Raw genomic sequence first — 63,095 nt, forward strand, 5'->3', positions numbered from 1 at the left:
CATTTCAATTGCCCGTTTTATAAAAAATTAGGTAATTTTTATAAGTGAGGTAAAAATTTATTACCTTTCTACCGTCTACAGGGCTCTTTGATCTGACCAATCATGATTTCTACCTATTAACGGCATCCATTAGGTTTGTAATATATGTATACATATAAAAACATAAGCTCTTATTTAATGTAATGAGTATGTAATCGAGGTCCAGATTTTTTTCCTTTTTTTTGTTGTTGCTTTTTTTGAAAAAGTTTTCCTTATCTGTGCGTTATTTATAAAACGATTGTTTAAAAAATGGCCAACTTTAATTTCTCTTGATTGTTCGTAATAAAACAAAGCGATAAATAGATCTATGCTACTCGAATCTATCCACTAATCGTGGATTAATGTTTTGTATTGTACATAACATAACAAAATAGAATAAAAATAATTTATGTTTTGATTGGTAAATGCCACTATCAGTGGAATTTTTTTTATTATTTGGGCTAACAACAGCAACATATGTAAAACAAAACAACTAAAAGAAATACATTAAACAAGCCAATTGTAGTTAACCACAGAAACATATTAAGAAACGTATAAACCAAGTAAAACTTAATTTAAAAATGGAAATATATTACCTCAAAGTTACTGCTGAATCAATAAATGAAAAAATAAAACAAAATAATCTATGAATTTTTACCAAACTATAATAGTAAAATTATTTTGAGATGGGTTTATCCGCATCCCCGATGACTGGATTGTCGTGAATTATGTAAATTATATAATTAAGTGTAATGTAAATTTAATTTGAATCAATGTATGAATAAATAACATGAATGTAACACACATTTTGAATTAGCTTATGATTTATTCAACTCACTGTTAAATGCGTTGAATAAATCATATAAATATATTCGATCATAATAAATGAACCAGGAATTATGCCATTCATTTGAAACGATCAGATTTGAACCAGTTTTCATCTGATGCACTTCAATCTATTAAATAATAAAGTCAGAAAGTCGGATCTTCTTGGTCTATGGAGCAGTTTTATTTAAACCGTATTCGGAATGTGCTTAGGACGGTTATTTGCAAGCCCCATGAGCTATCTGCCGATAACAAAGAAACGCGCCTGAATATATGCAGTTTTTAATTATGTTTTAAGATAAAGCACGATTTTTGTCACGATTTGTGATTTTTTGGGACAATAGGGGACGAAAAATGGATATTTTGTGATAATATAAGGCGAAAAAACAATGGCATTTCGACAGCAAAGCAAAATTAATACCAAAAAAGGTTATTCCGTGTTAATGGTGGGATATGCGAGGTATCATTCACTTTGTTATTAAAACCAGGTAAAACTCCACCTGAAACCGAAAGAAAAACGCCTAAAGTTAGACAACCATAGTAAATTATATCTTTCTTCTCTATCATGTAACAAAATGTGCCTTATGAACGTGACATGTTCATGTATTTTCACTCTCAATTATTGTCCAATTATTGATCATCGAATCGCCACCCTTAGTTGGCGATAAAACTTCTTTTGAGAAGTTTCGAAGGAAAACTTTACTTTTACTTTGAAAATGTATTTGATGAATGATGACGTATTAAGAATCAAACACTGCTTTTTGGTAAAGAGTTGCGTTTTATAAACTAACAATCAAAATGTAACTAAAATTAACGTGCGTTTAATCAACGTGCTGTGCAGCTCCCCATTCGACTTTATGTATCTCAAAAAGCAATTGATTTGATTACACGGTGATTAAACACACGTGTGCAGGTACAGTAATCCATCAAAAGAAGCAACATATAAAAACTTGGCCCGGTCACTTACTAAAAAGGAATGAGAATATACACAATTATATATTATTATGAAGATAATCTTTCTTTCCTTATAACTAAGTGCCTCAGCGTCTGCCCCAGGTAAATCTATGAAGCTCCGGTATGGTGTCCGATATATGCAAATTCAAATAATAATTAATAAAAATAATAATGAAATAAACGAAACCAGTTTTTCTATTTTCGGGATGCTAAACAACAAAGCCATCAACGCCTTTTAGAATTTAAATCGCATTGTGGTATTTTTTATGGAAGCCATGTTTAGTGATTTTCATATGTCGACTGTTGATGAAATACGTGGGTATTTAGATTTCAAACAGTTGTTTAGTAGGTACTCGTATGTCCCATCACACAAGTTTAAAAAAAACGAAGTTAAAGCTATAATTTATTTTATCTGCCTAAATAAGTATCTCATTACTCATAAAGGAAAAATACTTATTTTATTAATGTTATATTTCATAATATTTTGAGTGTGTCAATAAAGATGAATAAGAATAAATACCCAGACTTCTCTATTCTTCTTCAGCTATGTGAAGATGTTTAAATGTAAAAATAACTCCTTAGTTGAAAAAACCCAGATTTGTGAATAAGTATTTAGACACACTCAAATGTTGTGATTAAAAATAACCGGTCAATTTAAAAGCTACATAAAAAATGTTTTTAAGCGTTTCCTAATATGTAAAAATAATTCTGGGCTCGGATCTTGCATACCAATGAAAGGGCTTCTGCTAAATAAAAGCTTTTCTCAACCCAACATAGATGGCGGTATTAAACTCATATACTCTGTGTCATGATATTGTATATTTAATATTATTTTAGAGGATGAACAGTTTTATAGCGAAATACTAAATTTGTACTCAACAAAATTTAACTTAATTTATCTACATACACTACCTATGTGGAGCATATGATATCCACAAACTGCCTGTAATTTTTTCCATTGGCTCCTTAGCAATGATTTTTAACACGAATTCATAAAAAATACACGTGAAATATTTGTAATTTAAAAGAAAACTGAATTAATTGCAGTGTGATTTTTTCTAAACTATTTTGTTTATATCGCTCACTCCTTTCAAGAACGTCTTAAATCAAAAAACTTGATTTTTCTGGAGGACGTTTTTAAAGTTTGAAAATATAATACAATGCATTGAAAATAAATATCAAGCCACTTACTGAACTTTTTACTGTGCAACAGATCTTTTTAGGTAAAACCTGAAGGTTTTTTATGCTTTTGAAAAATATTTAGTAAATTTTAAAAAATAATTAAACAATACCTTTTCTTCAAAATGCAAAAACAACACTTTCTGCCCTGTAGCGGGTTTACCCGCTAATATTAAGTTAAAAATATGCCTCTTTTGCTGGAATATAGTATATTTTCTGGGCATTCTGAAAACATGCAAAACTGAAAATTGACGATTTTTGATTTATGACGTTCTTGAAAGGAGTGAGCGAAATATGCAAATACTAAATAAAAACAATAGTTTATAGCTCTAGCGCGAACAATTAATTAAAATATGGACAGTGCACGGTATATAATGTATGAACAGAGACTAACGCTGTTCATAATGTCATTAGCTACGATTTTCATCCATTGTATTGGGTTTTCATATATTTTTTATTGTACCATTATTCTTTTTTAGGTCAGAGAGCGTCAATGTTCGGTTGAATTGTTTCACTGGATACGGTTCCTCATGGTTTAATTTGGTACAAATGAATGTTTTTCAGCTAGTTTTTGTAGACAATAAAGTTAAAAATGAACTGATTAATTTTTATTAGGCTTTCAATAAATCCTTACTCTTATGCAATTATTAATTATTCTTCTTCTTTCCATGTTCGCTCCCTAGGTGGAGTATATGGCCAACTCGAGACGTCTCCAAGTCACTCTGTCACGCGCCATCTTCTTGGCTTCCTCCCAGGTCAGTCCGGCGTCTCGAAGTTCCGCTGAGTATAGTCGGTGAATGGTTTCTCATGTTAGTAATAATATTGATCAAATATTTTATAAAGAATAAACGCGAAATGGCGGGCTTTTTGCTAAGAAACAATGTCTAACCTAACCTAACCCATCCAACTAAAAACAGTAGTTTTTTGACACGTAGCTCGTAACACGTAGGATCACTGCTGACATTATTTTCCTTTATAAATTTTTTAATTATTATGTAGATTACCCAGAGCTTTTATCACTCATTAATTTTAGAGTCCCGGGAGCACAGACCAGAAAGAAAACTTTATTCAAAATCCCTAAAATGCATACCAAGGCCTACCAAAATTCATGTTTCTTTTCAAAAGTTTAAGGGAAATATTATTGATGTCTATTTGACAATTTGATTATTTGATAAATAAATGTAAGTTATTATATTTTATAGCCATACTTATGTACATTACTGTCATTTTTAGATTATTTTTAAATGAATACCTGTAATTGGATTTTTTACATTTTATTTTGTTATGTTACGTTATTAAAAAAAAATCTGTTGGTTTTCCAAAAAATAAACATCTCCACATCCACATAGATGAAGAAGAATATAGAAGTCTGGGCATTTACGGGGCTTACGACCGTCATAGTGACCGTCGTAGTCACACACGTGCAACATTCGCCAATTCTACCCATGATTGACAACCACGCTACTCAAATTCTTGGAACTTCTAATTATGTTGTTTAAATTCGATACAAACTGTTTGAATAAACTACAATTTCACTGGAGACATCTATGATGAGATGAGAGAATCTTTTTTTACTAAGCAGAAACTCTTTCATTTGTATGTGAGGTCCAAATCCTGGATTATATTCACAAACAACTATATTAAGAGCGTCCAAATACTTGTTCACAAATCTAGATAAACCAGATTTGTGAAAAAGCATTTAGTCGCATTCAAAATGTTGTACATAAAAAAACAATAGTGATTCGAAATAGCAATACAATGTTCTTAAATCAAATATATGAGAAAATTGTGCTTGTGTATTTCTCTTCTCTTTCTGTTCCATTTAACTAGATTGAGTCACAGACCCCCGTGGTCATGTACAGCTATTAAAATATCAATATAACATCAAAAGAAAAAACAAAATGTTTCCACATATAATTTTTACTCGGAATTATTTATTAACAAAACAAACGAAAAAACCTTTCAGTCTTTGAACAACGTTTTTGGGTAGAAATTTGTTTTTTTTTCAGTGTCGTATCTTTTGTGTGAAAACAATTCCTTATCAAAGGAATAATTTATTATTTTTAAACGAGTTACAAAGGACATTGTTTTAGTTTTTGAATCTTAATTAATTACAAGAAAAACGGGTAAATTTGAAATTGCGGGGAATCTTCTAGTATGGAAAAAGTGTATTCTGAATTATTTAAAATTAAATTATTTTCAAACTGAAATTTGAAAATACGTACACTTATCACAGCTACATAGAAAAGCGATATAATGTAATACATATTTACATACTTAGAGTATTATTAAAGTTTTATGATACAGCGCTGTATACAGGGTTAGTAAATTTTCTTATGATCATAGCTTACTGAAAAAAAAAAGTTTTTAACTTCACTTATCAAGGTGAGTGATTTATAGTTATTAAAATGTGAATTTTTGTAGTTTATTTCAAAATCTATGAAAAAAAACAATAAAAATAAAGCAGTAAAAATATTTTCATTAATTGATTCGGCAGTTACTTTGTGGTAACATAAAACATTTTTAATTTAAATTTTACTTGGTAAGTACCACTATCTCTAAAAATTTATTGCGACATGTGTTTCGATGCATTCTGCATCATTTTTCAACACCAAAACAAGTGTCACAATAAATTTTAAGAAAATGTGGTAGTTAGCAAGGAAAACTTATATTAAAAAACTTAATCTCTTTGTATGCAATTACATTGAGTAAAAATTCAATATAATTAAAGGTATAATGCAAATACTCACAAACCTTGAATTCTGAATTGTATGAAATATATAGTCACCATAGAAAATCTATTGGAAGGATGTTTTCATACTGCAGTATGCTTGATGTCGAACAAATTATAAAAAACAAACGTCAGTTATTTTTTGATAGTCATAACCTTGTTTTTGTAATCAATTTCATGGGTTATTATGCCGGTGATTGATTGTTTTTCAATTGTTGGAGCGCAATGCAACGTTTTGAAAGCTAGCTTAGCTGATTGATATGTTTATGCTTACAATCGGGTAGTGTTATAGATATTTCTGTATTGCATGACCATTGAAAGTAAGAGAAGATTTTCAAATTTCTTGTGAAATCAACAATTTTGTTAACTAAGAAATGCTTAGAAAATAACTTTAATTAAATTATGTAAATTTTCCGAAGGGTAAATGTAGAAATTAGGAAAATCAAATTATTTTCGCACTTTATCTTTGTTTTTGTTGTTTTAAAAATCATCAGTTGGACAAATAGCTACTGTCACATTACTATTTATTAATTTTGAGGATATTTTAAACATGTCCATATCTTTAAAATAATACAGACATTATATTTTTCCTCGGACGGATTGCTATCAGGATTTATTTTAGACGTCTCATATCTCAAAACTCCTTCGTCTCTGTTACATTTATAATATATCACAAAATGAAACTGTCAAAATGTAAAATATGTTAGTTCACCTATTTAGCAATGAATAATAATCGTTTTAATAACCTTTTTTATCTTTAAACTCGATAAAAAATTGTTTTACTGTCTAAAAATGTCCGAACACAGCGATGCCTTTACCGAAAAAAATCTTAAATTAACGGCCTAATAAACAAATAAAAAACCCGTAGCGTAACAGTCACATATATTTTTTAACGCTTTCCGTTATATTAAAAAGGTATGGTTTTGGCATTTGTAAGACAAACCCCTAAAAGAGTAAAAAATTCCGTAAATTTTTGGAATATACAACCAGTGAAAAGTAACAATATTATATGTTCAAACGGAGCAAACTGTATAAATATACTTTGATTTGATGGTCCCATACTTCTTTATCTATTGAAAATGCTACTTACATGTCAAAGGAATCCAATACCATTGCATTTACATATATATCTAAAAAAAGTTCTTAAAATTAATGCAATATATGGATATTCAATAACGGGCAGAAGTAATTGTAAACGAAGCAGATGTAAACGCTACACAAGTTTATGAAATGATCATTCAAGCCAGCCAAATGCCAACTTAAAGTTCTAGGATGCTCAGGCTTTCGTTTTCTTTCATATAAAAAAGGGATAGATGTTTCATTTCAAGTTAAGACACCTACAATACGAAAAAAATTCGAATAATAAATAAATGGACTTTATTTTAACCGATTTATTTTATAAATAATATTTTTTCGATTCATTTATTATATTTGGCTTGACCCTTTACATGCATGTGTGTATAAAGTGCACTTAATTTAACCGTTCATCCACTCAGATTGGTGTTGATTTGAACCTGCGATTATCCGGTCTGAAGCTCGGTGCAATAAATTTGAATTAACAGCACTGGAACTTTTGAACAATGTAAGAAGACGCAAAATGACACTGTCACGTTACAATTTATACCATAAGTGTAATATTATATTACAGTATAAGTGTTTGTGTATTTTATTACTACCAAGAAATATTTCTTGGACTGTACGTACAAGCATATGCTTGTACGTACAGTCGAGGTTGTAAAAATAGGAACAACAAAGTTTACTTCAATGATTTCAATTTTATTTGACTTCTCAACATAGATGAAAATGAGTTTGGAAGTCTGGGTATTCACAGGGTCTATGGACCTTAATGCTGGTTAAGCGATCACTTTACACAGGTGCAACATTCACCAATTCTACCCATGATTTACCACACTACTCAATTTTTTTTGGAACTCCAAGATATATTGATCAATTTTGTGACAAACATAAAAATTCACAACAGCCATCTATTAAAATCTTATTATTATATTTAAATGCTTATTCTTAATTTGTTTCTGCCATTACGCTTTTTTGTAGAAAGTACAAAAGTTTTCAATATTTTTATTATTATTTATATCTATACATAGATGAAAAAACCAATTGAATAATGGGAATATGGAGATTTAGGGAATTTGAATTTGCAACATGTCATGGACTGGTTAAGTGTGAATTTATACACTGTGAAACATTCACCATTTTATCCATGATTGAAAACCACGCTACTCAGATATCTGAAAATTGTATATTATTTATTTATGCTTTAACTGAAAGGATAAAAACCTTCATCAGGTACATCTATGTTTAAAATTAATAAGTTTTTTTTATAAGAACAAAATGTCAAGAAACGTATTCTTTCTCGAATTATTTTACACCCAAGATGGGTGAAAAGCCATCAAAAAGAAGAAGAAGAAGAATAATTATTTTACTTACTAGGAGAGCGAATCGTAAAAGAAAAATTTGGACACGCTCAAAATATTGATATATGCGTTTACCTTCGATCACTTGCAACATAAAAATCTTTCGATAATTCTTTGTGTTATTTCAAAAAGAATACCTTCATCTGTAACGTACTACCTATGTTAGGACATAGGTAGTACATTATAGATGAAGGTATTCTTAGTATAAGAATACTGTCATGAACTTTTCATAAAATATCGTATCCCATGTAAGTATTGTTATGTACCCATCTGTACGTAAAATAATACATACATTCTTCAATTCTTTTATCGCACGAAAATTCGGAGTACAAGTCGAAAAAGGTTATCTTTCATAATATGTAATATTATTATTTATTATTTTTTTTGAGGAAAGGCGGTTTTTGTGTTTTGTTGTTTAAATATTATGTGTTGAATACCCGACAAAAAATGAGTTGAAAATAAATATTATATTTTAATTGTATTCATTAATATTCCAGTTGTGAAGGATGAGACCCAATTTTTCATTACATTACATTGACAAAAAATAGTTACGTTAAAAAAAACAATTAAACAATTCAACAATTATGTTATAAAACTATTAAAAAACATTCAGAGATCAAACAAAAAACAAAAAACAAAAAAAAAAACAAAAAAGGGTATTATATAAAATAATAGATTTAGCATGACGGAGCATTTCAACTGCGTTCAGTCTACTTTCATCCTTCTTTTGCCAACTCCATGTTTCACTTCCATACATTCGAGTTGGAACCAGGACTCCGTTGTGTACTGCCTGTTTAGCTTCCGCTGATAGGTTTTTATTAGCTTTAACTGAATTCAGTGCACCATAATAAACAAGATTATGTTCTCAAAATCATCTTTAACAGCCATTTTAGTTTTTGAAAAAAAATCTGTGTAGCTAAAAAATTTAACACTGAATAAATTCAGGAAACGTTCTACCGAAAAATATCCGCATTGCGAATGACAATTTTTCACAGGAAAATTCTTCGTTTTATCGTTATAAATTTTGTAAAATGAAGGAAACTAATCGAGTGTAGATTCTGTGCCAAAATATTTTTCTCTTTTTTTTTCAGTTGAAAACTTGGAGCCAATTATTTCTGACAGTATTTTTGATGAAGGCAAATCAGTTTAAAAACTAGTGGATAAAAAACGTTAGTGTGTGGTTATGGTCTTGTTTTTTGGAAATATCATTAATTATTATTATGAGAAACGTAAAATCCTTTTTTTTTAATGTTTGCTTAACGAAAAGGATTCTATGTAATTATTAGATCACGATATAAAAAAAAAGGTAATTAATGAGATGCTTATTTCATTGGATAAAATTTAAAGAAGTATTTTCAATAAGGTAGTGCAACTTTATTTTCGTGAGAAATATCAATAAGGTAATACTTCCTTTAATATTTTGAGAGTGTCCAAATTTTTGTTCACAACTTCTGGGTTTTATCTCCAATGAGAAGTTATTTATATCAAGATTTTTATCAATATCTCAACAAAGATGTAGAAAAATATTCTTAAAGTCTGGGTATTTACAGAGCTTATAACATGTCATTGTCTAGTTAACTATTCTACTCATGATTGATAACCACATTTACCTTTTTTATATTTACTCAAATGTTGCGAATAAAGCCAACGGTCAAACTATAAGCTGCATAAACATCGTGTTTTCAGGTCGCCCAGTATGTAAAATAATCCGGTAAGGGTCATGAATACATCTAAACAAAAGGATCCCTGCTAAATAAAAGATTTCTAAAACCAACCATAGATGCTGCCGTGAACTCCAACATTAAGCGTTATGAAATTTATGGTAAATGTATGAGTTGACCAGTGTACTTCTCAATCATAGGAAGAATAGTGAATGTCACACGTGTGTAAAGTAATTACTTAATATGCCTTTGAGAAGTCATAAGCCCTGCAAATATCCAGACTTCCTTATTCTTCTTCATCTACTTTGTTAAGACTTTGAAATATATTAATATTTAGTTTTGAATAAAAAAAATTAATTTAAATTGAATTAATGCTTTTCCTATCGATGAATTTTGTGGCTTTTTAATTTGTTTTATTTTCCCTTGTTATTCGACATGCCTTTTTAAATTAGCATCTATGTATCGACCTGTGTCATTACACACATCAGGAAGTTCTCAGAAATATTCATCGATTGCATCAACTCATCATATATACCTAATGGTAATATGTGAGTATATATATGTAAAGAAAGGTAAGCTGGAAGTCCCTAATTCTATGACCTCGATCTCTTCCAATGACCTGTGGAATCCCTCAATCTTGGTTTGAGAAAGAAAACATGTGTACATGTCATTTAAAAAAAAAAATACAAAAAAGGCGCCGTGACGTAGTTGAGTTGTCGCGGGTTCGATTCCCTCTAAGTGCAAAATAAATTTAAGAATGATTTATTTGCAATTGGTCTGGGTGTTTGTGATATATTCTTTACATTTCCCGATCCTTACTATCCTATCTGCATACAAGCCTCTTAAAGTAGAGGCTTTACAGGTTATTTTTTTAAAGAAAGCACTAAACTCTGTCAAAATATTATCTAGAACAAATATTAATAAAATTCTAACAAAGCTTTTCCAAGAAAAATATATTTAACCAAATTTTAAGTAACCTATTTAGAAACCATTTTTAAAACATGCAATTTTTGGAGATATAAAAAACAATAAAAATGTATAATTATAAACAACTACATCTTTAAGATTTCAAAGTGATTTTAGAATACTTATGTGCAACACCAATCAAAGCCATTTTTTTTAGCAATTGTACGTGTTAATAGCTTCTCTACGGATACAAAAAAGAAAATATATGTTTAACTACTGAAAAACGTATATTTTACATGATAAATAAAAAAAACAAACCTTTATGTTTGTTTTATAAACTTATCTAATACAATAAATAAATATTCAGAGTAAGTCTTTCTTCAAGCAATTCATTATAAGTATGAAGAAATGTCTTCTTAAAAATTAAAATTTAATATGAAAATAAAATTAAAATATTAAAACAATATTTTTCAACGATAAATTCAGTATAAAAACGGAATCACAATACGCTGACAATTTACAATGTTTAAAGAAAACACTTGGTTTAAACCACTTGAGTTTTATTAAAGACTACGTGTTTCAGAAGTTAAATTTCCATTATTCAGGTCTGTATAATAACTATTATCAGTTATTATACAGACCTGAATGATGGAAGTTTAACTTCTGAAACACGTAGTCTTTAATAAAGCTCAAGTGGTATAAAACAAGTGTTTTCTTTAATCATTGTAACATGTCTTACCACAAAGTTAATGCCGAAACAATAAATAAAATATCGCTGATAATTTTGGTAACAATATAATACAATAAAACAATGTTTTTTTCTTTGACTTTGCTTGAAGGCGGCAGGATGATCAATGTTAATAGTAAATTTCAAACTTGTAATTTATTATTATAATTATTTTTTATACTAAAATCATGATACATAATATGTTTATATAGTCACTTACTTCAAATGTTCATATTATGATATCATTGTTATTATGCACAGGGTTATCCCATAAGTTTTTATTGAATAAATATAAATTAAATACAATTGAAATGACGCCAATTCACATTATCAGCCATTTGACCCACACCGTTATTTTCGTGGGTCTCAAATGAGATGATGACAAATTGAGTGACATATTTATATTCGAAATCATTCACAACATTTTGAGTGTATCCAAATCCTTGTTCACAAATCTGGGAGTTTTTATTTAGGCGCTATGGACAAAGAAGAATATAGAAATATGGGAATTTACAAGGCTTGCGACCTGGTTTTCAGCCTTAATCTCTCCGTACGTACAGCCCCAACCGCGGGACCATAAAAACTATTCAATGATATTTCCGTACTAAAATGTTCCTTGGTGCTTCTAAAATTATTAACATGAAAGCATTTATCGATCATTGTGCAAACATACATTATTATTTCTCTCTCTCTCTCTCTCTCTCTCTCTCTCTTTGCAAATGTGATTAAATCTCCAGCATCAATAAATTTATTTACTGATTCTGGAAATTTAATATTTAATTTAATATACATCTTAAGAATATCACATTGTTATTTTGATATTTTTTACCACTAACAAATAGAAAAAAATGACCTGAAACTACATATTTGAAATCAATGAAAGAAATACAGGAAAAATATATCACTTTTTATACTCGTGATACCATTTTTTCTGTTTTTATATATATAAGATAAAATAAATATATAAATCAGCCCCGTCGTTGATGTTTTACATAGATGTCAGATATTTTAACATGTATACCAGAATTTGAACAATGCCAACAATTAATTTGAATTGTCTGAATTCAGTAACTGTAAATAATACAAACATGCACTCCCATACTAACCACAAAAGGAGTAACTGACATATTCAATATTCACACAGGATCCGATTCAGCAACTCGTGTATGTAAATATTGAGATTTTTTACAGTTGGCTGTGAATGTAAAGCCGTATCTGGTGCTTTTAAAATGACTCGACTGCAATCAGTATTAAACGCTGGAGCGAGAATGATTTTTGTAATTTCGAAATTCAGTACCTACCTAACATAAATGTATGCACTAATTCACCAACTACACTGGTTACGCTTTTCAGAAAGGGTAGAGTATACACTGTGTTTGCCTTTGTTATACTATATATTAATCAATACACAATACACATAAGCTTCAGAGTATCTAAAAGAGCTTTGCATTCCATACAAACTGGTTGATAGACGTCTCATGCTTCGATCAGAAACAACAACTGCTATGGATAATGTGATCTTACTAGCTCGCAAATAGTGCATTAAATTTAACGAGCGTGCTTTTTCTGTTGTGAGACGATGGCATGGAATACTCTTCAACAAGCAGTTAACGCATTTGATCCCTAAAGCATTTCGTCTATTTTTTCCCCTAATTGAATCACCTTGAAGCGCCCTTGAGGCACTATTTTATGAAAATTGCGCTATGTAAACTAAAAATTAATAAATAAAAAACTCTTAGTATTATTCATGAAGAAATAATCCTTTGAATCATTTTTTGTTATGCGGATTTCATACTACTAAAAATGCAAAGAATGTCTTAATGCGATTGTAATAATAATTAATATTCAAGATAACTTATGGTGCGCCATTTTCGTAAAATATTGCATTAAGGGCGCTTAAATTAATCTATTATACGAAAATCAGAATAATTTAGGGGATATTTTACGGAAATGATTTTGAGAACAAAACCGTCTTAAATTTTCCCTCTTCAAATCATTCCACTCTCAGTTACTGAATGTTAGTTGAATAGGTTCGCCTTACAAAGGCACCCTTGCTAAATTTATTACACTGATTGCGAGATTTTTTTAAATGAAAATTTATAAAAGAAAACATCCTGAAAAGGAAATGATCATGCATAGAAAAATGTATGTAACACCAAAAAAAGTATATGGATTTGACATTAACTTTGTAGAATAACATGTTGATTTATTAAAAATTAAACACTTATTATTCCACATATTGATTTTGTAATCACCTGTTGATGAAAATATCTGTGGTTTTCGAAGTAACACCCGTGTAAAGTGACTAACCTATCACAGGTCATAAGCCCTGTAAAACCCAGACTTCCGTATTCTACTTCATGTGAGTTGAGTTGTCAAAAAATGTAAAAATGACTCATATTTTTTTTTGACATCTCATCAAAGATGAAGAAGAATATGGAAGTCTGGGCATTTACGGGGCTGACGACCGTCATCGGCTGGTTTAAGTGGCCACTTTACACACGTGTAAAATTCACCAATTCTACCCATTATTGACAACCACACTACTCAAATTCTTGGAAGTTCTATATATATGAACCAATTTAGAAACCTTGTTCTTGAATCACTAGAACTTCACTAGAGACATCTATTGGTGAGATGTCTCTCAGATGTCGTAAATGCCCAGACTTCCATATTCTTCTTCATCTTTGATGAGATTTCAAAAAATAATATGAAAATAACTCCTGTAATTGGAGGTAATCCAGATTTTGTGAACAAGTATTTGGACACACTCAAAATGTTGTAAAAATGACTCGTTAGTGGAAATATCCAAATTAGTGAACAAGGATTTGGAAGTAAAAATTATTGAATAAAAAAGTGTGGTATTTTTTTTATCCCACTATTACTTAAAATCATTTGTGACACGTGTTTGAAATATGTTTAGTATAACTAGAGATATTAACCAAAATTTCTATAAAAACATGTTTTGATTATCGCTGCCTTTTTTGACACGAAGTGCCTGGAAGATGTGAATATTTCAACCGATCACGGTAAAATATATAAAATGCTAGTAATATTAGTATATAACCACTCACCAAGATATTTATGTTTACCGGTTTCGAGATGTACCCGCCTCTTTGTCAGGACAATCACTACAACAGCATGTAAACAAAACTACCCGTCACCACCATGAAACTGTTACAATGATTGTTCTGACGAAGAGACGGGTACGTCTCGAAACCGGTAGACATAAAAATGTCGGTGAGTGGTTATATACTAATATTACAAACATTTTAGTAAAAAAAATATAAAGGTTAAAATGACTAACCGCAAAGTAAATGGTTTAAATATTAACAATATTGAGAATAAAACATAATAATATAAAATAACTTATTTCTCCGAATGCAGATACTCCATACGTGCTTAGCACGTCAGGGGCCTGTGGACTCAGTAGGTGTCGAACGGTAAATTAATTTGATGGTGTATCATTCTGGGACTAGTTGTGAAGAGCCTAATGGCGGAAGAGTGAAGCATATCCACAGTATATACTGTATACAAACAAAATGGCATGATTTTATCTCCATTGTCCGACGGTTCTCCGCGCTATTTGTCGTTAGTTTTAGCACAGTACGTGTCGGTCCAATACTCCTAGTGATGCTGTGATTGGCGCTTTGTATGCAGATTAACACAAACGGGTATATAAAGTGAGACTAACTGCGAGAGCGAGCAGTACTCGACCATCAGCAGCGCAATAATATCGCTACCGTATTGGGGAAGCCGTTTATCTAAGTGACAATTTGTTTCATTGCTCGGAAAGCTCGTTACGGAGACAAAAGGATCGCTCGCTTTCCGATTTCAGACATCTGTGAAGGACCAACTGTCGCAATGAAGTCGAGTTTCGTCGTTGTTTTAGGTTAGTTTTTTTTTACTATATTGCTTGCGTATCAAACTCAGTTTGGTTTGCAGGTTATGATTACGATTTCATAGGATTTAACCGGTTTAACCCTTTACAAACTGCATGTTTACTAAAAAAAACAGTAACTCATTTTTTTATTATTTATTATCTAGTACATGAATACGTTTAAATATGTAGTTTAATATTTATGTTACACTTATACTTACTATTTAAATGAATATATTATATAAAGACATACTTACAAATATTAAGAAAAAGTGGTTTTAGTGGCAATGTTACATATTTGAATAAAACTTTCATATGGCTCCAAAATACTCATTTTATACATATTCTATACATATAATAATATTTTAATACATATTTTTTTAATTACCTGACTTCCACGTCACAATGAAATCTAGATATGGCTTATGCAACACTGCTTATCGTGTCCAAACTTAAACTTCAACATAAGTTTTATATCATATACCTAAATGTGAGTGGATTAACTCGTTATGTTTAAAGTCATTATAATGTAGTTCAAAAGTAAAAACTCTAGACTTTTGTCTAGAGTTTTTTTAATTACTTATATTTTTTACACTCTATTTTAATTACTTATATTTTTTCCATATCTTAACTTAAGATGAAACGTCTATGGAAGTCTGAACATCACGATCTGGCATTTAGTTATCTTAAGCGATCACTTTATATACGAGTATAACGTTCAAAATTTTGTCCATTTGAACTCCCATATTAAATTAATTTTTAAAGATATTTATATGTACTGTAGTTAGATTTCTTTTGAATGTGGATTGTAATTTGATAGATTTTAAAACTTGGCAGACGGTAGTATCCTTGGTTGAGTATTTGAGCAGTAAAATATAAAGTGTTCTCCAAAATGTAAAATGACTAAATTAAAGTCTATTGTTAATTCTAATAACAAAAACTATTCAATATGCCTGTATAAAATACCGTATTCAATAAAAATATGGATGTCTCTGAAATTGATAAACAATATGACATTTACCGGTAAACAAAATTATGCGTAGGGCTGGCTTTTTATACCTTTCAGGATGTTTTCAGGCGCTCCATTTGATTTGGCTAATTCGTTTATTGAACGACTTCAACCCTTCCAAAAGGTCGGATCTGATTTTATTATGTATTTGTATCTATGTTAGAGATCAAATGAATTTATTATGGTACTCTTTTGAAATTCATTTGATTAAATTGAGCAATATAAATCAATAAATTTATATTGAAAAACGATTTTCGAAAAAACCGTGAATTCTCTTTGATGTTTTCAGTCAAAGAAAAAACTGTGAATTTATCTGATTATACAGATGCAATACATATGCTTGATTTAATTTATTAGTTGATGAGTGAAATTCGAAAAAAAAACAAAATTTGTAAATATTTTTGCCAAATTGTGCAAGTTTTTATTTTGAGTGAATAATTGCTTATTTACATTAAGTTGTCATTTTGAGCATATTGGGAGTCAAACCTGGGACCTCCACAAGATGCGCTTACTGCCTCACTACACAAGTGGACATTAATAAGATATACCATGAATATTGTATCCATAAATTGAACCTTTATTTTTTTCCAGAAATACTAAATTTCCCGAGAGACTTTGGATCAAATGTATAAGTGAAGAATATAACTTTATATAATAAAAAAGATTTGCATGTAATTTGTAAAAAAATATTCTGAACATGATATTTAAAAACTTAATAACGCAAATACTACGTATGCGTACGTTCAACATTATTATAAACATTTAAAACACACATGGAAAGGATTAACTAAAACATGTTTATGGGCATTTTAATTGTGCAAGCAAGGTTTGCATTCAAGCGATTAAAAGCGATTAAAAGCGATTTAAACAATTTAGTTTAGAAAAACTTGTGTTATGTTCAATAGTAGATTTTCTACGTAATAGCACAATTACCCCATTAACGTCAAACAAAAAGATATTTGGTATTTGTTGGTTATAATTCCAAAAACAAGTGTTAAATTTACTTACAACATTTTGAGTGTGCCCAAATACTTGTTCACAAAATGATTATCTCCAATTACAGGAGTTATTTTCATATTATTTTTTAACATCTCATCAAAGATGAAGAAGAATACTATTATAAGAGTTTCTGCTTAGTAAAAACTTCTTTACATCTCACCAATAGACGTCTCTAGTGAAGTTCTAGTGATTCAAGAACAAGGTTTCTAAATTGGTTCAAATATATAGAACTTCCAAGAATTTGAGTAGTGTGGTTGTCAATAATGGGTAGAATTGGTGAATGTTACACGTGTGTAAAGTGATTACTTAAACCAGCCTATGAGGGTCGTCAGCCCCGTAAATGTTCAAACTTCCATATTCTTCTTCATCTTTGATGAGATTTCAAAAAATAAAATGTTAAATTTACTGTTTAAAATAAGAGAACGGGTTGAAGAAAATGAGAAGTATTTTTGTGAAAGTTGAATTAATTCAGTAACACATTACATATTCAAATTACTGGCTTTGGGGTTTGGTTTGGGCTTCTAACTGACAATTATACCGTTTATTTTATCTTTTGCAAAAAGTCACAACACACAAATTAATGTAAAATACTTTTTTCGTCTCGAAAATGAAATTGTTGGTTGCGAAAAACGATTATGAAATTTATTCCACCTTCTAAGTGAAGTTTAGTGGTTAGAATGTTCGGCTACTATATATGATCCAGGTTCATTACAATGTGGTTTTTATGTTTTTATTAATACGTTACCTTAAACAGATACTTGAAATATCAGACAACTTTATTTTTATGTTATGTTCTTTTATTTACGACTAAGTAATAGGAGAAAAAGAATAATAATAGAATACACGTATAATCGGTATAGTAACAAATACACGTAAATCTTGTATACCATAAAACCACGGTGGTAGTATATAAGATTCAGATAAAAATAATTATTTCTTTTTTTCAAGCATTGAAGTGAAGTTTGCATGCCTCTAAAGTTCATATGGCATATAAATTATAAAGTTTGTAATGAAAAATGTTTTAAAGAAATAACAATAAGTAAATAAATGAGAAATATGAATTCTCTTGGAAAAATACGCAGTAGGTGACTTAATGATATTTTCATGAGGAGATGCGTGAATATGGAAGAGGTGAAGATTATTTGCAAAGACAGATTGGTGACGCGATCTATAGTCTCTGCCTATCCCTACGGGGAATTATGATTAGTTTTGCTATCTTTTTTCGGATGACACCTTATTCGTATACTGTGGGTAGCATGTTTTCCTAATCGATACAATGTACTCATATTGTATATTATACCTATACAAGTATATAAAGAAGAGGTTTATTTTCGTATGCTAAAATCTCGCTGGAATAATATAAAAGGAAAAAAATAGGTAGTAATTTCCTCTACAACGCAACTGTATCGCATTATGTTATTAACGCTATTGTTACGTTCTCATCAATTCAGAATGTTGAATTCGGCATAATGATATGTTCGTCCTCCGCTTCGACATAATAACACGTAATTTAATATCACGGGGAAGTACCATCCTACATAAATAAATATAAAATAATAAGTACATATATTAAATATTTAATAAATCCATGACATAAAAAATACAAAACATTTGTAAATTTATTTCGTTTTACCGTGAAAATAAATGTAATTGTAACTGTTTGAATTTAACGATATGTTACCTTGTTGAAAACGCGGAAACCAAAGTAAATTGCAGAAGAGAGGCTGCTCGTATAGTTTTGAATGAAACGAGAAATACATTTTCTAACGACAGCCTCAATCTGAAGCCTTGGTAGAAAATGGTTACGTGTTATGTCTGCTCAGTACTTCCATAAGTTGAAGTTGAATCGTGGACCCTCAAAAACAGCACTATGAACCGCCTAGAATCATTAAAACTGTGTCTACATCGTAGAATGCTACGTATTGCATTGATCGATATGGTCAGCAACGTAAATGTACTCCAAAGAACAAGAGCAGGGAGACGGTCGCTGACTGATATCAAGGTCAGGAAGGTGTCTTATCTGGGGCGTGTGCTGAGAGGAGACAAGTACGAGCTATTGTACCTAATCATAAAAGACAAATTAGAGGGTCGACGAGATGTGGGCAGAAGACAGATCTCCTGGCTCCGGAATATACGAGATCGGAAGGGGATCAGGACCGTCGAGGCGCTGTTTAGAGTTGTCCAAGACAAGGATAATTACTCTCAAATGATAGTCGACGTCAGGGGACCTGACATGACACGAACAGAAGAATACTATTTAATTCGTATTTTGGGGAAATTGTTATAAATTGAAAATATTTATTCACATCTTTTTGAGTGTGTCTAAATATTTTGATTAATTAATTGGGAAGTAACTTTTTGGTAAATCTATTCATTATAAATCTAAGTTTAATTGATTGGTATTTACCAACTGCCTTATTACAAGCTACATATCGATCACTCCTTTCAAGAACGTCATAAATCGAAAATCGTCAATTTTCAGTTGTGCATGTTTTCGGAATGCCCAGAAAATGTACTATATCCCAGAAAAAGACATATTTTTAACTAAATATTTACCCGCTACAGGGCAGAAAGTATTGTTTTGCATTTTAAAGATAAGGTATTGTTTAATTTTTTTAGAAATATACTAAATATTTCTCAAATGGGAAAAAACCTTCAGATTTTACCTAAAAAGATCTGTTGCACAGTAAAAAGTTCAATAAGCGGCTTGATATTTCTTTTTAATACATTGTATTATATTTTTAAACTTTAAAAACGTTCTCCTGAAAAATCAAGTTTTTTGTTTTATGACGTTCTTAAAAGGAGTGAGCGATATGTACAATTTGAAAATCATGTTGTAATGTGTTTCCCAGTATATAAAAATAATCTGAGGTTCAGATCTTGCATGCAAATAAAAATCTGTCTGCTAAATAAAAGCTTTCTCAATCCAGCATTGATGATTGTTGTAAGTTCGTATGTATTGTGTCATGAGATTGATCAATATATCTAGGAGTTATAAATTTTATTAGTGTGGTTGTCAATTATAGTAGAATGGTGTGTAATCACTTAACCAGCCTGACAGGTAACAAGCCCTGTAAATACACAGACTTGCATATTTTTCTTCATCAATGTTGAGATGTCGAAATGTGAAAATATTAGAATAGATTGAGTTTATCTGCATACATGTTATGAACTAAAGAAAATAAACTCATATTTCGTAGATTTATTTGGTAGATACGTTTGACTGGATTAATATTCATACATACGAATACATTTGCCAATAAGAAAGTAAAATAAAAAATACGTTTCGTAATCAATTAACGTTTACTTTCTCACAAGATAAACATGAACAGATAAAAAATTGTCTCAGAGGTCGTAAAGTATCACCTCATATCTATTTTTACACATTTTTATTTTATAAAATTTTTAAACCAAACAGTGTATTTATATTATGTTTTTGTGTGTATCAATATTTAGTAGCTACAAAATAAGATGATTATTGGCAGCGGACTTCCTGGGTGGCGGGAACCAGTTGACTTGTAAAAGAGGGAAACTTGATGGCGATTCTAGATACATGGCCTAGCCAATTATGTAGTTCTCCTTTTCTCGATGACAGTTGTGATCATGGGTTTCTGCGTATTTAGACGTATTTTTTTGCTCCTTACAAAATCAAATCACTTCTAAAAAATACAAAATTATTCGTAGACATCTATTCTCAAAGCCAAGTAAACGATGGGTAAAGTATTTCTCAAAGCTGAGTAATATTAATGTATGCAAGTGAAACATGAAGTTGGTAAAATAAGTAAGAAAGTAGACTGATGCTGAATCTCTCAGACGAATGAGTGTCTAAACGATGTAAAGTAGACCGAATGATGAAATAAAAAAAAATGCATGGCTGAGGTAAACGATAAAATTAAGAATGGTGTATTGAGATGGTTAGGCTTAAAAATAAAACACTTGTTTTTTACCACTTGAGTATTTTATTTTAGCGGCTAGTTTTGGAAACTACAGATGCTTCCATCTACATGACAATGATGTAAATGTAGCTTCCGAAACTAGTCGTTAAAATATAATACTCAAGTGGTAAAAAACAAGTATTTTATTTGTAATTTTTTAATATTTTACCACACAGTAAATGCCGAAACAATATATAACAGATGGTTTGGACATGCGCAACGAAGGAAAGAACAGTAAAACAATTTTATGAGACAAATGTGGTTAGAAATAGGAGCAAAGGAAGACCGAGGAAAACTTGGCATGTCAAATACTTGAATTAGTTAGGTCAGGAGTAGGAATAATTGGCGAGGAATAAAAGTATAAAAAAACTTTATAATTATACTATATAAATTGCAGTTTCCATAGAAATGACAGTACAAAAATTGAATCTGAAATATACTTTGTGTGTTATATTACAGCTCTCTGCTTGGTGGCTTTGGCCATGGGGTCACCAGCTAAGGACCTGAAGGAGGCTAAGAAGGAAGCCGCCAGGAAGAAGGCCTGCATGGGAGAATGCTCTGGCGCGGAGTATAAACCAATCTGTGCTGGTAAACAGGGAGTCAAACCCCAGTCCTTCGGGAACCTGTGCGTCATGAACAACTACAACTGCGACAAGAGCGAAAGTAATTGAAATTATTTTTTTATTAATTAATCATTTCCTTTTTTCTTTGATCTTTCCATTTTTTATTTAATATCTCTTGGTAAATGCCACTATTTATTCAAATCTACTTAACAAAATACGTAACAACGTATTTCGATCCATTCCGGATCATCATAATTTCCACATCATCATCATATTACGGTGTTACAACACTAGATGAGTGGATATCAATTAAAAATATAAATAATATCATTCCATTTTTAATTTCAGTTTCACTTGGTTTATACCACTATTTCTGTAAATCTACTGTGTTACATATTTCGATTCATTCCGAATCATCACATGTACGTATCATGATCACATTACGTTGTTACAATGCTAGATGAGTGGATATCAATTAAAAATATAAATAATATCATTCCATTTTTAATTTCAGTTTCACTTGGTTTATACCACTATTTCTGTAAATCTACTGTGTTACATATTTCGATTCATTCCGAATCATCACATGTACGTATCATGATCACATTACGTTGTTACAATGCTAGATGAGTGGATATCAATTAAAAATATAAATAATATCATTCCATTTTTAATTTCAGTTTCACTTGGTTAATACCAATATTTCTGTAAATCTACTGTGTCACGTGTTTCGTTTCATTCCGCATTATCATCACATGTCCGTATCATCATCACATTACGTTGTTACAATGCTAGATGAGTGGATATCAATTAAAAATATAAATAATATCATTCCATTTTTAATTTCAGTTTCACTTGGTTAATACCACTATTTCTGTAAATCTACTGTGTCACGTGTTTCGTTTCATTCCGCATTATCATCACATGTCCGTATCATCATCACATTACGTTGTTACAATGCTAGATGAGTGGATATCAATTAAAAATATAAATAATATCATTCCATTTTTAATTTCAGTTTCACTTGGTTAATACCACTATTTCTGTAAATCTACTGTGTCACGTGTTTCGTTTCATTCCGCATTATCATCACATGTCCGTATCATCATCACATTACGTTGTTACAATGCTAGATGAAAGGATATCAATTAAAAATATAAATAATATCATTCCATTTTTAATTTCAGTTTAACTTGGTATATACCACTATTTCTTTAAATCTACTTTGTTACGTATTTCGATTCATTCCGAATCATCACATGTACGTATCATAATCACATTATGTTGTTACAATGCTAGATGAGTGGATATCAATTAAAAATTAAATAAATCATTCCATTTTTAATTTCAGTTTCACTTGGTAAATACCACTATTTCTTTAAACCTACTGTGTCGCGTGTTTTGTTTCATTCCGCATTATCATCACATGTCCGTATCATCATCACATTACGTTGTTACAATGCTAGATGAGTGGATATCTATTAAAAATATACATAATATCATTCAATTTTTAATTTCTGTGGTAAATACCACTATTTCACTAAACCTACTCGGCTATCCAAACTCAAAACACAGTAAGGGACATTTTTTTAAATAAGTAGATGCTACTTAGTCCAAAAATGCAAAAAAAACGTACTACAAAAAATGTCCCTTACTGTGTTTTAAGTTTGGACAGCCGTACTGTGTTAAGTGTTTTGATCCATTCCTCATCATCATAACATTTCCGTATCATTATTACATTACGGTATTACAACAATAGATAAGTGGATATAAATTTTAAATAATATAAGCGACATACGATTTCTGAATACGAGTATATTTTATAGTAGATTGAGATAGATTTGAGAGGAGTAGAAGAGCAAAAATGAGGTGATGTAGCAGGAATTAGGAGCAGAGACAAAACGTTGTATGATAGATATTTGAATGGTGATGTACAGAAAGAATGCAACGCTAAGATAAGCATTATCGATCAAATTTAAGGTGTGTGAGATGGTTTGGGCATGCGAATCTAATAAGTGAAGAGAGGGAATGTGGTTGGTAATAGGAGCAAAACTTGGCATGATCTAGTTTGTCAAATACTTGAAATCAGTCAGGTCAAGAGTCAGAAGAATCGGCGGGGATGTTTGAAGAGAAGCTAGAATGTGGAGAGGTGAAGAATGTTTGCAAAGACATAGTGGTGTGGCGTTCTATTATCTCTGTTTACTCCTGCAGAGAAACAGCGTGATTATTAGGTAGTTTATTAGTTAGATAAATTTAAGATTTTTCATGAATTTATAATTTAAAAAGTAAAATAAAAAATACACTGATAAATAGTAAAAAAAACACTGAATGTTTATTTTTATGTTTCAGCTTTCTCCAAAATAAGTGATGGAGAATGTCCCGGAGGTACTGGAGTAAGGCTGTCGTCACCACACAACGTAAAAAAATACCATCACATTTATCTTAAAAATATTTTTTACTCGCAAAATCACATTCAATATTATGGTACACATTAAAAAAATTGTAAGGATTCATGATTTATTAAAAAGGTTTTAAAAATGAAAATACTAAAGTCTTATTTTTGTCATTTTATATTTTTAATATAACCATTTAAACTAGTTGAGGTGCCAGTGAATTCTAATGTTGAAAAAAAAACAGGGGTGAAGATATAAATAGTTTGATTTATCTAATTTGCATGGACTAATAAGCTATGTGACTTTTAATCTGTCCAGGAGTGTGGCCGTACATGTACGGCCGCACCAAAATTTCCTCAAAGGAGTATGGCTGTACAAGTATGGTCCGTACATGTTCGGACATTTATATAAAAAAATGGCACTTGTACTAATATTTGTGGTTGTATTGAAATAATTTAATCACAAATCAAATAGTGTTTACTGGTGTAAATATATGTTTTTTTATTTAAGCAAATATGTTGCTTGTAGCATCTACTATGATGTAAAATTATAACAAGTTAAAAAAATAGCAAAAAACTCATTCTTGGACAGATTAAAAAAAGGATTACCATTATTTTTTGACATCTCATCAAAGATAAAAAAATTTAAGGACGTCATGGCATTTACGGGGCTGAACTGTCATAAGCTGATTTAAGTGATCACTTTACACACGTGTAAATTTCACTAATTCTACCCATTATTGACAGCCACACTACTCAAATTCTTGGAAGTTCTATATATATATATATATATATATATATATATATATATATATATATATATATATATATATATATATATATATATATATATATATATATATATATATATATATATATATATATATATATATGAACCAATTTCGAATCGTTGTTCTTGAATCACTAGAACTTCACTAGTGACATCTATTGGTGAGATGAAAAGAAGCTTTATTGTTGAATAGAAACTCTTTTATTAGTACATTTTTTCTTCATCTTTGATGAGATGTCAAAGAATAATATGAAAATAACTCCTTTAGTTGGAGATAATCCAGATTTGTGAACGTGTATTAGGACACACTCAAAATGTTGTAAATAAATTAACTGGCCAAATTAATTAACTAATAATAAAAGGATTCCTATAGTCGATAGAGTTTGAAAGGACTGCATGTATTATATATTTTTTGCTTTCTAATTTTTTGTTTTTGTTTTATTTACATAATCATCTTTACATAATAAAATTAAATGTTATATCAATGTAAAGGCAATATAAATAAATATGGTGTAGTAAAATAATTCAATATATAAGTCCGAACAACTTAAAAAACAACATCACTCATGGCAATCAGAGCTCTGATATTTGGAGGGAAGAGTTTTTATAAATATTTTCAAAAGATGTCGTCAATGTTTTCTTGAAGTGTTGATTATGTCAGCATTCTTCTTCACGTATAACTGCATAAACTGAAAAAGAAAAAATGTCATAAAAACTGAAAGAATTTCAGTGAAAATGATAGAATATTATGAAAGAGAATTAAATACGTATTTTTTAAACAACGTACATATTATATACACACATATGCACAGTGTTACACGTTAGGAAAAACAGAGATCGTATCGGACACTCATTATTGAAAAAAATATATATATATGACGTTTATCTGTTGTTTGAATCCTTTAATAATATTTTAAAATTACGGATTTAAGTATTTTATTTTATTTATCATGGCCTTCAGTATATTTAAACATTTATACAGATTTATAATATTACAAACATGAGCTGCAGAGCTTGATAACATATTTATAATATGCAATGAAATGTAAATATTTTTACTTCAAACATAAGGAAGAGATAATTATTTGACATTTTAAAACATTGGTTTCAAATACGACATAAAGTGTTGATATAAAAAGGTAAATATCAAAATGTAAACATTGTTACTTTCCATTTTATAAACAACATTGTTTGAAATCACTAAATATCTTAATTTTTAAGAACACGCCAATCACCAAATAGAAAATAATCACACATTTCGTAAAAAAATAAAGGCGAAAATGTATTACAACAATCAAATGGAGAACCTTGATCGTTAAAAACATATTTCAATTAATTAATATATTTTTAATTGAGCCATCTAAAAGTTTCTTCAAATAATATTTCCACTTCACTGATTCCCTTTTCTCTCACTGCCTTTCAACACAAAAAATACCCATTTGAGATTTCTATCATGTACTTCAAATATAAGAATTTTGATAAAGTAGATGTTTTGAAGTAATAATTAATCTCAAGAAAAAACTGTCTGTTATTGAATTGGTGAATTTCAAAATTTAGTTATAAAAAGATGTTTATCCACATTCAATAAAAATTTGTTGAAGTTGTTCAATAAATTTCAAGATTCAATAAATATTTTGTGATAGTTAAAAAATCATTTTTCTCGCCAATAATTTAAGCATGTAACATTTATATGTAAATATTTATATATACAAATACATATATATATATAAATATATATATATATATATATATATATATATATATATATATATATATATATATATATATATATATATATATATAAATATATAAATATATATATATATATATACATATATATATATATATATATATATATATATATATATATATATATATATATATATATATATATATATATATATATATATATATATATATATATGTAAGTATGTCAAATATATATATATAAAAATGTATATATATATATATATATATAAAAATATATATATATATATATATATATATATATATATATATATATATATATATATATATATATATATATATATATATATATATATATATATATATATATATATATATATATATATATATATATATATATATATATATATATATATATATATATATATATATATATATATATATATATATATATATATATATATATATATATATATATATATATATATATATATATATATATATATATATATATATATATATATATATATATATATATATATATATATATATATATATATATATATATATATATATATATATATATATATATATTTATATATATATATATATATATATATATATATATATATATATATATGTATATATATATATATATATATATATATATATATATATATATATATATATATATATATATATATATATATATATATATATATATATATATATATATATATATATATATATATATATATATATATATAAAAATATATATATATATATATATATATATATATATATATATATGTATATATATATATATATATATATATATATATATATATATATATATATATATAATATATATATATATATATATATATATATATATATATATATATATATATATATATATATATATAAATGTATATATGTAAATTTGATTTATAAATACGATTATTAATCAAATTTATGGTATTGTATTTGGATTCAAACTAAAATTCAAATACTGAGTAGCAAAAGTCGAAATAAAAAAAATCGAATCTTCAACGGTTATTTAGTGAACTGAATATATTAATTAGTGTTTGATTTATCATTTTGTAATATAATCAATAGGCATATAAAACATAGAATTAAATCGATATCAAATAATAATCTCTAATATTGTCTGAATTTTTTTTCTCATCAATGAATTCAATAAATTATTGTGCGAGGAAAAGTATTTATCGAGACGAAATCAAAAATGAAGTGTTGTTGATTAAATTTATGGTATCCATTATTCAAAATACATTCAGTACCTTTGTGAGCTACGATATGAAATGATTAATGGTTGTTGAGGAATTTTTGAAAAATAATTTGTATTTTTAGGGATTTTTATTCATTTGAATTTTCAATCAATTAAAGTGAACGCTTTCCCATATTTTTTTGAAGAGTAACCCGCAAAGCTTCTTTATCAAAGGTTTGTCTGTAGGCATGAAACAAAAGATAAAAAAATAATCATTTTACGAGTTTACTTTTTCCACGAATTTCTTTTAAAACATGCTTTGAATGTTTTTTTCTGATGCTTTTTGGCACATTTTAAAAACATTACAAAATAGATCAAGATCGTCGTTTTTTACGACTTCCATTTTTGGCATTTTTTTCCAACCGGTTTTGGACAAACGCCTTTTCATCTTCAGAGATGGATAAGTACATATCTATCTCTGAAGATGGTAGGATGTTTATCAAAACTGGTTGGAAAAAAGTACCAAAAATAAATGTCGTTAAAAACAATGTTTGTTATAAATAATTTAAAATACAGTTGAAGTTCTCAATTCAATAAATTATTCATCAAAATCTCATTAAAGCTAATAATTTAACATCATCTCATTAAAACTAATAATTTAAAATCATCTCATTAAAGCTAATAATTTTACATCATCTTATTAAATCTAATAATTTTAAATCATCTCATTAAAGTTTATAATTTAGCATCATCTCATTAAAGCTATTAATTTAACATCATCCCATTAAAGTTATTCATACTATTTCTGTGAGCCTAAGCGGCTCATTATTAAAAATAGGTATCAAATTATGTTAGAGTGGGTTCGAACGGAGAATCTTTTACTGAATAGTCTACGTCACTAACCACGGGACCACAAATCGTCACACAATAAAACTCATTATGTAATTCTGTGCTTAATTTTTAAATTAAAAGGTTGACAAATTATTATTCTTTTCATATCACCAATAGATGTCTCTAGTGAAGTTCTAGTGATTCAAGAACAATGTTTCGAAATTGAATCGTATATATAGAACAAGAATTTGAGTAGTATGGTTGTCAATAATGGGTGCAATTGGTGAATGTTACAAGTGTGTAAAGTGATGACTTAAACCAGCCTATGTCGTCAGCCCCGTAAATGTTCAGACTTCCCTTGAGATGAATGCGCCCTTGAGGTATTATTTTACAAAAATCGCGCTATACAAGTTATCCAAATTTATTTATTATTATTATAATTCCATATCCAAGATGTCAAAAAATAATATGAAAATTAACTCCTATAATTGGAGATAATCCAGATTTGTGAACAAGTATTTGGCACTAAAAATGTTGTTAATTTTTTAATTTTATTTATTTATTTATTTTTTTTTTTAATACATATATTCAAATCACAATTTATACATCTTTAGAACTTTTTTTTTGCAGAGACCCACCAAGCCACCTTGTCTTGTCGGTGGTATATTTGAAATAAATAATTAAACCCTTATCCGCACTCCAATGGTGCATAGGGCACTGCTTCATATGAACACAGTGTTATCTTGATCGTTTACACACGAAGGAAAGGTGATCAGCCCTCCGCTTCAGGTACCAGTCCAGGGTAATATTGAATAAATATTACAGTGAAAAACTTGTCGGTGGTATATTAATATAGATATTTAAGCAAGTTACTTGTGTTATCCCTGCAAGCTGTCATTTCCAGCTGGCACATGCTCCAGAACGTCCTTGCTTGTCCATTGGCGTCCACGGCGCAGAACGGCAGTCCGAGGTCCTCCATCTCGCAGGCGGCCCTAAAGCAGGCCAGGGCGGGCACGGTTTGGGGGAACGGTTTGGACACCGCGAGTGACAACCCTGAAATCAATTTATACCCTTGGTAATTGAATTTTTATAACAAAGAACACATTCACGGAAATGTCCGCTTTCTCTAATAGGAGAATATTTTTACCAATCCATATTCATGATTTAGAGGAATCGACACTTTCAATTAGGGTATTTTGAATGTTAAGTTGTTGTTAAAATTATATGTAATTGAATTTTTATAACAAAGAACACATTCACGGAAATGTCCGCTTTCTCTAATAGGAGAATATTTTTACCAATCTATATTCATGATTTAGAGGAATCGACACTTTCAATTAGGGTATTTTGAATGTTAAGTTGTTGTTAAAATTATATGTAATTGAATTTTTATAACAAAGAACACATTCACGGAAATGTCCGCTTTCTCTAATAGGAGAATATTTTTACCAATCTATATTCATGATTTAGAGGAATCGACACTTTCAATTAGGGTATTTTGAATGTTAAGTTGTTGTTAAAATTATATGTAATTGAATTTTTATAACAAAGAACACATTCACGGAAATGTCCGCTTTCTCTAATAGGAGAATATTTTTACCAATCTATATTCATGATTTAGAGGAATCGACACTTTCAATTAGGGTATTTTGAATGTTAAGTTGTTGTTAAAATTATATGTAATTGAATTTTTATAACAAAGAACACATTCACGGAAATGTCCGCTTTCTCTAATAGGAGAATATTTTTACCAATCTATATTCATGATTTAGAGGAATCGACACTTTCAATTAGGGTATTTTGAATGTTAAGTTGTTGTTAAAATTATATGTAATTGAATTTTTATAACAAAGAACACATTCACGGAAATGTCCGCTTTCTCTAATAGGAGAATATTTTTACCAATCTATATTCATGATTTAGAGGAATCGACACTTTCAATTAGGGTATTTTGAATGTTAAGTTGTTGTTAAAATTATATGTAATTGAATTTTTATAACAAAGAACACATTCACGGAAATGTCCGCTTTCTCCAATAGGAGAATATTTTTACCAATCTATATTCATGAATTAGAGGAATCGACACTTTCAATTAGGGTATTTTGAATGTTAAGATTATTATAAGTTATTAAAATTATATGTCCTTAATGAGTAATTTTGTCCGCCTTCGTAGTGTAATGGTCAGCACGCACGGCTGCCGTTCTGGAGGTTCTAGGTTCGATTCCCATGGGGGGTTAAATAAATATAAGTGATTTTTTCACTGCAATATTTATTCAATATTACCCTGGACTGGTACCTGAAGCGGAGGGCTGATCACCTTTCCTTCATGTGTAAACGATCAAGATAACACTGTGTTTATATGACGCAGTACCCTATGCACCACTGGGATGCGGATGAGGGTTTTATTATTTGGAGAGGGGAAAGTCAGCGGGATAAAAACAAGTGTTTTCTTTAATCATTGTAAAAAATGCCTAAGTATAACTTAAATTGAAAAATATAAATTGAAGAGTTTTCGAATATTATTTCATTTATTTTCGTTCGCAATAATAATAATATAATTATTTATTTATTTTCAATTTGTTTTAAATAATGAGATACCGATGACATTCAGAAAATCTCGTTATATTAAACCTGTGGAATGTTTACTTTTTCTTATCTTGAAATTCTAATACAAGTGACGGGTGTGAGTCGAAAACAATTTGTTTAGATTAATACAATTGACGTCTGCAAAACGTCTTTCATTTGCGAATGAACGACATTAAAATTCAACAATCTGAATAGATTGGATGAGTTTGAAAGGCTTAATGAAATTTAAAACAGACGTTTAGCACCCTAAAGGTCGTAACGTTAAAAGTTGTAAGGTTGCGATGGATCTGTGACATCGTGTCACCAAATCGATTCATTAGCCAGAAATAAAAGCGATTTTGTCATTTTCTGGATAAAGTTAAATACGGAGCGCATTTATAATTTTTTTTTAAAAATTGAAAAAAGGAATAGACCGCAAAGCGTCTATTTTAGATGCTTGTCTGCAAGTAGGATACTAAGGATAGGGAAGGTGAGTGTAAAAAATACATCATAAACATCCAATTTAAAATAACTCTTGAATTAATTTTTCAATTGGCGGGAATCGAACCCGCGATGCCAGTTTCGCAGTCGAGCGTCTACCAAGTACGCCACAGCGCCTGCCAAATACATTTATTAAATATCTAAGTGCATTCATATGTGAGCTCTCGGCAAAATCTATGGTTGATTTGAGTAAGCTTTTTTAGTAACCCATTTAAACGTATGCAATATGCTTTCCAAATTATTTCACATACTGAGAGACGCCTAAAAACATGATTAAATTTTTATGAGTTTTATAATTTTTTCAGTTATTTTATTAACTACATTTTGGGTGCGTTTAAATCCGGTTTTCCATTTCGTAAAAAGTATAAAGTATATTTTGTATTTTTAAGGACTAAATATGATATATGTATACGTTTCAAAAATTTGAGCAGTGTTGTGGTCAATCATAGGTAATGGTGAATGCTACACGTGTACACAAGCCAGCTTTTGATGGGTTAGCCTCGTAAATACCCATTTTTCCATATTCTTCTTATCTTCTATATTGAGATGTCAAAAAAATACTAGTAGTATGTTTGGCTACGTATTTTGGAGGACTCGCGGCGGAGCACATGACAGAAAATAATTATCACGTACGTATTATTTTGAAAAGCAAATATTATCTTTATTTGTTTGTAAAAAAAATTACATACTTTAAAATCTTCTCAGGTAAGGCCAAAGGTTAACAAGTTGCTTATTGCTCGTGCACAAATATCTAATTTCAAGAAACAATTAACGCTATTTACAACGTGATTCTGCTTAGACAATCATGGTTATTATGCGCAGTGTCATAGCGTGATTAGTGTATATTATCATTTAACATTCAATTTATTATCTTACTAATACAGAAACATTGAACTTGAATAAATCTACACGTTTTGCGATGCAAATCTGGATTTGCCAAGGAAAATTATCGAAGGTACTTACTCTAGATGGCTCCCGGAGAATATTAATTGGGTACTAACAATGTGCGCGTTGCATGTGATTGATCATTAAATATATCACCTGGCCTGTAACCTTTATCTATGCTCCTGGTAGTTATTTCACAAAGGTGAGTTTTTCACATGTTTTTTTCTAGTATATTCAAGTATATTTTATCTTATTAATGCATAAGTCAATCTACAACCAGATCAAGCACAACCATCGACGCAGTATTCTCTCGTTATTTATATTAAAAAATGCTGTTCAAATTATTTGCTTCATACTTCAGCTATTACTTTCTTACAGTATGAATAAATGAAAATAGATTACTATTTATAAATTAATTTGTCTGCCTCCGTAGTGTAATAGTCGGCACGCTCGGCTACCGTTCTGGAGGTCCCGGGTTCGATTCCCAGGGGGGTCAAATAAATACATGTGATTTTTTCATTGTAATATTTATTCAATATTACCCTGGACTGGTACCTGAAGCGGAGGGCTGATCACCTTTCCTTCATGTATAAACGATCAAGATACCATTGCGTTTATATGATGCAGTGCCCTATGCACCATTGGGGTGCGGATAAGGGTTTAATTATTATTATATTATTTATAAATACATTAAAAAAAATAATGAATACAGTTTTTCAAATACCAAATGCAACATGGCCACTTTCTTATCCTGAAATAATGAAATCGTCAACAAATGCAAAGAAAGTAAAGCATAAAATGAACTGTTTCTAGAACCTAAAAAGTTTCATTTCTAACATGCAAATTCTCTTTCATTTTTTTGGTGTTGTTGTTTGAAGTTAATATTTAAATATGTCTTAAAAATCTATAAGAATCACCACCATATTAATTTCATAATAACTTTTCTCATTTATTCAGAAAAAAATGTATACAGCGGATCAAAGTGAAAATTTTGTACTCTGTAATATTTACCATACGACTTTTTGATATCTCATCAAAGATGAAGAAGAATATGGAAGTCTGGGCATTTACGGGGCTTACGACCGTCATAGGCTGGTTTAAGTGATCACTTTACACACGTATAACATTCACCAATTCTACCCATTATTGACAACCACACTACTCAAATTCTTGGAAGTTCTATATATATGAACCAATTTAGAAACCTTGTTCATGAATCACTAGAACTTCACTAGAGACATCTATAGGTGAGATGTAAAGAAGGTTTTTACTAAGCAGAAACTCTTATATTAGTATGTGAGATCCGAATCCTGGATTATAATCACACACATGAGAAACGCCAGAAAATACCATTTTCATTTTTATGATTAAGCTTATAATTTGACCAGATAATTTATTTACAACATTTTGAGTGTGTCCAAATACTTGTTCACAAAATCAATAAGTAATATGAAAATAACTCCTGTAATTGGAGATAATCCAGATTTTGTGAACAAGTATTTGGACACACTCAAAATGTTGTATTTACCATACGACTTAAAATTGAGCACCCATAATTACGTTTATCAATTTTATTTCTTGGCAATGAAAAAATATCTTAATTTTTAGATTACAATATACAATTTTAAAGTTAAATCTTTGTTTTATATACTAGATTTTTTTTACAATATCTGTACATATGTCATAATTAATCGAAATATGTAAGTAGATTGATAATAAAATATAAACAGTAGGAACGTTCGTTCATCATCGTTTATTTATAAAATAATGACCCAAAGACTCACGACCAGAAATAGCTCTTGATAAACGAAACATTAAATATCAAACTCACAACAACAAGTTTTAAAATAAGATTATTCAATACAGATCCATGCTTATTTTCAAACAGATGTATTTAAAATATATTTTGTTTTCTTCCGTATTGCTGTTTATTTAATAAGAAAATATTTACTCAAAATGTTAGTAATATTATCTTCATTAACATCTTATTATCTCAAAGTTCATAGTAAATAAATAACAGTACTAAAAAATTAAGATAAAAACCTCAAAAAACTAAGTATAATAAATATATTGAATTAAAAAAAAGTATTTCGGTTTTTCTTCGTTAATACAACTTTTTCTTTGAATCTATTGTGACACGTGTTCGGATGCATTTATTTTATTGAATAAAAAAGGCAATGTCTAAATGTTGTCAAAAATAAAGTCTAAAGTCTATATTATGTCCTTGGTACGTTGAAGGGTGAAGGATAAGGATAACTGTGATAAATGGTCGACACGTCGGTAAAAGAAAATAATACGCGGTTGTACCCAATTAAATATTTTTAATATTCCATTTCAAAAGTCAAACTTTTGATTCGTTATTAAGGCTATTGATAGAAATCTTCTGCAAAGATAACTAGATCCTACCCAAAACTATTCACTACCTACCCCGATTAAAGTCTTTTAATAATGTATGCACGCCACTGTTTTGAATGTTCTTTTTCGCTAAATAAACAAACGTTTTCTTTACTGTCGTTTATGCATTTGATCAAAGTGGAACTTTTTGGAGCATGATATCAATCCATTTTCTTTTTGCTACCACTGTGGATTTAGTGATAAAAATATCAAAGGAATTTATTTTTTTGTTTTTAAAGAAAACTAACTCAAAGAGCATCGCTAGTAAAAAAGATGGTTAATGTTTTATCACGTTGTACATAACTATTGTTATTATTATTGGTATGTATGTACTATAGGTATGTGTATTTGAAGGAATATTATTTATCTTTTTCTCTTGTCCAATGGTACATAAGGCACTGCATTTTTTATATATATATATATATATATATATATATATATATATATATATATATATATATATATATATATATATATATATATATATATATATATATATATATATTTATACATATATATTTATTTATATGTATATATATATATATATATATATATATATATATATATATATATATATATATATATATATATATATATATATTTATATATATATATATATATATATATATATATATATATATATTTATACATATATATTTATTTATATGTATATATATATATATATATATATATATATATATATATATTGTATATATATATATATATATATATATATATATATATATATATATATATATATATATATATATATATATATATATGTATAGTATATAAATATATTTATTTATACTTTTTACACGGATGTAATTTATTAACAAAAGGGTTATAAAACTCACCGAAGCAAAACACAAGAAAAACTTTCATTTCACTCATAATTTTCTATGTGAAATATGAATTAATCTTCACTTAACAATCCTTAATGGTTTTTGATTCATAAAAAAACTTCTTAACTAAACTGCATATATTAGTAGAATGTTAGCACTTGTATTGAATTGATTGATATCAAAAAGTTTATTTGTTTGTGATTTTTTCCTTGTAATTAATAAATACGCGCAAAAAATGACTTCGTATTTAAGTTCAAACTGCAAAGGATTGAACTGATGTAAATCACATGTCTGCTCTTTCGAACCATGTATAGCGGAATGTCATGATAGCGGTGAATCCATAAAGGAGAATTTTGCAAGTATTACACATTTGCGCTTCCGTAGCATAAGCGATAAGAAATTTTAACCCAAAACGCCTATCATCAACATATTTTAAAATAAATTGTACAATTATTATTTTTTTCATTGGATGTCATCGGCGTTTTGAGCGAGCTACCACAAAGAATTTACAGGTGTCTCAACTTGATATGAAAGATCTATCGTTCCTCTTTATATGAAAGAAGAAGGAAGTCCGGGAAAAATAATTATAATAAATTTTGATAGTTAATATAGCGCCACATTCGTAAAATACTACCTTAAGGGCGCTTCCCAGGGCTTGCGACCTGGCATTTGACTAGCTTCAGCGTGATAGATTTTTTACTAATTTATAAAAAAAAAATGTACGAGAGGGTTAATAATAAATCAATAAACAATATTATTAATTAATTGATTGACCTTCATCGTACAGAGGTACAACATTAATAACATATTTTTTCAATAAAATGCAATCACATTTGTTTGTATACTAGCTTATATGTATCTTCAATTAGATACGATGATATGTATCTGCGTCGTTTTAATTTTTTTTAAACCAAAATAACAATTTTCTCGTGGGAACCGATGCTACCACGTTTATCTAACATACCGCTATCATGAATCATATCCTGAAACTGACCTCATTAACGATTGCAAACCAGGAATAATTGCAGTGATTTTTTTATCTCCTGACCTTTCCAATGCAATGACATTTATTTTTTAATTAGGACGCTTGAACCCCCACAATATGTCCCATGTAGATAATAATGAAATATTTGGAACTGGAATTGAAACCTGAACCGGAGGTGGATTTAATACAGGTTTGATAAAATCTGGAGTTTGCAGGTGAGATTATATTCCATTAGTGAGTTTTATTTTTAAATCTGACATCAGTTTCTGCGTAATTTTGTCATTCAAAGACAGGCTTTTAAATTAAGAGGCGAAGTCAAATATTTAAAAGTAAATAAAACAAAAACAAAAAACGTAATTTAATTTTCGAGTGTTTTAATAAAATCATAGTTAAAAACCCTCTCTACCACAATTAGAAACCTATTTCTAATAATGAGCCACTAAGGCTCACAGAAATAGTATGAAATTGAAATATTTGTGTGAATAATAAAAACACAAATTATTCCCCTAATTAAAAAAAAAACCGGACTGGGCTCTCAAAATAAATTTAAATTTGTCAACCAAGACACAATTTAGGCAAAACAATAATAAAACTACAATAATCTTTTAAAATATGAGAAAAGAAAATCAGGCAAAAACAATTGTGTGTCTCATGTAATTATTTGGGAATTTATATTTTTTACAATAAAAGGACTGTTTGTTTTTAAATGATGAATTATGACGATACTAAAAAGTTCACTAATTGTTGGCCACTGAAAATCGTATGAATATTGAACGCAGGTTTTGCATCAAAACTTGTTTAGTAAAATCGAAACAAAATTAAGCTTTTAAACAAGTTCATAATATGAGGAAAAATGTATATTTATCTCATTTAAACATTTCAAAGAATGGGATTCTACTTTATTTTAGTATTTATCTTTTTTCTCGTTCTGTTTTTTTGTTTGTTTTGAAGTAATTTGTTATAATATAATGTTTTTTCCTTGTAAAATTTTTCATTGAATATTTTATTGCACGTATAAAAATAAAAGGTGTATATGCACAATTTTCAATGATTTATTAATGACCGAAAAAACGTTTGTTTTATTTTTGATAAATATTATGTAAAGAAAACCTTGGCCTTGGATTTTCAGATTCGCATTTTCACACTCAAATGTAAATTTCTATCATATTAAAATTAACGCTTGTACGTAAAAATTTATCTTTACCTTACAACGAACGATTTTCTTTAACAAAATATTTTTTAATCCACCGACTTTATCGTGTTTCATTTTCCGAACATCTTATTGAAGGTCTTTTGTTAACATAATTTTCCTGGTTTCTTTATCCCCATTAAAAAAAACTTTTGCTGTATTGTTGTGGAAGAAGTCCTACTAATTGGAGTTACAAAGGAAAATTCACCACTGAATACAAGAATCCTAAAGCATTATAGGGGTGCAATTTAAAGTCTATACAGTCTGTTCACAGTTATTTTACCTTCGTTTTTTTATTATTCATTTGGCAGTATTAATAATTTAAAAAATAAAGCCAAATAACTGTGAACATTTTAAAAATTATTTATTTGGTGGTATAAATACATAATTTAAAAAAAAATACAGGTAAAATAAATGTGAACAGACTGTATATGGTAAATATATCTTTTCATCACTATCCAATAAGGTTGTAGGATGCTAAAAAAGTCCTGAAAATAGTTTAGCTGATCGTAAATTGAGGTTGTATGGGTTAACTGTCACCTTGAAGATTTCAAACGGTAGTGTATTTACTATTTTTCATCAATGTTAAGAAGTAAAAACCGTATTTGCTCACAGTCTATTAAAAGCAATAACGCATCGACGATTCAAAGCGCAGTTTGGAGCTATTTGAGTCAAAAAATATTTTTTTGTTCGGTTTATAAAAATGAATGATCATGGATCCATCAACCACCAAACATAAAGATCACAATTAGAGTGTGCCCAAATACATACAAAATGTTAAGTAACTCCTAAATAGAGAAACTTGTGATCAAGTATTAAGATACAATCAAAATTTTATGATTAAAATAACTGTTCAAAGTATGAGCTGCAAAAAAGATATTATCAGACTCTCAGATATTCCATATTATGTAAAATAATCCGGGTTTAGAACTTGCATACAAATAAAAGTGTCTGTTAAATAACACTTTTCTAAAATATACTTAAAAAATAGTAAAACAAAACCTTTTCTCCAAAATGCATAAACAATACTTTCTGCCCTGTAGCGGGTAAATGTTAAGTTAAAAATGTGCCGCTTTTGCTGGGATAAAGTACATTTTCTGGGCATTCCGAAAACATGCACAACTGAAAATTGACGATTTTTTTAAAATATATGACGTTGTTTAAAGGAGTGAGCGACATGTGAACTTAAATAAATTTACTTAAAATAAACACAGAATAATTTAAAATTAAGCCAATATAACATATTTGTATGAAATTAATCAAGGTTGGTCTAAATTATATTGTATGACTCCCGATTATGTAGAAGATTTCTAAATTAAAAGTTGGCATTGATTTTATTATTTTGGATATGTATTTGATTTCAATTATGTTATGTGTGTGTGTGTATGTTTCAATATGTAAATTGATGTTTTGGTGTAAAATCGTGGTTTATCAAATCTAGTAGCCAATTCACGGTCAAATAATTAAAACCAGTATCTCGTTACAGAGAGTGCGAATAACTAGTTAACGTGAAATATTACAGTATTATTATTTGTACACACGATGGATATCCTTGACCGCGATCATCGTGTGGAAATATGTATTTTTTTAACAATATAATCATTCCACGAGACTAAAACTTTTTTATTTTATTTTTACCGTATTAAATAATACTTTAGAAAGTTAGATTTTTTTAAATTGAGAAAAATATATTTATAAATTGAGATTATTCAGATTCAATTATTTATTGATTTGGCATTAAATTTGTGGTAAAACATGATTTTATATTGAAAAAAAAACTCACTTTTGTTAGACGTAATCAGTTTGTTTTTTCACTTTTTGATAAGAATATATGTAATATAAACTATATTCTCGAAACTAGTCATGTTTACATTACTAATAAACCTGATAAATAGTCTTATACAAGTGTTTTATTTTTACGACTATCCATAATTTGTCTGCTTCTTTGATACTTTGGAATACCTATAAAATCCAGTGGTTGATAGAGTAACATAAGAAAAAATGTAAAAGTTTTTTTTTATTAAATTAAATTAAATTGATTTATGAGTTTTTACTAGTTGTAAATTTAATATTTTTTCTTCATCCTTTTTTAATCCTTACTACCACTTTCTCACCAAATAATATATTTTTTCCATCAAAAACATAGAAAGCGTACAATACTTATTTATTAACAATTGTTTCTTTTTGACGTTTTCCCTATACTTAATATAAACATTAAAATAAATCTATTTAAATAATAATTAATAATTTAGTTGATTTGAAAATTTGCATTCAAATAGGCACGTGTTTTTATTTATTTTAAATTGTGACTTCTATTTTAACCTACGAGAGATATTTTTCAAACAGCCGTTATTACCGCAATGCAGAGCCATCTCTTGAACGATATAGCAACACATGCAATCAAACATTTCTCATGGCGAACAGCATGCTTCTTACACAGCTGCTGTCATCATTCAATGTTTTCAATTGCATTGTTGTTTCATGAATTTTTCGTGCTTCATATAATGTATTGGAAATGAGTGTTTTTTTATTATTATTATTTTCCCATCTAACCAAAGTGGGCTACACTAAATTTTTATGTAAATTTCAAATCGATTGATGGAATTCAAAATGTGGTTTAAATATCGCATATCACTCACTCCTTTCAAGAACGTCATAAATAAAAAAAAACTTGATTTTTCAGGACAACGTTTTTAAAGTTTAAAAATATTATACAATGTATTAAAAATAAATATCAAACCATTTACTGAACGTTTTACTGTGCAACAGATCTTCTGAGGTAAAAACTGAAGGTTTTTTCTCCATTTGAAAAATATTAAGCTTATTAAACAAATGATCAAATAATACCTTTTCTTAAAAATGCAAAAACAACACTTTCTGCCCTGTAGCGGGTAAATATTAAGTTAAAAATATGCCTCTTTTCTGGGATATAGTACATTTTCTGGGCATTCTGAAAACACGCACCACTGAAAATATACGTTTTTTTATGACGTTCTTGAAAGGTGTGAGCGATATGTGTAAAATATTTTTGAGCTAGAATAATTAATGCATGTATCCGGTCATTATTAAAAAGTATGTGTGAGAATATTTAAATTATTAAGACTTTATTTGGTCAAACAACGACATGGTTGCCTTCAGTTGATTTTAATAAATGTGTGTAAATACCTTTATGTACAGGTCATATACATATTCAATAAAAATCACAGAAGCCGATGGTCATCTGCTTGCGGTCTTTGACATTAGGCATTGAATCGTGGGTATAAATATAAATGTACATTCGATCTAAGGTCCACAACCTTATAACTGAGGTTCAAACTAGAGAAACATTTATCTAAATGTACGAGAGAATAAATAACAAGCACTCTTATTTTACTGAGACATTCAAATTTCAAATTGTCAAAGGATGTGTTTATTCGCAACCAACCTATCGCTATATAACTCTTAGCTGCCCTGGTAAAAATAAATAAAAATACTTAAAATATGACATTGTTTTTTGACATCTCATCAAAGATGAAGAAGAATATGGAAGTCTGGGCATTTACGGGGCTGACGACCGTTATAGGCTGGTTTAAGTGATCACTTTACACACGTGTAACATTCACCAATTCTACCCATTTTTGACAACCACACTACTCAAATTCTTGGAATTTTTATACATGTGAACCAATTTTGACACATTGTTCTTGAATCACTAGAACTTCACTAGAGACTTCTATTGGTGAGATGAAAAGAAGCTTTTCACTGAGCAGAAACTCTTTTATTAGTATATGAGGTCCAAATCCTGGATTGAAATCAATATTATAATATTATATTTTTATTCATCTTTGATGAGATGTCAAAAAATAATATGAAAATAGCTCGTGTAATTGGAGATAATCCAGATTTTGTGAACAAGTATTTGGACACACTCAAAATGTTGTGACTAAAAATATGACGTAACTGTTCCTTTTTCGCTACCAAATGGGGATGGTATGTGTTACTTTTGAGAAGCTAGAAATACGCAATGTTTTTATTTTTTTCTTCAATCCTTTTTCGCACCCGATAGTACATAGGATATTCAATCGTATTGACGTCACTGCGTGATCATGATCGTTAATTACAGGTATGGGGATCATCTTCTTCTGTGCGTGTCTTGTCAAGCCCCATGATGTCATAAAATTAATTGTTCTTGTCATGGGCAGCTCTAAACAGCGCCTTGACAGTTCTGATTTCCGTCTTATCTCGTATATTCCGGAGCCAGGAGATCTGTCTTCTGCCTACACTTCGTCAACGTTCTATTATGCTTTCATAAGGTTTAATGGCACAACAGAAGGTTGACGAGGCGTGTGGTTGAAAAGGGTATCAGAACTACGATAGAGTATGCTTTGCTGGAAAGTATGCTACGAAAAGTCATAAAAGTGGACTTCCAGACTTCGCGAGCTCCGGGCAATGTGACCATTGATATCAGAAAGGGGCAAATGGCGGGTTTCCAGCGCCATAAAGGTAGATACACCCAGCGAAGGGAATCTAATTCCGACAGAAAATCTTCCGGAGAAGGAAAGAGGAAACCTTTTTGCACATATCTTCTCAAGACTTCATTATTCATGAATAATATGCTCCCGAAAGATATTATGTTTACTTGAAAACAGTGTTAAAATTCGTAAAAAATAGCTTTTTTAAATTTTGAAACAGGTAGATTCCGTATATTTAAGAAGTTTGATATCTAGGGATGGAAATATTAATAAATATAAAAAAAGATAATGAATACTTGGAAAAGAGTGATTGATGCAATGAAATCAGTTTTAGCAAATATATTCCTATCAGCGAAAGCTGAAATGGCAATATACAACGGAGTCCTTGTAACAACTCTAATGTATGATATCGGTATTGCTATTGACGTAGTGATATCTTAATCATTAATTCCTTGAAGGCACGGTGTTAAATAATATAAATTGCTCCCAAAAGATGCATTATACTTGAGTTGAGCTTTGAATAATCAAATTTCAAAACCTATTTAAGTAACGGCTATTTGTTTGAAGAAGTCGTCATTCAGTTGGTATTTTTTTTATTCGACGTCCCATGTCTAACATCTACGTATATTTATTTGTGTTATTCTAAGTCGCCAATTGAAAGGGTGTGGGATTTGAATGTTCGAACCGCCTGGGGATTAATAAGCTTTGATGTGCTTAAATTTAAATTGAATCTTCTTGGGTAAACAAACACTCAATGCTATGTTGATTCTATATTGAGTTTGAATGGATAACTTCAGCCATTTGCATAAAGAACAACAAAACAAGCACATAAAACCGATTGCGAGAAAAGTACAAGCGGATATGAAATTTAATTCATTGATTTGGCAGTCACAATGTGGTAAAATCTATCAATTTTTAATTTGTGTTTTACTTAGTAAATACGACTTTTTCTAAAATGTATTGTGACACCTGTTCAAACACCGTATGTGAAGCATATTCTAAATTTTAGAGTTGGGTCCTTGGGACGTTGAATTTTGAAGAGGGGGCAGGAGCTATTGTCCATGTTCCTGGTGATAAAATTAATATAAACTGAGTTATTTATTTTATTAATGAAAATTTATGCTAAAAATGTGATGACATACTACAATACAAAGCATACATTACATAGCAGGATATCAGATTAGATTATATTTACATACATAATATAATGTTTCTATTGCATTTCCTAAGAGACATAAAAAATAGATGTTGGTTTATATTGTGTCAGGTTGTGGTCCCGTGGTTAGTGTCGCGAACTCTTAAGTCAGAGTTTCTCGGTTCGAACCCACTCTACCCCATTTTGATACCTATTTCTAATAATTGGCCGCTTAGGCTCACAAAAATAGAATGAAATTGAAATATTTATGTTGATAATAAAAACACAAATATTCCTCTTTTTCTAAAAATATTGTACTTTAATACTTAACATGTGTCGATAATTTAATGCGTTTAAAACTTTGAAAATATTTATCAATTCTAAAATGTTATATTAAAAGTTTACTGAGCTTATAAATTGAAGAAAAAATGCTTACTTTTGGGTCAAATCTATAGACGAAATTAACGTTAAATTTTGCACCAAATATAATCTTTGCAAAGTCACTCTTGTATAATTTGTCATCGTCAGTCAAATTCAGGAATTTTACGTTTATTCCTCCCTTGTTTTTAATATTTTCGGAATGTAAAACTTTTTTATCATATTGTAATTTAAAAAATTAAAACTAAAACAATTAATAAAACAAATCGATGAAACAAATGCCCTTTATCAAACTGATATTCTTGAATGTGAATAGAAGAAAAATTTTTCCTCTTTATGAATGAAAATCACTGAAAACAATGACTTCAGGTGCGATCATATCGGATTTTTGGCAAATGACTACTGAGCACTAACCACTAAACTGCGGAGTCGCCTATTTTCTCGGGATTTTTTTAAACTACGCACTTCTTTCCTACATAATACATTCCTGGCACGTATATCCGTAATGTGATAGCAAATACGAAAATTTTTGTTGTTGAATCATCAACAATATGTAGTTAATATGGTAATCTATTGATCACTCGACGGAGAAAATAAATATTAACAGCTTTAATTTAAAATCTAACTGGATTTTCAAGGTAAAACAACCTGGTCATATGATATATACATTAGAAATATTTGTATAAAAAATAGAACAATATTATACGCAAAACTACTTTTAAGTATATTAATTTAAACACAACTAGTTTCAATATCCACAGATGTTCTTAGGTGAAAATATAATCTTGGTATTTTCATTTGTTTATGAAAACATCTGTAGTTCTTGAAACAAGCCGTTTTACATTAATAAAATCAAAAGTAGTTTTATGAAAATGTTCACTTATCACAAAGTAAATGCCAAATCAAAAAAATTATCCAAATTATTGATTCAATTAACTTAATTTAAAAAATGCATAATTTAATTCGTCATTTACTTGGATTACTTGAAAACAACTTTTTAATTGAACTCTATTTTATTTTTCAGTTTCCTTCAGATTTTTGTCTCACGGAAAACATTTGCACCGTATTGTTTCAAGATACTTGGTAGTTTTAAAGGAATTAAGTATGCTCATGTTTTAAATATTTATGAGAATACAATTCAGGAAGAATGCATAATACCATATTTGTATATGAACGCGGTTTACATATATTACTTCATATACACATAATTGAATAAAACATGTAAATATATATATATATATATATATATATATATATATATATATATATATATATATATATATATATATATATATATATATATATATATATATATAATATATTTAAATATATATACATATATATATATATATATATATATATATATATATATATATATATATATATATATATATATATACTTACTTCACTGTAGGGGATATTACGATTTAAAAATAATTCATAAAAATGTATTACACTATACTTATAATGCAGTTATTGTTTAATTGAATTAATTGTAATGACGTTCATACATAGTACATTATAATATATATTTTATATGAACACTATAAAAGGTGTGACATCCGCTACTTAAAAAAGTCATATGTGTATAATGTATGTGCTGTGCAGTGAATGATCATATTATTAGAAAGGCTAGAAAATAATAAAAAAAGTCAACTTTAAATATCTTACACATGTGACAAAAGGATTATTTTTAAGACAACAGTCTATTTTTTAATTTTTGCTTTTAATTAAATAAATATTTATCCCATTAAACAAATTTTCTTTTTTATTAAATAAATTATTGTATTGTTCAAAATATTTAATAATTAAGCTACTAATAAAAAACACGGCAAATTGTGTTGTCAATGAATTTCGTACAACGTATAAACTGATTTTTTATATTAAAACGTTTGATGAATAGAAACATGCAAATAAATGTAAATATGTTTTCGAAAATACATATTTTGCTACACTTTCTCAGTTTCTTACGTTTTATGATATTATTGCAGTTGAAAAAAATATATTTCTGTTCTGTTGTAAAAAGATTATTAGTACAAATTACTAAGATGATGATTCAAATATAAAAATTAAACACTTATTTAAAAACACTTTATGAATTTATTAAAATAAACACGACTAGTTCTCAGAACTACGGATCTTGTCAATAACACACTTAAATTATATTTTAATTAATGCGTACTTAACATATGTCTTTGATTTATAAAACTCGACGATATTATTTTGGTGTTCACATAATTGTTATTTTTTTAACTCTTACATCGTTTATAAAAATTATTATCTTGATTGTGAAATACATAAAAGCTTTTACGAGGTGAATGTATTTGAAAAAGGGAGCAGAAGAAGACCGAAAAAAACTTGTCATGATCAGGAATGTCGAATAATTGAAAGCGTCAAGTTAGGAGTTGAAATAATTGGCGGGTATGTATGAGAAGATGCATGTACGTAGAGGAGGCCAAGAATGTTTGCAAAGACAAAGCAAAGAGTGAAGTGGCGTTCTATTCTCTCTGCCTACCCCTGCGGAAAGCAGCGTGATGGTTAGTTAGTTTCTGATCTACACTACAGAGATGAATAAATTAACATCATATCTATGCAATCATCACATCTATGCAAAGATCGTCATAGATTGCTGAACTTGAATATATCGTAGTCGGACAGGAGAAAGTGACCAACTAACAAAACGTAAAATGTTCAGGAGGGCCATTTAAGTCACTTTTGCCTAGCAAGAAAAAAAAATCAATGCAGTTAGTCATTTTTAATATGTCAATATATTGTACATCGAAGTTTAAAATCGTTTGGAATTTTTTTCAGAACAATATTAAGCGAGTAAGATATCAAATAGTCAATACTCACGTTTTGTAAAAAAAAATACACTTGGTCACTTTCTCCTGTATGACTACGATATGTACGAGTATGTTATATTTAATTGTTTTATCTGATTCGAATAATATGTTCATGCAGTGTACAATGTTCACAATCTTAGGTGAGGAAAACGAATGGTCGCACGAATCAAGGTCTTTCTCTAATGAGGAATAGTGGTCTTTAAAAACCGATGGTGATGGGCTCCGCTGTTTAATTGTCTTCCTTGGAGTGTCCAAGGCGCGTCAGTGCTCCGTCCAAGGAAAACTTTACTGACGTCAAACTTACGCTAGGAATTTTCAATTACGTTCAAGTTCTGTTATTGATTTAGCAGAAGTGAAAAGTGTTGAAAATGGCTAAAAATAATACCCTTGTTTTTTGTGTATTAGTTTTTTCCAGTGTGTACATTCAATCCGTAATAGGAACCTTACGTAAGTCATATATTTAATTTTTAAGTATCATATTGAGTAAAAATATTAAATTTTTTATAAACTCTTAATAAAATGAGAGAAGTATTTAGATTTAACAATAAAAATAAAGACTTTAATGTTTTTAATCAATTGTATAAAAAAGACATGTTTTCCCTCTTTTTTTCAAATAATAAAAATAAAATAATATTTTTTCGAACTTTGAAATACATTGATATGAAAATGTAAAATGGAAAATAAACATTACTTTATATTTCATAATTTTTCACAAAATTTGTACATTTTGCATTTCAAAAACAATTTTTTTATATCCGATGTTGTTACTGAAATATTATTTCTTGAAAATCCAATTGCTTTTTTACTGTATGTTAATATTTCTTGGTAAAGGATTTGGAATATAAATGTACAAACATTTCTTGTTTACAAAATATTTATGAAATTTTACAACGTTACAAGTATGTCTCTGAAATATAAGCTTACGTTTCATTTTCGTTCAATTTCAAAAAAATGTAGCATTCAATCGACTTTGATGTTTTCCTTGATAGGGTCTTCTCCGTGGTAGTCAAATTTAATGTGATGGTTGATATGAGTAAAAAAATCATTGAATTTAACACGAAAGAATTTCTGTTTTTCTAAAATAGGAGTTTTATAAAATTAGTTAATTTTTAATTGGAAAAAAAGAGAACTATTATAGTTTTATGCACAGATTTCAACTCAATACTATTTGGAAGGTATTGAAACGTCTATAAAGAAATTATATTATTGAGCATTATATTGATCAGATATCTTGAATGCATTCGATTTATTTTTATTTTTTATTTGTCGTGAAGGTGGTAGCTTTTCAAGTTAGGTTAGGAAACAAATTGTTTGATAAACATTTATTGATGCAGTATTGCTTTAATTAATTTTTGCATATGACGATGTTTCTGTTTTCAAAGATATGAGCAGTTTAATCTTTTATTAATATCTCAATAATTTAAAATTTAACTTACTAACAAACCATCACACAGCTTCCCGTAGTGGTAGGGTATACACCCGCCGATTATTCCGAATCTTAACCTAATTATTAGTTTTTTTAAGGTGTATTTATATTTTCAATCAACAATAAAATATGTTTAAAGCAATGCTGAGATAAGATATGAAGATTAAAAAGTTTCAACATGAACGTTAAAAAGGAATTTGAAATATTCCAATCGAAAGTATTTTATGCATAGTAGGGTCAATCTGTGTCAATGTCTTTTAATACATATTTTTAATTGATTTGGGAGTGAATGTAATACTTATACAAATGTTACATATACTTGTTGCGTAATTCTGAAAATATAATCAAATGAATAACGATAGTATTGCGTCCATTTAAAGCTAATTTACATAAATAGCTACAAGAAAACCCATGCCTATAACTGTTAAGAAATACACATATATTACAAGCCATACCAATTAATTTTATTCTAAAAAAGTGGTTTAATATGTAATTTGAATTTGGCATATGCGCTTTATATGAATTAATTTAAATCATAATAAAAATACATATAATATCACATTTCTCACACTCATTTAATATTCGAACATCTGGTGTTTGAAAATGATGCAGAATGCATCCAAACACGTGGCATAATGTGAGTATATAACAATAAAAATAGAATTAAAAATGGAAAGATATTACCACGAATTGTGTCTGCTGAATCAATCAATTAGAAGATAATAATACTTTAACAAATGTAAAAGGCTAGTAATAGGAGCAGAGGAAGACCGAGGAAAACTTGGCATTATCAAGTATTTAAAATACTTAAATAATAAGTGGTCGGTGGCAAGATTGTGTAAATGGTGCTATGGTGGTGGAAGGTAGCATGCTGTGGTAGTGATTGTCCTGACGAAGAGACGGGTACGTCTCGAAACCAGTTGACATAAAAATATCGGTGGGTGGTTATATGCTAAAATCATTAACATTTTTTGAAAAAAAAAATTAAATGATCACTTAAGAAATCCAACGTCAAATCAACATCAAATCAACATCATATTATATATGTTAATACAACCCAGTCCCCATATCCTGCTTTATAAACAGTCTATCATCAGATTCATAGTACAAATTATCATTAATTAAATCGATCACTGAGTTTATGTTGAACAATGTATCAACATATATAATATATATAATATATATATGTATATATATATATATATATATATATATATATATATATATATATATATATATATATATATATATATATATATATATATATATATATATATATATATATATATATATATATATATATATATATATATATATATATATATATATATATATATATATATATATATATGTATAAAATATATATATATATAAATATATATACATATATATATATGTATATATATATATATATATATATATATATATATATATATATATATATATATATATATATATATATATATATATATATATATATATATATATATATTTGTTTATTTTAAAATAAATGTAGTTTTACAATGATTTTGTTGGCATTCCTACGCATACCATTGTGTGTCTCCATAAAATAAAATGTGTGTAAAATACGTGATACCGGAAAATGAAATGATAAGTACACAATTCATACATGTAAATTAAATTAAAAATAATCATAAACAAACAATACGAAGGCAAAATCGGATGAATAAAACAAAATTCTTGAGGTGACAGCCTTCAAACAGAGCTGGTTTTACTTGATTGTGATGCAATTATAGTCATAGACATGGTACATGTCAAAATTTTAACGGGATAATTGAATACCGACACATATTCGCCGATTGGGCGAATGAAATATCAAAGTCTAAATTAGTGACATGTCCGCCTCCGTAGTGTAATGGTCAGCACGCTCGGCTACCGTTCTGGAGGTCCCGGGTTCGATTCCCAAGGGGGGTAAAATAAATACAAGTGATTTTTTCACTGTAATATTTATTCAATATTATTACCCTGGATTGGTACCTGAAGCGGAGGGCTAATCACCTTTCCTTCATGTATAAACGATCAAGATAACACTGCGTTTATATGACGCAGTGCCCTATGCACCATTGGGGTGCGGATAAGGGTTTTATTTTTATTTTTATTATAAATTAGTGACATATTTAATACAGGTATTCAAAAAAATGTTGCTTGTAGGTAACGTTATATTCTATGGGTAAAGTTTGATTTTTTTAAAATTATTTTATTCCAGATAAAGTCCTTTAATTAAAAGGCGAATATAAAAAAGACATTCGTATATTTTTGATGTGATATTATGTACACATTTTTAATATGTATAATTTTAAATATATACTTATATGTGTGTGTGTGTTTGTGTACCGTTACTCTGTGGCATACAACATGCTCCTTAATAGCATTAAGTCTTTTTAAAAAAATCGATTGCATTGTTGCTTCATACATTTTTAATTCAATAAAACTAAGGTTTATTTATTTTCAATATCCTTATTTCAGGAATTAAAAAAAATGCATTTTATCTTACAACGTTATTTATTACAATGCAACGTATACATTTTATATCATACAAATTATTCTTAATATAAGCAATTATATACTAAGCGCATTATAATAAAGGATACATAAATAATAATTAAACGTTTAAAAAAAATCATAATCTGATTGTAAACATGTTTATATTGTTTGCAAATACGTAGAAATGTTTACAAATAAAACTAATTGGACTTAACCATAACACAGCCAATCAAAGAAATGTGATAATGATAATTACTGAAAAACATTAATAAGAACGTGTATGTTCTTATGAAAAAACATTCATAAGAACGCATATGTTCTTATGAATGTTTTTCATTAGAACATACACACTCATGTGAATGAAATTCAAAGTCATCGTTGAATTATCACACACAAATAATAATCGCGACATTTATGAATTTATCTATTAATTTTAAATCAAACACAGATTTTTTGAGTCTACTAAGTTGTATTTTATTAACAAAAACACATAAAAAATTATATTGTGGCAATTGTTTCGCCTTGTTAGGGCATTATCAAACGAATGTGAAGATCAAATGGACTACGGTCCTTATGTAGCTATACAATTCTAAGTGATATAAGTAGCTATACAATTCACTTAGAATTGTATAGCTACATAAGGACCGTAGTCCATTTGATCTTCATATTCGTTTGATAATGCCCTAACAAGGCGAAACAATTGTCACAATATAGTTTTTTATGTGTTTTTGTTAATAAAATACAACTTAGTAGACTCAAAAACTCTGTGTTTGTTTTAAAATTAATACATAAATTAAAATGGAGTTCTACAAATAAAAAGCCAAATCAATAAATAAATACATTTATGAATGCAAAAAAAATAGTTTAAAAAAAATATTTAAAATAAATAAAATACAAAACACTAAGCAATTTTAAAACTGGGCCCTTAAAAGTAGCAATCAGTGCAACTTATAAAAAGTAAATAATGAATAATTGTGAGAATATAATAGCAAGTAGAAATTTATAATAACAATTTTAATTGTTATAAAGTTGATGTTGGAAAAAATATGAATTATTCATAGAAATATCTGATATTCCTACAATTGCAATGATGATGACACACTTACCTTCACGTATATAGTAAGAAGGGAACAGTGATATTTTTTTAAACACACATTTACATAATTTGTTTAATGACGCTTTTACGCATAACAGAGATCATGGGAAATTGCGATTATTTGTTCTATAGGGCAAATTTATAAATGAACTTGATGTCAAATATTATTGGTTTTAATGTTGTAATTATCATTGAATGCGTCAGATATGATGCCAAAGTACAAAGAGTTAATTTAACAATACACAATTATTGTGTTTCTCATAGGTTTTTCTACAAGAAATCCCTTTTTTCTTAATTACTTTTGTGATATTGCTTTGTTTATAATCAGAATATTAATTAGTCTCGAGGTAAAAGCTGTTTGCTTCGAATTCAGGCGATATTATAATAGGGTATTCTTTATTAAATAAAGTTATTTTATTAATAATTAAATGAAAAATTATAAAGTAAGTTAATCAAATATTGATTTAAATTTTTTTCGTTTTTCTTCTTTAAAACATCGATTCAATGACAATTGATTCGTTTTATTGATTCGGTAGTCGTATTGCGGTAATATCTATCCATTTTTATTTAAATATATGCTCGGTAAATATTTCCACTCAGTTATCTAATGCCGAAAGTTTTTTTAAACAAGCGATTTAATAAAAGCATATTATCACATAAATGGAAACGAAATTTTCTTATCAAATAAATGGAAACGATATTTGCTGGAGTTTTTCCTACGGAATGGATGAATTTTTATTTCATTAATATAACTTAAAAGAAAAACTTTCAATAATATTTTTTTTAAATCTTTGTTAAATATATTTGAATGTCCGATCAAGCTTTCTTTAAACCCAATATATTTTTTTTTTCGATACGATTCTAACTATCTTTAATTGATTATGAATACAGATCAGACCCAACTGAATATACCAGTTAATAAACTAATACACGTACATTTTATCTACTTAACGTACTTTATTTTACAACGAAGGTTGTTGGTTTTTGGAATTACATATCCATTAACGTGAAAATTGTAATTTTAGTTATCCTTGAAAACACGGAAAGCATTTTGACATTGAGTGGAAACTGTAATTCACAAACTATTAACTCGTATTAATTAATTTATATTAATATTTATAAATCTATCTTGAAATCCGTAATACTTATGTTATAATTTTTTATATCAATACAGTAAGGTAGTTAATATTCATGTTAAACAATAGATTTGGCGTTTGATTTGTAGAACTCCATTTTAGTTAATGTATTAAATATTTAATTGAACACTGATTTTTTTATTCTACTAAGTTCCTTAACTTAGTAGATGCAAAAATGCATTAGTTAAAATCGGGCAAAATTATCTTTCACCGACATTTCAGCTAATTCCAATTCCAATTACTATTCCAACCTCACATTTATATTTCTATATTTTACTGGATGTATAAAAGTCTTTGTCATTTTTTTTTCTTAAAAGAGATCAGAAAAATCGAATAAGGATCATAAAGAACACGTACATATGTATAAATGGAAGAAAAAAACACGATAGTAGGGAATCGTTAGATCAATTACTAGTCTTTGGTATTACTTGAAACGCATTCAATGATAATTGCATTACTATATCGATTCAATAAATAGTTTAAAATTTAAAATACAAAATAATTTTCATGAGTTGAAAAGGCACTTTCCCTCATGAAAATGTTACTTTGAAAAGACACGGTCAATGTAATGCTTGGACTGTCCAAACTTGGTCTGGAATATATGTCATTCACTGCTCGTCTATGTAGATTCTACCTTCATTCTAGCTTGTTGGAAATTCTTACGAGACACGCAACTAATACTGGTCAGAAGGAAAAGGGAAAAATTCCAATTATCTGAAGTATTTTCTTCCCTTTTTTCTATCAGGAAAATTAAAAGAAGTAAATAAAATTATTAAATAAATAAAATAAGTGAAGATGGATAATTCGAAATCAATAAACCGTAAAACTATGTGTTAGATCCTCTCAAGCTCAATATTATGATCTTCTTATTCTCCTTCGACTTTTACGATTTTTTCCAGACTTCTCTTGTTTGGGCTTTTTAAATACAATTACTACCCGCAACGGGGACAATGTCATCGGCCTATCCTTTTTTGTTTCGGCTTATTCCTCGTTTCATGTCCCATGGTCTGCACTGCAGAACTCTAGATGCACATCTGTCTCGCAATATGACCTATCCATTGCCATTTTAGTCTGGCAATACGATCTACTACATCGACAGCCTTCTCCGGCTTCTGATTTCCTTATTTCTGATTCTCAGACTTATGCCTAGCATTTGTCTCTCGATAGATCCTTGTATATATTTTAATTTATGTATAGTCTTTGCGGTTGAATTTATAGTTTTCCAGACCATAAGTAAACACAAGATACATGTTGTGAAAAAGGAATAACCCTCAAAGGTTCTATTTAGAAGCTTGCCTGCAGGTAGCATAGTAAAGATAGGGAAGGTAGATGTAAAAAATATATCAAAACACCCAGACCAATTGAAAATAGTAAAAATATCTTGAATTCATTTTGCAATTGGTGGGAATCGTAACCGCGACGCCAATTTCACAGCCGAGCGTCTACCCAACTACGCCATAGCGCCCACCTTTTTATTTTATTTTTATGTTCATGGGAATATCCTTATTTTTAAGAACAAGATTGAATTTTTTATTAGTACGATCTTGAAATGGACTTTGGATGTATTTTTAATGAAAAAAGAACTGTTTCATGATTTTGTAATGTCCAAAAAGGTTTACTTATTTTCTAATAGTTTTATAACGATTCTTTCAGCGCCATACATCCGGCCTTGTTCCCGCGCGAATTCCAAGCTCAACGAGTGTGCGTTGAGGGTGGCGAAGGCTGTTTCCTCACAATTCGCCAAGGGGGACGAATCCTTGGGAATTCCGTCACTCGAACCCTTACTGGTAAAGGAAATCAATACGTTCGGGAACAGTGGACCTGATGGAATTAAAATTGTACTCAAAGATAATGTGATGACCGGGGTTGGTAATCTGGAAGTGAAAAAAATTAAGTACGTATCCATAACTTTTATTTTTACAAACATTAATATTATTTAATTTTATTAGTTTTTTATAATATTTAGTAGTGTAATGGTTAGCGTGTTTAGCTACTGAGCTGGAGGTCCGGGTTCTAATTAAAATAAATATAAGTAATTTTACACTCTAATATATATTTAATACCCCGGACTGGTTCCTGAATCGCAGGAGTGATCACCTTACCTTCGTGTAAGCAACGATCAAGATAACACTACATCAATACTATGCAGTGTCTTATGTACCATTGGGTGTAGATAAGGGTTAAAATAATGGAAAAAATGTTTTTAATATTTTATAATATTTTTATTTTTATTTTTAGCATTGATTTAGTCAAGAAAAGAATAAGCGTTCGTCTCTTTGGTGATTTGAAATTGGACTCTATTTACGAACTTAGTGGAAGATTGTTAATCATCCCACTGAGTGGGAAAGGAAAATCCTTAGCCAGATTACGTAAGTATTCCTTAAGTCGTACTGCGCCTCGAACACGGCTCCCGTGTCCATACAAATATTTTAGCTACGCGTTAACATCGTAGCCCGTTTAATGTGTTTTGAAAACACTCCAGGAGAGATTTATTTATGATATTTTAACAAAAAGTATGTAGAATTTGATAACGAAAAGAGTTTTTTTATGTTTTTATTAAATTTCATACTATTTGTGTGAGCCTGTCCGTCGACGGTTGCTCTTTGTTGATAGGGACAAGATGGAAACAGACTTAATACTTTCCAGGCTTAATACTTGTGATTATTTCATTGTATAACCTTTTTATTTTATTATATCTTATAATGTATAAAATCTGTTATTTAAAATATATATATATTGCGTTAACTATATGGTAAACCCCATATTGTATAAATACGTAATTATTTCGGCTCAATACAGGCTATGCCTAAAAAGCCATAATACATATAATTAATAAAATATAATAAATGTATCTATGTATAATATGTACCTAAAAGAAAAAGAAAAAGAAAATATTTTCATTTATTTTCAGGAAACCTGAAGGTAGAATACTACTTTGACTACGAACTTATCAAAGGGCCTGATGGAAGGGAATATATTAGTATTACACACGATGACGTAAAGTATGACGTAGGAAAAGCTACATTCAAACTGGACAATCTTTTCAACGGAGACAAAGTACTAGGTACGGCGTTTTATTCCTAATATTCATTTTTAAGCTACTGATTTTCACGAATAGAGTCCTAATTCCAACCCTATTACATAGAAGTGTAGCATAAAATTGTCAAGAAAGGATAGTGGTAGACTGGACGTAGTCCAAATGCGATCTCTCAGATGATTTTGTGTCAAAACGATGTTTGAAAGATGTTTAATTGGTGATATGAAGACAAAATGCAAGGCTAAGATAAGCATTATCGATGAAATTAAGAAAGGTACATTGATATAGTTTTCGAACTTCTTTCTTCAAACCCTTATCCACACTCCAATAGTGTATACGGCATTGCATCATATAAACGCAGTGTTATCTTGACCGTTAACACATAAGGTAAAGGTGAGCATCCCCCCCGCTTCAAGTTTTAGTCCAGAGTAATATTAAATAAACATAAGCGTGAAAAAATCACTTATATTTATCTAAAATATGTGAAAAAGTTTATTAACACGCGCGTTTTTCAAGGAAATGATTCAGAAAACTAATATCATGTGCATTAATGAATGGATTTATTCTAACTGCAGAGTGTGTGTATATAGTGATCACTTAAACCAGATAATGGCGGATTGATAGCCTTGCAAATATTTAAAAATATCATTTCTTTCTTAGTAGGCTTCTGCAATTACTTATTTATATATATTAATTAAATATTGATATCAATATTTTCTGATGCATTTTACCTATCCAACTAACATAAAAGTTTAATTTTAAGTTCGACAAAGAAAACGAGAACGTTCATACGAATTATCTACTAACAAGTCAACAACGTTTTATTTTTTTATTAATACGATATGGATAAGGATGATTTCGTTTTGTTATATATTGTTGAGAAGATATTAGCACTTCCCTCCTACGATACAAAACCTTTACAAAGGTTTGTATTGACAGTAAAAGTGTTCGAGTATTCATTTCAAGGAGGTTGTACGATTGTTCTAGACATACCCCCTAGTACAGCGCAAAGGCTCTCAACGAGAGTACCTGGGTACGTGAAAATTCTCGACAAATAGAAGGAGAAATTCTTGTCTCTTAGATTCTTGGTCCACAACTGTCGAGGAAACTTGACAATAAGAGTAAAACCCTAGATAATAGGAAATACAGTTTTTCTTAAGTATTAGCCTAAAATACTTAAAAGAAAAAAAATGTGGCAAATATAACATTTTCTAGAAATCACCTGTTCAAAATAGTTTTTCCCATAGTTTCAGTGGTTAGTGGGGAACCGTTTAACACTTTAATTGAAAAGGGTTGTATATTTCCCACCCACCATTTGTCTCATTTTTTTGTAATACAAATCGAGGAACGTTTCCAATATTATCTCTTGTTTATGACCCTCAAAGGCATAAGGTGGTATGTCTCTGATGATGTGTATTGTTATGTTTGAAATCGCTGGTCAAATCAATATTGCCTTTTTCATAAAATATTTTGACCTTGCCTCGAATAGTAAAGCAACGCTTAAAAAAATATTTTATAGAAGTTTCCCGAACTTTATTAATCAAAGTTCTCTTCTAAATATCAAATAACTTACTCTTGGTACGTATTCTTGAAAACTTATTAAATAGTTCTAAAATGACATATTTATAAATTATTTACCGGCATAAAAAAACAACAATACTTTTCAAATTATTATGTAAATGAAAAATTTTGCCGTCCCAATATTTTGAGATATGTTTCATGGAAATTAACATATAGTAATAATTAATAAATAAGGTATTTTTTTCTTCCATTGGGCTTAGAATTAAAATATTCAATCGTAATTTTTTTGTTCACAATTATTCTTTTCAATTAAAAAAAAATAATTTTTATTTGATTTATACCTATAGGTACCTACTCTTACCAACATAATGAAAAATATAGTAAAAATTTAACACATAAAAGGTTTTTAGCTTCAAAAATAAAATTCACATAACCATCGAACATTTTATAAAAACGCATACGTTACTATTTTTTACACTAAAAACTTACATGTTACATCATTTCACTCAACGACAGATGGTGCCAAGAACTGACATATGAAAGAACTTTTTAATTGTACGATATGTAATAAAAAATCATATTTAATACCAATACTACAGTATTCTTCTTCATCCGTGTTGAGATGTCAATATAAACATACACGTTTCCCAAAAAAGGCTTTTCAGTATTGTTTTCTTGTTTTAAAATATAAAACATGCTTAGACAGTAAATATTTATACGTGAGAGAATTAAGAGAAAATGAAAATAAAAATAAAAATATGCTAAAGCATTAATCCGTATAAAGAGCTCTTTACACACTTAAAAATATTCGTCAAACATACAGGTAGCATTAGAAATAACATGCTCGAACTATAGTATAGTAGTGTGGATGGAGATTGGAACCTGGATATGTGGTAAATATGAAAAATAGGAATAAGTGGTTCTTAGGAATATTAAAAAAACACGAAATTGAAAAGCTGTACAGAGTGGACGGTTCATGTGCTGCGTCACGAAGATCTCCTGCACAGTATACTGGAGGGGATGATTCAGGAATTGATGGCGAAGAACGCCCTCGCCGGGAGTATCTAGATCAAATGTACCACAATATGAGCTGTATTCCCTATACAAGGTTAAAGAGAATCTCTGAAGACCAAGAGTGGAGGAAGCTTTTCTGCTAACGAATCCCTAGTATTAAATCTATCAAAAAATGGATGGTGATATCTTCCAGCACGAGATGTATAAAAAATGTCGACGCATGTAAATATCGTGAAGAAAACTGAAATTTTGATCATTTTAGTTGAAATGTGTTCTGTAAAGTGTTAGAAGGGTGGATTTCGCAGTTAGGTTTAAGCTATTTCCGGCCACCCAAATATGTTCGACCGTGTAAAGAGGGTTTTATATCGACGTGTTGACTTTAAATACGAAATTGAGGGTTTCGAAAGAATGGAAGTTATCAAGAATTCACCAATTTGTTTCGGGTGTCAGTAAACTTCGGGATCTTTTATATCCGAGAGAATCGTCCCATAACACCTTTCTTACCTAAAAAGCGGAATTTTCCGATACTCAACCGCTGAATACTAATGCATTCATAAATTCGGTCATTATTTTTTATACTTTTCAAGCTTTGAATACTAAAATGCCTCTAAAATTGATCATTATTTATTTCTAGGTGAGAGCACAAACGCCTTGCTGAATGAGATATGGAAGGATGTTCTCGAAGAGGTCGGCCCGCCGGTAGCGCAGGCACTTAAGCAAGGAGTCACCAACTCAGTGAGCGCCTTCTTGAAACATGTAGCGTACGAAGAATTCATTTTGCCATAGTCTATCCATTTCAATATTGAACTTACTCGATCTTTCCAGGTCACGTTAATTTTTAGAGAAACATATTCTTGTATTTTAACGAATGATATCCAAAGAAACAATAAAATGTATTTTAATTAACATTTTTACTCAATGTATTTTTTTTTACTTTTGAAAATGGGCTTAAAATATATACCAGTAATGTGAAAGTTTGAAAAGGAAAATTTATCTTATTGTAATATAGTTATATAAAATTATTTAAAAAAAACGTATGTTTACATATATATATATATATATATATATATATATATATATATATATATATATATATATATATATATATATATATATATATATATATATATATATATATATATATATATATATATATATATATATATATATATATATATATATATATATATATATATATATATATATATATATATATATATATATATATATATATATATATATATATATATATATATATTATATTTAAAGCAAATTATGAATCAATGTATTTTTTTATCCATCGAGTATTCACTTTCAATATGAATAAGCTTTAAAATAAAATATTAAATACACATTTTTATCATTACGTTTTTTTTATTTATTTTCTTTAAACCTTACGAAAGGTTTGTTGAATTTATTGTCATTATTTTTACTAGAAATCTCGAGGTTAAATGTGGAAACCTCCAAGGTTCATATGATGTGAACATTATAAATGGAGGTAAAATTATAGATACTGAAGGAAACAAGAATAACACTCATATCCAGGGCACTTGGGTTTGCATACCCATATTCGTCGTAGCTTGTGTGATTATGTTACATTTGAGAAATAAAATACTGGCGCCGTTCTACCTTCTCTCTCCAAAAAAACTTTCCAAAAATCATAGCAAAATATAAATCCCAAGTTTCAAATGTGTATTTTTATAATAAAAATAGAGCTAGGACATTGTAAAGAAGTCGTTTTGTATGCTCGAAGACGTTCGGCGTAGACAGTAAAAAAATAATACATACTTCACCTGCCCGAAGCAAAACGAATCGCCAAGAAAAGAAACAAAATTTATTGCGTCTTCAATCAGGAGTGTGTGCTGAGATAAAATATACCCCTATAAAGTATCAAAGACAAAAGTGTCATAAAACAAAAAATACGACTGGACTACGGTAAATATTTCCCCAAAAAATAACAATTTACCGACATCTGACGGACAAAATAGGAAGCTATTTTTGTTACTAATATACATTATGTATAATAAATTAATCTCACATTAATATTTTTTCATTTTATCATAACTTGATTTTTTATTAGTGTTTTTGTTATTCACATGAATTGTATACATTTATTTAAAAGAAAAATTATAAACATAATTTAAAAAAAAACAGTAGAGACCCACCAAGCCACCTCGTGTGTCTTGTCGGTGGAGTTCTTTTTACAAAGGTTTTTTTTTTATCCTAATATACACATAAAAAGAGGAAAAAAATAAAAATAAAAACTATTTTACAATTTTCATAGAATTAACTCTTGATCATTTACCCACTCCTTTATTTTGCCTTTGTTCCAAATTTTATTTTGACCTCTAACCTCCGTAAAAATAATTGATTCTCTTTTGTGTGTGTGCATGTGTGTGTGTGTGCATGTGTGTGCGTGTGAATGTGTGTATGTGTGTGTGTGTGTGTGCTTGTGTGTGTGTCATATGTAATATTTGGTTTTAAATTTAATCGAATATGTAAATACTTTTTTTTTTCATGAATCGACTCGTCAGTCACATTGTGATTAAGTCTATCCATTTTTAATTGGTAAAAACTCGTACCACTATTTTAAAAAAATCAATCATTTCAACAACCGTATGAAACACGTGTCAAAATAAATTTTAAGAAATAATGGTACTTACCAAGTTAAACTTAAATTTAATATATATTATTTTTATTTCATACTTTTATTTCTTATAAGTGTTCTACACCTTTAGCCTTCTCTGCGCGTTCTCCATTCCTACCTGTCTTGAGCTCTCCTGAACCATTTTCCCCTCAACTGGGATTGTATCACCTACTACTACACTCAGTTTAATATAAATTTCTCTTAAATCCTGTACAAACTTTATAATCAATGAAAATTTACCAATAAAATTTATCAATCAAAATTAGCCTATTGAATTACACTCACATCATAAAAAAAATACTTATTTTTCAAGGAACAAGACATGTGATTTCTAAAACAAGTATTTATTTTCACTCCTACTAAGTTTACCTTGAGCAAAAACTTGAAATCTTGTTTTGCATATTCGTTTTCAAACATTGTATGCTGGATAGTTGCAAATTTTAATGTATTCATTTATAACATACACGGTGTGGTAATAGAAAGTTTGCATATGTACCATATGAGCACATTGGTTCGATTTTTTTCAATATACTTCAACTTTTTTCATTTTAAAATAACAAATGGAAATCGTTTAATAAATACTACTTAACCGACTTGTAAGTAGAATGGTTGATCGAATTAAATGACGACTTCTTTAAAAGAAGTCGTAAATTAAATCGGTTTTCTAGATTAAATCATTTAAAGTTAATCACGCTAAACAGTTCACCAATTTGGTTTCTTTACATATTTGACTATTTGACTGTAAAAACTTCCACATTTCTACTGGTACGAGGTTTGTGAGTAATCCTAGGATTGGATTCCATAATGGTTGAACAATGTAGTGTTGTTAATTATTTTTTTTGGATTTTAATTTCTAGTCACTTTAAACCGTTTACGTTTATTTTGTTTAACCCTATGCACGTAATAATTTATATAACGTGTACTGACTTTTCACTGTATATTTTTAATGATATGTACATGATAGGCACATCTATAAGACGACCATGATCTAAATAAATTCTTTATGCCTTTCACAACATTTTAAGTAGACTGAATGCAGTCCAAATGCGATCTCTCAGAAGAATGTGCGACAAAACGATGTATGATAGATGTGCGAATAGTGAAATAGGAAGGAATGCAAAGCTGAGATAAGCATTATCGATAAAATTAAGAAAGGTGTGTTGAGATGGTTTGGACGTGTAGAACGAATGAGTGAGGAAAGAACGGTAAAACAAATTTATGAGGCGAATGTTAGTGGGAAAAGAAGCAGAGGAAGACCGAGAAAAACATGGCACGATCAGGTATGCCAAATACTTGAAAGTGGTCAAGTTAGGAGTCGTAACAATCGGCGGGTATGTATGAGGAGATGCATGAACGTGGAAGAGGCGAAGAATGTTTGCAAGGATAGAGTTGTGTGGCGCTGTATTCTCTCTGCCTACCCCTGCGGGGAAGCGGCGTGATGGTTAGTTAGTTTTTTTTTACAACATTTTAAGTGTGTTCAAATACTTGTTTTTAAAATGTGGGTTTTCTCCACTTAGTAGTTATTTTTACATTTTGTTCAACATAGATGAAGAAGAATATGGAAGTCTGGGTATTTACATGGCTTATGATCTGTCATTGGCTGGTAAAGTGATTAGCCTTTGACAGAACATTGACCAAGATATGTCAAATTAAATGGTGCCCAATTTATTCATATTATCAGCACAACTTTTGAATTGTCATAAAGATCACTTTACATACTCGCAACATTCACCATTCTACCCATGATTGACAACCACACTACTCAAAAGTTT

The 63,095-nt window shown here is 29.0% G+C and overlaps 3 protein-coding genes and 1 long non-coding RNA gene across 4 annotated transcripts in view; 2 read left to right on the plus strand and 2 right to left on the minus strand.

Moving 5' to 3' along the window:
- LOC148308760 (uncharacterized) overlaps window positions 1-7,381 on the minus strand; it is an 18,184-nt gene extending 10,803 nt beyond the window's left edge. Inside the window, exon 1 of the mRNA XM_088261191.1 lies at window positions 7,222-7,381. The gene's annotated coding sequence lies outside the window, so the exon portion shown is untranslated. The remainder of the gene's footprint in view (window positions 1-7,221) is intronic.
- Window positions 7,382-15,141: 7,760 nt separating this feature from the next.
- On the plus strand, window positions 15,142-24,366 carry LOC148308761 (uncharacterized). The gene is made up of 3 exons (XM_088261193.1): window positions 15,142-15,328; window positions 21,719-21,922; window positions 24,172-24,366. Exons 1-3 carry the CDS (start codon window positions 15,301-15,303, stop codon window positions 24,315-24,317), a joined length of 378 nt encoding a protein of 125 aa, XP_088117319.1. The 5' UTR covers window positions 15,142-15,300; the 3' UTR covers window positions 24,318-24,366.
- A 1,020-nt stretch (window positions 24,367-25,386) lies between these two features.
- LOC148308762 (uncharacterized) lies at window positions 25,387-36,283 on the minus strand. The gene is made up of 3 exons (XR_015837642.1): window positions 35,973-36,283; window positions 29,644-29,823; window positions 25,387-25,693 (listed from the first exon to the last, which is right to left on the minus strand). It is a non-coding gene; the product is annotated as an uncharacterized LOC148308762 (long non-coding RNA).
- A 10,849-nt stretch (window positions 36,284-47,132) lies between these two features.
- On the plus strand, window positions 47,133-59,659 carry LOC148308763 (protein takeout-like). The gene is made up of 5 exons (XM_088261196.1): window positions 47,133-47,388; window positions 54,758-54,998; window positions 55,343-55,473; window positions 56,016-56,168; window positions 59,311-59,659. Exons 1-5 carry the CDS (start codon window positions 47,310-47,312, stop codon window positions 59,460-59,462), a joined length of 756 nt encoding a protein of 251 aa, XP_088117322.1. The 5' UTR covers window positions 47,133-47,309; the 3' UTR covers window positions 59,463-59,659.
- Window positions 59,660-63,095: the final 3,436 nt, after the last annotated feature.

This window comes from Brachycentrus maculatus, unplaced genomic scaffold, assembly GCF_059751285.1.
Source record: "Brachycentrus maculatus isolate JH-2025_06_01 unplaced genomic scaffold, ASM5975128v1 h1tg000150l, whole genome shotgun sequence".
In the NCBI taxonomy this organism is placed as follows: Eukaryota; Metazoa; Arthropoda; class Insecta; order Trichoptera; family Brachycentridae; genus Brachycentrus; species Brachycentrus maculatus.

Coding starts and splice junctions, on each gene's coding strand:
- LOC148308761 (XM_088261193.1), top strand. CDS start 15,301: ATGAAGTCGAGTTTCGTCGTTGTTTTAG. Junction 15,329..21,718: donor GAGTTTCGTCGTTGTTTTAG/GTTAGTTTTTTT, acceptor GTTATATTACAG/CTCTCTGCTTGGTGGCTTTG. Junction 21,923..24,171: donor CAACTGCGACAAGAGCGAAA/GTAATTGAAATT, acceptor TTTATGTTTCAG/CTTTCTCCAAAATAAGTGAT.
- LOC148308763 (XM_088261196.1), top strand. CDS start 47,310: ATGGCTAAAAATAATACCCTTGTTTTTTGTGTATTAGTTTTTTCCAGT. Junction 47,389..54,757: donor ATCCGTAATAGGAACCTTAC/GTAAGTCATATA, acceptor CGATTCTTTCAG/CGCCATACATCCGGCCTTGT. Junction 55,474..56,015: donor AAAATCCTTAGCCAGATTAC/GTAAGTATTCCT, acceptor ATTTATTTTCAG/GAAACCTGAAGGTAGAATAC.